Here is a 72,089-nt window from a genome sequence, read left to right on the forward strand (position 1 = left end):
TAAGATAAAATAATTTTTTTTAAATTACCTTCTGTTTTAGCTTCTTAATCAGAATATCCATTTTCAGTTGATCTGTTTTTAAGTCTCCATGGCAACCAAAGTCTTCATTTCCAAATACATTTCACTTATTTATTGTCATTTCCAGGAGGCGTTTATATCTGCAGAAATGTACAGAATTAGTAAGTCAAGTATTTTTAAGAGTAAATATTTAATAATTGTTTAAATATATGTTATGGCATATCAAGGAAACAAATCTATAAACTATGTTCCTTTCAGTTTCAACTGAACATAGTTTAAAAGCATTCTATATGAAATTATAATCTTAGATAAATAATATGAAGAACAATTTTATGTCATATATGGCAGGTAAAGTGATATTATAAACATACAGTGTTTTTGTTTTGTTTTTTTTGTTTTGGATGGAATTTCATTCTTGTTGCCCAGGCCAAAGTGCAATGCAGTGATCTCAGCTCGCTGCAACCTCTGCCTCCTGAATTCAAGTGATTCACCTGTCTCAGCCTCCCAAGTGGCTGGGATTACAGGTGTGTACCACTACGTCTGGCTCATTTTGTATTTTTAGTAGAGATGAGGTTTCACTGGTCAGACTGGTCTTGAACTCTTGACCTCAAATGATCCACCCACATTGCTCTCCCAAAGTGCTGGGATTACAGGTGTGAGCCACCACACCTGGCCTAACTGTACACTTTTTGTAAATAAACTACTCATATCCATGTTGGTATGCTAGGTAAAATAACCTATTACTAAATATAAGCCATAACCCAGAGATAAGTAACCAAGATAAAAAAGTAAAACACATACGTTTGAAAAAGACAAAAAATACATTTTGATATGCATTGATCACAGTCTATCAGAGAAAAAAAAGTACACACAAAAAGCATCAAGGAGATCTTTCAATGTAGAAAAAGAGAAGAAAACATCTTTAATATCTGAGTTGAAGAGAAAAAGGAAACAGGCAGTTTTAGAAAAAAGGAAAGGGGCGGAGAGATGTGTGACGATTTAAAGACTTTGAAGAAGAGATCTAGACATCTTTGCTGACATAATGTCAACAAAATTAAACAGACACAAAACCATGTAGAGAAAGGCAATGACAGAAAAATGTTGATTCGAATCAGAAAACCAAATTAAGTGCTCAGTAAATAAATAGAAAAGTAGCTGTGTTCAAGGCTTCAAAGACAGATTCCGTTGTTTTAAAAAAAATCTGTGATCAAAACATAAATGTTCATTTTACTTTTTCTTCAAGTTATACATATATTTATATATATGAAATTTATTTATGTAAAACAAGTTTAATAACATGTATACTTCATGTATACAACAGAGGTACTCATCTACAATGAGTAAATTTCCATGATATGTTTTATATCTAAAAGAAAAAGAAGCAGAAACAAAATATAAGCTACATATCAAGATAAATTTGATGTTAAAGAATGACACAAACAAGTCTTCTTTAAGGAATTTGAATGCAGCAGAGGGTACTACAAAAGGAAGAAAAAATGACCACAGACAGCAAAACATATCTTCAGAAATAAAAATTCAAACTAGATAATGAAGAGTGCACTGGACATTATATGTCCAAGGCTTGGTCATTGTTTTCAAAATCATGAAAGAATAAGTGGCCGGGCATGGTGGCTCACGTCACTTTGGGAGGCCGAGGCAGCAGATCACGAGGTCAGGAATTCAAGACCAGCCTGATCAACTTGGCAAAACCCCATCTCTACTAAAAATACAAAAATTAGCTGGGAGTGGTGGCACATGCCTGTAATGCCAGCTACTCAGGAGGCTGAGGCAGGAAAATTGCTTGGAGGCATAGGTTGCAGTGAGCCAAGACCGTGCCATTGCACTCCAGCCTGGGAAACAGAGCCAGACTCTTTCTCAAAAAGAAAAAAAAATATTTTGGCATTCAAAAAAAATTTCACCTTGCCCCAGCAGCTCAGCTGACTCCCGCCCCCATGACACACATATCTAAAAAGTTGTGCTGTGAGTTTCTGAAATACATTTTAAAATAGAATTCATTTAATTATGAAAATGCAAACTTAAAATGAATTTGTATCTAGGTTTTAGTCAAGTAAAATTAGAGTTAAATCAATTAATAAGTGGTTAACATGTTCTACAATATGAAAACCATCCATGCCCAGTTGCTTCTTCTTCTAAATCATGACTTTTCTTTCTTATTCGATCCACATTGTACTCCAGTGATGATATTAACTCAAAAAGTTTTCTTAATTCTTCATTTTTTTCTTCAGGCTTAAAAAAGTGTTTAAAATTATTTTTGTAAAATCTAGAGTCCCTCTTTTATCTCAAAAATATTATTTCTCATAAGTGGATGAGTAATATGTATTTAAGCAGGTGTATAAAGTGCATTTTGTAAACCTGATGCCAATAAGGGCAGATCTCAAAAATAGTCACTTTTCTTAAAACTGCTATAAGTGTTTCAAATTTTCATCGTTATCTTTTCTGAAATTTAAACTGCCAACAATGTTTGTTACAAATGAGGGTTTTTACACTCAAAATACTAAGGGTTAGTTAAAAAAAAAGAGCAGTTATATTTACATTTTAGTTTTTAAACATGCTCTAGAAATATTGTCTTTAATAGTTTAAGATATTCCAAGTTTTCTTAAATTACATCTTACTAAGACAATTTTTAAAAAACTCTTATCTAGTTCCCATTACATTTTTCATCCTCATCTGTCTTCAGGTTGAGCTAAATACTGTCATTCTAAGTATTCACCCATAGGTTTCAGTTTTTCCCTTTCTCTTAACCATTTCTCTTTAAATAAAGTATATTTTTCTATAATAAAAACAACTTTTGTCTACTTTTTGTGGCTTTTCTATTATCGTGTTTCTCCCCTTCCATTAGACTCTATGGCACATGGTCTCATTCAGAAATCTATTTTTCATCAATTATGGTGTTTTTTATACTGAAATCTGATTTTTAATAATCCCAATAAAAAAGTCCAAGGGTCATGAAGGACTTTATCCTGCTGTACTCAGCAGAGCAGTGACCAAATGCTCCCTCTGCTCCTCTGACCCCGCCTCCTTTCTCAATGCAGCGACCTCTGTTCTTCAGCCCTGTCCCTTTCTATTCCTCTGACCCCGCCTCCTTTCTAAATGCAGCGACCTGTGTTCTTCAGGTCTATCCCTTTCTATTCCTCTGACCCCGCCTCCTTTCTCAATGCAGCGACCTCTGTTCTTCAGCCCTGTCCCTTTCTATTCCTCTGCCCCGCCTCCTTTCTAAATGCAGCGACCTCTGTTCTTCAGCCCTATCCCTTTCTATTCCTCTGACCCCGCCTCCTTTCTAAATGCAGCGACCTGTGTTCTTCAGCCCTATCCCTTTCTATTCCTCTGACCCCGCCTCCTTTCTAAATACAGCGACCTGTGTTCTTCAGCCCTGTCCCTTTCTATTCCTCTGACCCCGCCTCCTTTCTAAATGCAGCGACCTGTGTTCTTCAGCCCTGTCCCTTTCTATTCCTCTGACCCCGCCTCCTTTCTAAATGCAGCGACCTGTGTCCTTCAGCCCTATCCCTTTCTATTCCTCTGACCCCGCCTCCTTTCTAAATGCAGCGACCTGTGTTCTTCAGCCCTGTCCCTTTCTATTCCTCTGACCCCGCCTCCTTTCTAAATGCAGCGACCTGTGTTCTTCAGGCCTATCCCTTTCTATTCCTCTGACCCCGCCTCCTTTCTCAATGCAGCGACCTCTGTTCTTCAGCACTATCCCTTTCTATTCCTCTGACCCCGCCTCCTTTCTAAATGCAGCGACCTGTGTTCTTCAGCCCTGTCCCTTTCTATTCCTCTGACCCCGCCTCCTTTCTAAATGCAGCGACCTCTGTTCTTCAGCCCTATCCGTTTCTATTCCTCTGACCCCGCCTCCTTTCTAAATGCAGCGACCTGTGTTCTTCAGCCCTGTCCCTTTCTATTCCTCTGACCCCGCCTCCTTTCTAAATACAGCGACCTCTGTTCTTCAGCCCTGTCCCTTTCTATTCCTCTGACCCCGCCTCCTTTCTAAATGCAGCGACCTCTGTTCTTCAGCCCTATCCCTTTCTATTCCTCTGACCCCGCCTCCTTTCTAAATGCAGCGACCTGTGTTCTTCAGCACTATCCCTTTCTATTCCTCTGACCCCGCCTCCTTTCTAAATGCAGCGACCTGTGTTCTTCAGCCCTGTCCCTTTCTATTCCTCTGACCCCGCCTCCTTTCTAAATGCAGCGACCTGTGTTCTTCAGGCCTATCCCTTTCTATTCCTCTGACCCCGCCTCCTTTCTCAATGCAGCGACCTCTGTTCCTCAGCACTATCCCTTTCTATTCCTCTGACCCCGCCTCCTTTCTCAATGCAGCGACCTCTGTTCTTCAGCACTATCCCTTTCTATTCCTCTGACCCCGCCTCCTTTCTCAATGCAGCGACCTCTGTTCTTCAGCCCTGTCCTTTTCTATTCCTCTGACCCCGCCTCCTTTCTAAATGCAGCGACCTGTGTTCTTCAGGCCTATCCCTTTCTATTCCTCTGACCCCGCCTCCTTTCTAAATGCAGCGACCTGTGTTCTTCAGGCCTATCCCTTTCTATTCCTCTGACCCCGCCTCCTTTCTAAATGCAGCGACCTGTGTTCTTCAGCCCTGTCCCTTTCTATTCCTCTGACCCCACTTCATTTCTAAATTTAGCAACCTCTATTCTTCAGCCCTGTCCTTTTCTGGTTTTTTGTTTTGTTTTTGTTTTTTGTTTTGAGATGGAGTCTCCCACTGTCACCCAGGTTGGAGTGCAGTGGCATGATCTTGGCTCACCGCAACCTCCACCTCCTGGGTTCAAGCGATTCTCCTGCCTCAGCCTCCCAAGTAGCTAGGATTACAGGCATGTGCTACCATGTCCAGCTAATTTTTTGTATTTTTAGTAGAGACAGGGTTTCACTATGCTGGTCAGACTGGTCTTGAACTCCTGACCTCATGATCTGCCTGCCTTGGCCTCCCAAAGTGCTGGGATTACAGGTGTGGCCCACCATGCCTGGTGGCTAATTCTCTTTTTAAATTCTCTCAGGACTCCTAAAATCTCAAAACTTTGACCTAGATTCCCAAATCTACATTTCCAGCTCTGACCATTTTCTTGAGGTCTCTTCCTTCTAGTACACATATTATAGACAATATTCTCAACCACATGCTCATACATTGCTAATTGGTGCAGATTACTTTTGTAGATAGTGAATCTTGTGTATTTTATGTTGGTTCTCATTAATGTTACTTTGAGTATACTGTTATTGTCTAATCTCAAAGGGGGACTATCTCACTGTTATGATACTAACCAGTATACTTTGTCCTTTTTTTCTTGCTTTCTTCTTTTTTGGACCAGTATACTTTGTCCCTTTTTTGTTTTTCTTTTTTTCTTTTTTTTTTTTTTTGAGATGGAGTCACACTGTGTCATCCAGGCTGGAGTGCAGTGGCACCATCTCGGCTTACTGCAACTTCCACCTCCTGGGTTCAAGTGATTCTCCTGCCTCGGCCTCCCAAGTAGCTGGGACTACAGGTGCACACCAACACACCTGGTTAATTTTTGTATTTTCAGTAGAGACAGGTTTTCACTATGTTGTCCAGGCTGTTTTTGAACCGCTGACCTCAGGTAATCCACCCACCTCAGCCTCCAAAAGTGTTGGGATTACAGACGTGAGCCACGGCACCCAGCACTCTTTTTCTTTTATAATGAAAACTTTCCCATGAGAATCAGATTATCAATTGTTTGCCTTTATTTTCTTTTAAAGAAATTCCTTTTCCATAGAGATGTGGCATGATGAAAGTCTTGTTCTATAGTTTCTTTTGGGGGACACTTAACTATGTCATTGGGAAGCTTCAGTAAGTAGAGATCTCCCTTCTTCTCACTCAAGATTCTTCATCTCAAAATGGTGTCCACCAAATGTCTTAATCCAGGTAGTCTCTTGTTTAGAAGTTCATGAAATAAGAACCTTCTCAAGAAGTTGGAGGCTATTGATTGAGATGGTTTAAAGCTGCCCCTTATTATATGTTTTACTCCCAAGGTAGACATCAAAGTGGCTAATAATTCTATGACTGATGTCTAACTCACTTCTATGGGAATCTATAGAAAATGTTTTATTTATGAGACAGAGTCTCCCTCTGTTACCCAGCCTGGAGTGCAGTGGCTTGATCACCGTTCACTACAGCCTCAATATTCCAAGCTCAAACGACCCTCCTACCACAGCCTCCCAATGTAGCTGGGACTATAGGCATGCATCACCATGCCTCAGCTAAGTGTTTAATTTTTTTTTTTTTTTTTTTTAGAGACTGGGTCTCACCATATTGCTCTGGCTGGTTTCAAACTCCTGGGCTCAAGCGATCCTCCTGCCTCAGCCTTCCAAAACCAGGTGTTTAACTTGGGACTAACATGAAGCACTTAGAAGACTACGTGGAACATAGTGAGCTACATAAAATATTTGCTATTAGCATAATAATTTTATTGCATATCTTAACAAAATTGTGTAAGTTAGGCAGGTGGCATGCCAATGGAAGTATTCTCCTATAGCTGCACTGAATCATTCTTACCACTGAGAGTTGCAGCAAATGGGGGACATAATTTATAACTTACTTTTCTTTCTGTATGACTCATTAGGCAATGACTATATATGTACTACAACGTAAACAGCACCTCCTGGATTGAATAGAACATAACTGACATGACCAGCAGAGACAGGCTAAAGACACTGAGCTGAAAACCCTGGACTCTATTGCTAAATTGAGGCTCCTGAATCCGTTCGCTCTGAGCAACTGTTGCTGTGGTGCTGCCTTCACAAGCACTCTGCTGAGCACTCAGATAGAGGGGCTGTGCTATCCGTCAACAGACAAGCTGCAGCCAGAACTGCTCAGCTGACAAACTGGTAGAGGTCCAGAAACACAGTTCTGCTGCATAGTGAAAAAAGGCCAATTTAGATTCTTTTTCATAGAGAGAAAAACATAAACATGTGATTGAACGAGTCTCCTGTATTAGACTAATTGGGTTGGCTTTGATATTTAATTGCTAAAAATACACTTAGAATATAAACCTTACTGTGTCAAGGTCTCAAAGAATAAATAATTGGTATGGTATAAAGAAGTATTGAATTCTATGCTACAAACTTCTAAGCTAAAATATTTTCAATGTATGCAAGGATAGGTGACATACATATTAGATACTATTCCCCCATTAAGCAAATTTATAATGAGAGAAAATTATCTTCCATAAAAAAATAAAAGCCATGTAAAATTAAGGACTAAGTTTTTCTGCACAGACTAGACAACGATTGCTAACACATAAGGTCAAAGAGAGAACAGTCAGAGAAAGCTTCATGAAAACAATAAATTGTCTGCCACGTCTGAGTGAATGAGGCTAGATGAACAGAAACTGAGAAGGCAGAAAGGATAGCATGAGCAAGACAAGTGCTGAAATCTGCCCAATTAACTCTGAGGATAAAGTCCAATGGCAGGGAAATAAAAACCCGTGTCCACATAATAACCTGTAAGTGAATGTTCGCAGCAGCATTGTTCATAATAGCTAAAAAGTGGAAACTAACTTAAAGGTCCATCAACTGATGAATGAATGGAAAACCAGTATAGCCATGGAATAGTACATCATTTAACTATAAGAAGAAATAAACTACTCATGTGTGCTAAAACATGCATGAATTCTGAAAGCATTATGCTAAGTGAAAAAGCCAGTCACAAAGGACTACATATTGTATAACGCTATGTATACGAAATATACAGAACAGGTAAATATATGGAGACAAAAGTAGATAGATGGTGGTTGCCTACAACAGAGGTAGGTGGAGGGACATGGAGGAAGGCTGCAGTCATGCCTAGGAGATGTGGGGTTGCTTTTCAGGGTGATGAAAATGCTGTGAATATACTAATAGATACTCAGTTGTACATTTTAAATGGTTGAACTCTCTCAAATGTGAATGATATCTCAGTGAAACTGTTTTTAAAATCCAAAGGCAGGATCAAGATAATTTTCTCAACTCTCAATTTTTGACTTACATGCTATATCAAATCTAAATATTTTTAGAGTTTTATAGTATATTTTAAATTAAAGATAAAGAAAATGCCTAAATTTTCAAATAGTTTGTAAATTAACCTAAAACATGCACATTTCAAAGAATAGTATAATGGCCTTTCTGTACAAGTTAACCTGCAATCTGTGAAATAAATAGACACAGATTCTGTGTCCATTCACGAAAGTGAAGAAATAAGACAACTTTCTGGAACTTTCCATGAAATATTCTCCTCTGATTTAATCTGGCCTGCCTCATCAGAACAATACAAAAATTACTTAAAAATACTGTTTTTACAGGAAAAAAGTAAGTTTTCTATGAGGAATGATATATAATTCTCCACTTTTCCAAGGGTACATATTGTAACAGAAAAGGTATGCAATGGTTTTTCAAAATGGTAGAATGAAAGTCACAATATAAAAAAATAAGTACATTATAAAGATAGTAAAATGGAAATAATTCATTGTAATGAAACTAAAAAATCAAGCTTCTGCCAAAATTAGTATCCTAAAACACGTTATATAAACTCAACTAGCTACAGAATAAGAGTTGACATGTTAAATTCCATACACACTTGACTTTTCACTTGAAATAATTTCTTCTTTGGGGCCTGTGTCTCATCCAAATTAATGTGATAATGTGACATACCTTCCAGTGGAGACTCTAACGTAGTTAATATTTTTAGGCTGTCAGCCGCTTCTTGTTGAAGTTGTCTCACAACCACCTGAGAAAATATTTTTGTTACTGATTTTATAAATTGCCTTATTATTAAATTATGTTAATAATATTTAACTCCCTGCCAAATTGGTATTCTCTTACTTACACAACAGGTTCATCCCACCATTCAATCATCTTAGAAGCTCAACTCAACCTCAAAGTTCCTAACATATTCAATCACCTTTTCAAATCCTTCCAACAGATTCCTATCTCAGGATAAAAGTGAAATTCCAATGGCCTTTGAGGCCCTAGGTAAACAGTCCTCTACCTCCCTCTCTGACTTCAAAGCTCCTACAACTCCTTCCTGTAATTACTCCATTCCCACTGTACATGAAGCCTGCCACCCCTCAGTCTGAAAATGGGGATCTAATGCCTTACTCATAAATCACAGGCAGCTACAAGTATCTTTGTACTGAACAAAATTATATTCCAATGATAGTCATTGAGCCTTGAAATAAAAATTATGAGCTAATTATTAATATAAATAGTCAAAGTAAACTATAAATACCAGTGGCAAAACTAAATCAAACATAGTTTTGCTAATTATTACATTCATTCTAAATTATGATTTTATGACATGTAGGTGCCTTTACAACATTACGTAGTCATAAAAATATGTAATTTGAAGTATTTTCAGATTTTTAAAATTAATATGAATAATAACAAAGATATACCAAAAAAAAAAAACACATAAAAAACTACTTAAAGCAAGGTATTACAAGACACAGCAATACACTTCAGTTCATCTGGGAAGTCTAGAATTAAGTGTCGAAGGAAATCACTTAATTAAATTTTAATTTGAAAATACTCATTTCAGGTGTAAACATTTCCATTTATACCTACATTATGGTCTTAACATGTGGCAACATAAAGTCATTAAAATTATTTCAGCAGTACAGAACTATCTATCTTAAAATATGACTCTGTGCCTAATAAAATTTCATAGGTGACACAATGTCTTTTCTCAAAGTAAATCATCTCTCATCTCTACCTTTTATTTCCTAGAAATGAGGCATGTTTCTAAGCTGATATAGTAAACACATTTTTCCTTTTTTTATTAAAACAGCTTTGTTGAAATATAATTTACATACTATAGAATGTATCTGTTTTAACTTAAAGTTAAAAGATTTTTAGTCCATTTACTGAGTTGTGCAGCCATCTCTACAATCCAACTTTACAGCATTTCCATCACTGCAAGATCCCTCATGCCCATTAGCAGTCACTACCAGCTTCTAGTCCCAGCCCTTTGCAAATATTAATCTACTTTTTGTCCCTATACGTTTATCTTTTCTGGATGCTTCACGTACATGGAATTATACAGTATGGTAAACACACTTTTTATCTATTGATTTTTATATTCAACTAAGTTCAACATGTATCCAGAACCAAATGTTTAAATTTTCTTTCTAGAAGTTTGAAAATATTTATCTTCCTTGATACTTACTACTCTTTCTGCTTTCTCTCTCTCATATTGAAAGAGACTTTCTTTTAAATGATCACATTCATTCATTACCTTCTTATTTTTCTCTTCTAGCATGAGGTCTTTCCACTCTCAATAAAGCTTCTTTGGATATTAGTTATTATCTCTTTATGATACTCTTTCTGATGAACATCATCTAGTTGCTGTTCAATGCACGGATTTTCATGTTGGAGTTGACATATTCTCTCTTCTACACAGCTCCACTTTCCAGTGGAATTATTCTCTTTAGCTTCTGCATTTTCATACATCTCTTTCATTTCCTTTATTTGCTGCTGTGTTTGGCTTAGGTTGTTATGTACAGTTTCTAAAGCCAATGACTTTTTTCTGAGAGTATCTCTTGTCTTAAGGAACTTATCTTTTAAGGTATTGAATTTAATTTGTGGTTTAGAAAGTTGTTCAGTAAGAAACTCATTCTTATCTTCTACTTCGGAAATATCAGAACTCATTTTTACTTGTACGGAAACATCTTGAGTTCTCTCTAAAGCAAGTTTTAGGTTTCTTTCTGTTTTCACACTTTCACTGTGTTTACTTATAGAAGCAGCCAGTCTAGACTGATAAGATTCAGTTTCAGCTTCCAGTCTTTTGTTGCTTTCTTCTTCCTTCAACAGTCCGGAACTGAGCCTTGTATTCTCAGCTTTGAGATCATTAAGCTCTTGTTGATACCGGAATGCTGTTATTGTTATCAATTCCTCATTGAGTTTTATATACTTTTCAAGGACAGCATTTGTTTCTTTAACAATTTTAACTTCCTTAAGTTATTTATTTTCTTTTTCCAGGTTGTCATTTTTCATTGTGCACATTTCCTGTCTGAATATAGCAATATCTGTATTCAAAATGCAATTTTAATCCATCAGATCTTTCATTTCTTCGTGATTATGAAAATCCTAAATAAAACTAAAGAAAGTTTTAGCTAGTACTCAATAAAATATCGTGATTACCTCTGAAGTTAAAGAATAACCTGCACATCCATACACTAAAAAGGTTACTGTAAGTGGATATCCAACTGGAGACAAAGTTGAAGCAACACTTTGAACCTTATAGAGCATAAATTCCAAAAAGTTCAGAAATTTATTTAAAGTCAATGAATTTATAAAAGTAAACACACACACACACACACACACACACACACACAAACCAGAGAATTTTTAAGAATTTCAGAATTGGAAAAGCCTTTCCTTGAATTACAACAAACTGAAAAGCATAAATTAAAGCATTAACAAATTTGACTAAATTAAAATATATCAAAAAATTGCATTTACACTTTGATATCTAACCCATACAACACCCTATAGTAAGAACCTTGGTTCACACGTATTTGGACAGATAAAATTTCCCAGAGTTATTACAGTTCTGTTTCGCTGATAACATTCTATTTCAATTTGACTCTTTTAACACTTTTATATTCAGTTGTAAGAATTACATTTACTAAATCATAAATCTAGACATTATACTAGTCACTCCTATATACATTCATTGATGAACTCATCTAGTTATCACAATTTTGAAAAAGAAATGTTAAAAATATAAGCAAGCTACAGGATTTTCCCCAGGACTTCTGACTCTACTTCTAGTTCTCTGACATATCACAGTTACTTCTGTGGTGTAAATATATCCATATGGAAGAAAACTTTTATTTCAAAACACCAATGGTAAATAAGATAAAATTTATAGAGCTCTTCTTAGAATATCATGAGATTATTTGTGATTGCAATAATTTGTTTCCTCTTTATAATATTAGGTACAGTAATCAATATGAAATAGGGGAAAGTACAAGGAACAATTTTACTGGGAACAGAATCTTTATCAATAGGTTATCACTAAGTATATACTATGGCATATTATTGTTTTCAAAAGCTCTTTGTTATAAAATAATATCTTATGTGGATGCCAAGATTTATAATAAATATTAATAATTGTACCTGTAAGTGGCATCATTCATTTTTTAAAAATGAGATAACATTTCTGGTTTGTTTTAGATCTAAATATTATATATTAAATCAAGAGAATATTAGAAGAAACTTTCATAAAATAGTTTAAAATATAGAATTTTTACCAAAGATTGATTTATCTGATTTGGAGTATTTCTTGCAGTCTTTGTTTTCATCTCTAGTGATTGAACAGTTGGTTCAAGTTGCTTTGCTTCAACTTCTTTCTTATGTTGTTTCTCTTTCCTTTCTAATTCTTCTCTATTTTTTTGTACAGCATATTAACATTTGTTTTTTCTTTATTTTCTTATCTTAAGATGCATCTGCAGATAAAGACATTTATCTTAAAACTCATTTTGTTAAAAAATAAAGAGTTCATCCTGTGATCTACCTCTGCAGATGCTCTTTATCATCCTAATAAAATTTCTGTGTTCTGAATTATTTTTCCTGTTTAGTTCTCAGATATTTAATCTCTCACTTCAACATCTTCAAAAGAATGCATATACTTGAAAAGTAGTAAGGAAAGAATATTCTGCTGAAGTTTTTGTTACTAGTCACTCTAGCATATATTATAAAAAAGGATACTGGAGATAATTCAGTATAGTTAGAATTTCAAAATTACCTTTTCAAATCACACAGTCATAATTACTCCCCGATTAGAAAAGGTCATTTACAATCAACTAAATTTTTAAAGTTACTATTTATTGACAAGCGTATAAGTTCACTAGAAATAAATTTTCATCTTTATGAAATATTGCAGGTGTCTCTCCAAATGATTTACAGAGTAAGATGTCTCTCACACAAACTATATCTGCAGATGATTGTCAACTAAAACTAGGCTAAAGGGTCTAACATCTGTTACCCCACACTTTTTATAATTCTTTCTTAATACTTCCAATTCACCTTCTTATTACATATATTTTATGTATTTATTAAGCTATTGTTCATTATGTGTAATATATAATTAATGCCCTTAATAAGTGTATGTTTACACAAGTTATGTTTTCCTGTGAAATCTAGTCCCAGAAGTGGAGTTGTTGAGTTAAAGAGATGTCAGGTTATTTGAAATTTTGATACACAGCACTAAGTTACCCTTCAGAAATAATTTACCAATTTCATATACCAACAGTGTATGAGAATGCCTTTTTCCTCACATTTGCCAATGGTAGTAATTACTTTTTCAATACCAGCATGACTTTACAAAATATATCTTATTTTATGTTAATTTGCACTTTTCTGATTACCAGGCAGGGCTAAATATCTCTGGTAAAAATATAAAACTTGTTAATCATAAGGAATATTAGTCCAATTTTGAATTAGTTTATAGCACAATGACAATTGTCTGCTGCGAAATACTGCTATAGGTGGCCAGGCACGGTGGCTCACTCCTGTAAACCCAGCACTTTGGGAGGCCGAGATGGGCAGAACGCCTGAGGTCAGGAGTTCGAGACCAGCCTGGATAACATGGTGAAACCTCATTTCTACTAAAAATACAAAAAATTAGCTGGGCATGGTGGTACACGCCTGTAATCTCAGCTGCTAGGGAGGCTGAGTCAGGAGAATCACTTGAATGCAGTAGGCATAGGTTGCAGTGAGGTGAGAACACACCATTGCACTCCAGCTTGGGCAAGAAGAGAGAAACTCCACCTCAAAAAATAAATAAATAAATAAATAAACACTGCTATAGGCTTACTTACCTATGATGCTCTTCCTTCAGCTTCTTGGTAAAAGGCTGAGGATAGGTTTTCCCAATATTTCTTTGTTGGGTTAATCTGTCAGCAGCAGCAGCAGATGTACTATGACATACATTTTCTGATAGTTGTATTTTTTCACTTTTGTTTGTATTATTTCCTTCTTTGACCTTTAACAAAAGTAATATGAATAATAATTATTATTTTATTCAATAAAAAGAAGTTTTTCCCTGATTTTTTCACTTGATTCAGGTTAACTATCACCGTTTTAATGATAAAAATATTTTGTGCTTACTTTAATTTTATCATTATACATAATTATTATAATTATAAGATACTCATCATTTTATCATTGAAATTTTTGTCAAGTCTGCTCATTTCTGTTTGAGTGAATAGAAGAATTTTCCAAAATTTCAAAAAGGACTCTTCTCCATTTTGTGCTTTTATTCCCATCCACTCTTTGCTATCTGATATAAATATTTATGTTATCTGACTGGCAGAAACAGAGAAATAAAAAGACACAGGCATAACATATATCTTCTGTCATTGCCACCTGGATTTTACATGAAATAGCCAGATTAAGAGGATGTGACCTTGTAGGGCTTCAGGAACAGTAAAGAAGTTTTCCCTTTTCTACACTGAGCTATTCTTTTCCCCATTGCCTTTTATCTCTTTTTTTTTTTAATTCTGGGATATCAAAAAAGTGAAAGTTCTCCCTGAACTATGGGAACCAAAGTTTGCCACAACACAAGAAGCAGAGTGAAACTGCTGAGTTTCCAGTGCAGAATTCTGGAAAACGACATGCTTCCCAGATTTCACATTCAATTATCAGAAAAGTTATAGGTGGAAAACATACGGTACAGTTATCTACTTTAGCCCCATTATCTACTGAAAATGGGAGTCAAACTAACAAAGACATATGAAATGTTTCATCGAGAGCTCTTGAGGTGGCATTCTCTAGCATTTCATGGCACCAAATAACATGATACAATTCCATATTGCTGAATTACATAAATTACCAAATAAATTTATCAAATTAGTCAGATATATTAAAAGTCTAAGTTGAGCAAAGCAATTTAACGCCTCAGAGGGTGGAAAAAGGCCTCATCTGCTTTTACTTTGAAGAAGAAAATCTCTAGATTTTGTCTATCTTTAGGACACAATGTACAGAACTCAACTTTCTACTAAAGAATCAAAGGATAAATTTTTATCTAAGAAATTATGCTTCTTACATGATAAAAATCACACATGCCAAAACTTATGATACTTTATTAAACAACATAATGTAAGGACTGATTCAACAGAAATATTGGAGTGGTGATTTTTTAAAATATGTGGAAGTATATATTTGTTTTCAAAATATTGGAAATAACCATGATGGAACTATAAGTTCAAACAGTTTGAGCTAAGCAGATGAACTTGCATGCATGAAAATACATTAAACAGACTCATTTGGCTGGGAATATTCATTGCAACTCTCAAGGCTAGACGTGTTTTTGTGGCTCGTCTCAGTCATTGCTTCCCTCCCATTGTATTCCCATTCTATCATTAAATAAATGTAATTCATCTCTAAATGAATACAGAAAAAAGAATCTAGAATCTAAAGCTTATTTCTTTAGCAATTTCTTTATGTTGATCTCATTCAGAAGGTCACGTGGTATATGGCTGAATTAGTTTCCCAGCTCATATGCCACTTGGAAGACTGAGAGTGAGACTTAGGTTGATTAATGAAGAAACATTATGAGAACATTCTCCAGAACCATTGTTTAGATAGCAGGACTAATCTACTTTGACACATAATTACACATTTAGAAAACCCCGCTGTAACTGTACACATGAGATTTTCTTGAATAGAAAATTTGACTAAATCAAATAATTGATAAAGAGAAAAAAGAAGCAGCAAGTGAACCTCTGTCTTTTTGAAGTTGGACTTTCTGTTTCTCCAAAGCCAGGAGCTCTACTTGTAACATGCCTACCTCATTCTTTTTACTATTATTATACTTTAAGTTCTGGTACATGTGCACAATGTGCAGGTTTGTTACATATGTATATATGTGATATCTTGGTGACCTTGAAATATCTTGCTGTAAGTCTTCTAGCTATATTTTTGATGTTCTCTCACTATGTGGCAAAGAATAACCCGCATTTTATAGTTCAAGATTCATGGTTTTGTAGTTATTAACACTGGGATTTTCATACAGCGGCTTCTGGAATAAGCACTGTGTTGGTTTTCTGTTTTTATAAGTATCTGTAGCAGCAGAAATACTGTGACTTTCTATCTGAATCATATGCTTCATTTCTTTGGGGTGGGTAAACCACAAATCAAAAAGGCTTTCTGGATCTCTAGACTGAGACCAATGCCTAATTTCCAATTAGTGGTATTTGGGTTTATATATTTTTCCATTTGCATGTCAAACTCTTAATCATCTTTCATTTCAATCATAATTACTGGGTTCCTTACTTTTTCAGTTTCTATATCATAACAAAAATTTCCATCATCTGTGTTAGAAACAAGCTGTGTGTCTGGTTTGTTATCATTTTTATAGTCTGATTTATTTTAAATTAAATGAAGCTTAGAAGATGACTGGTAAGTGTATTTCAGGGACCTGGAGTGTGAATGGAATAAAAAGACATTTGACATGGGCTTCCTCTGTTCAGGCGCTGCCTGGACTGCCACAGAGCTAGACCCTCCAGATACATTTTTCTCCTCACAATCAGGGACATGATTCATCAGACTAGAGGGCACTCCTTTTTTGTTCATCCCTCTTTAGAGTTACCATGTAGGAGCTCTTCCTCAGGGCAAGTAGTAATTTTGGAGTTTTCAGAACTTTTACCAATATTCAGCTTGAACTTGTTTGTAATGAATTTTAAAGAAAGTCATGAATATATAGATTGATTCCCTTTATCACTGTTCTTACCCAGTTCTGGTTCTTGAGACTTTTTTTGGTGGGGGGCAGGTGCAAAATGGAAAACAAATTTGCTTGTTTTGTTTCTCAGATGTCTTTTCTGTCAGAGTGCATGTTTTAAAATTAGCTTTAATCAAGTATAAACAAAGAAATATTAGAAAATAATTAAAATTTAACTGTGAAACTTAATCTATGTGTTGCTACTCTTAAATTATGGGATTGTAACTAAAAAGTGAAAAATAATTTGCTTTGGCTTAACATAGGACAGAAACATGAACCAGCAAGCTGAACTCTCACTGTCTGTTTGGACTAAACTTAATGCATTTGTGTAAAATCTACCAGAAATGAATTCAAAGATGATAGGTAGTATTATAAAAGCTTCCTCTCTTACAAAGACTTTACCTCAGCATACCAGAAAGAGTGAGCCCCTACAGTGCATGTTTATTTCTGAAGATTAACTAGAGCACTAGGCAAACACTAAATTATTAAGAGCTAAACTGAACACCAATAAGAAAGAGAAGTAAAATTTTAAATTCTAATTCAAATGATATACTATGATAGTGTTATGTATCTAGATAGAATTTCTGCTTATATCCACTTCTAATATATTTTAAGTTCCAGTAGTGATAGGGTTTGGATTTTTTAAATTTCAGTAATGTTTACTATGTATTTATGTTGAAATAAAGTTATTGTTCACACCCTGACACCAAAGGTCCCATTCTGCAAGGTAGGATTCTCTTAATAGGCAACTGCATTGACTTTTATGACCCCATTCACTCCCTGAACACAGACACAGAAGTCAACTGGTGACCACAAAACAGAATAAATCTTTAACCTCGGCACTGGTGACCAGCAATATAAAACTGCAACATTTGAAGCACTGGCAATGATGACTCCTTTAACACTAGTTTAACTCAGTGGCCATTGTTGTTAAACTGTTCATAATTTCTATTCCTCAGTAATATGACCCAATACTTCATGTTACCTTGTGTATTATGAGTAAGGTTATATAAATAAAACAGCAAGGTAATTCTGAAAATTTCTTGCCTCAATTCTAAGGGTAAATACAGCTATGAATTACTAGAGATACTAAGAATTACTAGAATAACTAATAGTTACTAGAGATAGTAAGAATATCTTAAGTTTCATAACTGGTTAAGATGTTTTAAAAATTAAATATAAAATTATGATCTATTGGATTCTAAAGGTATAGTCTGAAAGGTCATGTCATTTGGACTATGCTTTGTTAGTAAAGCAAAAAAAAACCCTAATATTAAACAAGAACTTAAATTTTCATATACCTGTGATTGCTTCTTTTCACTTCTTTCACACCTTTCTTGCTCTTCCTCTAAAGCCACTGGTAAGGTTTGTTCTGTTGACAAAGTCATTGATTTAGTTCAAATGAACTAAGAAGAGTTAGATAAGGACTATAATCTTTATAAAAATAAATAGAGAATAACATTTCTTTGTATTTTATATTTTGAGAGTTTGAATGAAACAATGTTTACTGAAATATTTACTTCTGTAAGAAATACTTCTAATTATCCAAAACTTCAACAAACCACTTGGGGAGACACCAGATATCACCAGATTCAAGCCATGTAAAATCTCAGGGTCACTCACAAATTGTTCCACCCAACATAAGTCAACAAAACTGTTGGAAACAAAACAGAAATTTGAAATACAGTCAAAATATACAACGTAATGCTTTATTATACTTCATAACAGTATCTTTTTAACAAGACACTAATTGAGTTGGCAGTTACTAATAATTTGCAAAATTATTGTTGTTTATACCTCAATTAGTGTGCACCCCATTTTTTACATCACAAATGTTTTCCCCTGCTATTCTGAAAAATTTATTTTCATCTTTTAAGACTCAGAAAGTAGGCTGGGCATAATAGCTCACATCTGTAATCCCAGCACTTTGGAAGGCCAAAATGGGAGAATCGCTCAAGGCGAAGAGTTTAAGACCAGCCTGGGAACCATAGGTAACCTTGACTCTACAAAAAATTAGACAGGTATGGTGATATGTTCCTGTTGTCCCCGCTACTCAAGAAGCTTAGATGAGAAGATCCCTCGAGCCCAGGAGTCTGAGGTTTCAGTGAGTCTCAATCATGCCATTGCACTCCAATCCTGGGTGATAGAGTAAGAACTTGTCTCCAAAAAGAGGAAAAAAAAAAGGCTCAGAATGCTATGTGAAATCTTCCTTGATTCTAGGTATCTTTCTCCACACACAGAGGTGTCTGCTTCGTTGGGGTCCCTTAGTACCTTGTCAATTTTTCTAGTGTCACTTTACCACCTGACCTGCACATCATGTCTTTACATGTTGACCCCTTTGCTGCTAGACTGTAGAGGATAATCTTTTGAATCATCTTTGTATAAGCAGTCTTAATTTTGCTAAATAATTACTTATTGAGTTCCTGCTAAGTGTTAGGCACTGGGGAATAAGGAAGGAAAATAGAAGCTGTCAGGGATGGCTTTCCTAAAGATCATCCATGAGCTGAGACTTAGAGAGTGAGGTTAGCCAGATTAAGCGAGGCAGAGGGCAGGAAAGGGTGAGCACATGCCAGGCAGCAACAAGAGAGGAAGAGAAGCCTCCAAGAGCGTATGTATTTCTCTGCAGAAGAGGAATGGTGAGGGGGCCATTACCAGCAACTCAGTAATTCCAGAGAAAAAGGCAGATGGGGAAAGGGATACAGATGGAGATTTGGGCAGAAATCAGTTTCCTTTTCTTTTCTTTTTTGGGACAAGGTTATACTCTGTCTCCCAGACTGGAGGGCAGTGGCATGATCTCAGCTCACTGCAACCCGGCCTCCCAGGTTCAAGTAATTCTCCTACCTCAGCCTCCTGAGTAGCTGAGATTACAGGCGCGTGCCACTACCACCTGCTAATTTTTGTATTTTATTAGAGATGGGGTTTCACCTTGTTGGCCAGGCTGGTCTTGAACTCCTGATCTCAAATGATCCACTTGCCTCAGCCTCCCAAAGTGCTGGGATCACAGACATGAGCCACCGTGCCCAACCCAGAAGTCAGTTTCTGAAATCCTTATATAAACCTTTAAGATGCTTAGACATTAGGTATTCAGGAGTGATTCACGGATCTATTTGCATTAGGGATAATTCACTCTAAATACTGTGAGGAGCATAAAATTCTGAGGCATATAAATCAATGAACAAAGATAAAATATAAGGCAATGTTGCAAAGATGATGCAGGCCTGAGGAGATGTTTTCAGAAATATTTAGGATATAGGTATCAGTGGCCATTATAAGAATGAATTTCTATTGAATAAATAAATGTATATATCTCGGTCCCTGGAGAAATACACTCTGCTCATTACTTTACAAATTTTATCAATCAAATGAGAAGTAAAGTAATATACATAAACTCTTTCAGTTACTTGTATTTACTTTACCCTTTTTCTGTTTCAGTTTTACTGTGCCAAGGAAATGCATTTGGGTTTTGTGGTGGTTGTTGTGGTTGTGGTTGTGGTTGTGGTTGTTTTTGTTTTTTGAGATGGAATTTCACTCTTCCTGCCCAGTCTGAAGTGCAGTGGTGTGACCTCAGCTCATGGCAACCTCTGCCTCCTGGGTTCAAGCGATTCTCCTGCCTCAGCCTCCCAAGTAGCTGGAATTACAGGCATGTGCCACCATGAACAGCTAATTTTGTGTTTTTAGTAGAGATGGGTTTCTCCATGTTGGTCAGGCTGGTCTCAAACTCCCAACCTCAAGTTATCTGTCCGCCTCAGCCTCCCAAAGTGCTGGGATTACAGGCACTAGCCACCGCACCCAGCAACATATGGGGATTTTGTTTTAAAAGTTCTGTTCCCTGGATCTACCAAGCTCATGAGAAAATAGAGCAAACAAGTCATTTGCATAGGTAAGAAACTTTGGATTTATAGCTTGTCCTCACTACTCTAGAAGATTATCATCATGTTTTGCAAAGCAAAATGTTAAACACAGACATAAGGGGAAAAAGAAATTAAAACTATAGGGGTGGGTGAAAAAATATTGCATAATTTATTACTGTTGACCTCATCATATGACTGATTAAGGGCACTGAATTTAACTTGGATGTGAAGTAGACCTCATATTAGCTGCAGTTAATCAGTAGACCAGGCGTCCTAGCAGAATTAAATTTGATGCTCCTGTGTTATCTTTAAATGACACAGCTTTTCTGAAAACCCTTACTCATAGTGCGTGATTATCCATTAAGAAAAGGTGATGGAATATGTGAATACAGCTGAGGAGACACCACAAGGCAAATGCTCAGTGGTTCCCATTAATATTGGGAAAATCAACACTATAAAACAAAAAGCCATAGACATTATTTAATATTTGGTTTTGGGAGGTATTTTTAGTGACACTGCATACAGTTGTACCTAATAATTGCTAAATTAGAGACGTAAAAGTAAAACAAAGGCACATTGTGTTTGAGTAGGAAATCTATAGACATCTAGCTGGTTTTCCCATCCAGCCACAAAATTCTAAATATAATCATGGTACCTGTACTCAAATTTATGTTAAATACCAACCTCAATGAAATCACTCTTTCTTCTCATTCCCTTTCTTATTTATATGTTGCTTTCCTTAAGGGAAGAATACAAATGCCTTGCTAAGAACCATTCTGTTTGGTTGTAGGCTGCATAAGGGGAGTGAACACAAAGTATATTTGACCACAAAATGACTCTTTAAAAGTCAGAACTATGGTAGCATGAAGCCAAACGAGGTAATCTAGAATAAAATTTTCTATGCTTCTTTCCCTTCTTTGCTCTCTTTCTACTCTAATAACTGCGATTCACACAGGTAATGAAGAGTGTAATTCCTTGATAGAAACACAGCTCCAAGATTAATCCTTTCTTTAACTATGAAGTTCGCATGTCCAAAATCTATGGTAGTTGCTGTCTGATTTTTGATCACTGATGGTGATACAGATATTTATCATCAACTCACAACTTCCCAAATCTTTGAAAAGTCTTACTATTGATGGTTCAACTAGTAGAAACATGATGTAAAATATCTGAAAATAAAGTTTTTATTTATTAGAATGTAAATAATAATACAAATTGTAATAAGGTGTAAAAGTTCTTTCTTCACTGAAGCAGTACCATGTTGTCCTCTACCCCACAAATGCACTACTCCCCCGTGGTCCAATGTATTTTAAAAGTCTTGTAATTGCTATTAACTCAGACAAGTTTACTTAACTTGTTCTAAGCTTCTGGTATTTACTACAGTTTACTTTCAATCACTCAACCATCTCTGTTATATATGTTGTTTTCCATGAGAAATTTGTTTATTAGTAATTAAGATTCTTCAGGGATAGGAAAATATTTGAATAACTAAGTTTGTGCATAAACACATTAAGGTCAAATACCCATGATACTATTGTGTGTTTCTGTGTACTAGAGAAAAAAACTTCAAAAAAAATTTTAATGAATATACTTTAAATTAAAAACTGCTTTCATTAAACTGAGATAATCTTCCCTCAATGCATGAATACCTCCAGAATTCACATAGACCAAAGAATTGTATAAAATATAATAGCCTTAAAAATCTTATTTGTAGTTGGCACAGTGGCTCCCACCTGTAATCCCAGCACATTGGCAAGCCGAGGTGGGCAGATCACCTGAGGTCAGGAGTTCAAGAGCAGCCTGGCCAACCTGGTGAAACCCCATCTCTACTAGAAATAGAAAAATTAGCAGGGTATGGTAGCACGTGCATGTAGTATCAGCTACTCGAGGGGCTGAGGCAGGAGAATTGCTTGAACCTGAGAGGCAGAGGTGGTAATGAGCCAAGACTGAGCCACTGCACTCCAGCCTTGGTGACAGAACAAGACTCTGTCTCAAAAACACAAACAAACAAACAAAAAACCTAATTGTTCCCATATAAGTCTATGTTCATACAAGATCTGAAGAGTACACAACACCGTGAGACAGGACAGACATATATTTTAAAAGTTATATTCCTGATTTCTGTAAAAATAAAATAGTTGAATTTAAGCTTTCAAGACAAGTCAACGAAAAGAGCAAAAAATGCAAAAGTGAAACTCGAAAGGTCATTTCCCCATCAAGGGCTCATGATCACTGGACATTCACAAACTATACTGTTCAAAACATTAGATCTGAATTTTGATCCGAGTATCCCTTTAGTAGCAGTTTCATTCAAGGATGTCCAAGAGGTAAAATAAGACAATATCATTTGCTATTTTCAGTTTTCTTTTCTGAGAACAGCCCAGCATTCTTCTTCAGAGAAATGAATTGTCCTAACTTCATAGGCTAAAGGCTCATGAGTCATAGTTCTAAGGGCATTAATAAAATATGGTGGTGCATGCTTGTATTCTGAACTTTTCAGGTTTAAACTCTCATATAGTAAATGCTAATAGATACAAACTGATTAAAGAAAAGCCCTCTTAAACTGACATTATTTTTCTTTTTATTTCTTCATTTATCAGCAACAGGAGAGTCTAACTAAATGTGGTAAAGTGGTATGAGGGAATACAATGAACAGTGTAAAATGAATTAAACCAGAGATAATCACACCAATGTGGGTACAAGTGGAAAATATAATACAAAACACACCAAAGAAAGTGGCAGAAAGGTATATAAAGTATATAACCACTCACATACTATTTTAGGACACAAAAAATTCTGCATATTATTTCTGGGCATCACAATGTAGTTAAAGATTTCAAAAGGGCATTGAAATGAAAAACAACCAACTTATGATGTTGGTAGCCTCTATGCAATCATGTTTTAAAAACTTTAACACTAAAAAGGCTCAAAATCACCATTTTAAAAGACTGTGTCTACCAGTCATAAATGAATCATTACTTTCGTCATTTGTAATAGTGAAAGATGCCACAAGCGCACGCATACACACATCTATATATACACCTACACACACAGTCTTGCTCATTAGAACATCTGATAAGCTTCAGATCATCAGTGTAATAACACTAGCAGCAAGCCTCTGAAGTTAAAACAGAAACTGACACTTTAATAGGTAAAGCTTTCCTCTAGGTAAAGATCAGAACTCCAACTAGCACTTAACTCACTGGAAATATCTTAAGAGTCTCAAAATTCACTGCTTTGAATCCCTGACAAGTATAAAAATTTTATACTGAAAACTTCATGCTATTCAAAACATTAAAACAGAAACATCTGACTTAAAGCTTACATTTTTAAAATCTTTTTTATGCTTCTAAATTTGTTTTTATTCAAATATGGATACCAACAATAACATTTATGTCAATGCCTTCTGTTCAATATTGAACAAATAGAATTAGGAATAAGAATAATATGAGTACATCCAATCATTGAATGTACTTTATTTCCAGTATTACATCAAATGTACCTGCTCTCAATGTCTGTACTTTCTTTCTTTGTACTGCTCCTTTCACAGCAGGATCTTCCACTTCAGTGCTAGGCTGAATGGGTTTTAAAAGAAAACGATTCATAAATCATATATATTTTATACAACATGGAGTTAGTGATTCAAAAATATACATAATTAATTATCTTCAAGGAAGGATGTTTTGCAGGAGGCCCTACAAAGCAAAGGGGATATGTCATCAATTATATGTAAGTATGACAGGACCAACCAAACATTCATGCAGTGTTACTGTCGAGCTGAATTCTCAGGCCTGGCTATAAAAATATTTACTTAAGGTTTTGAGGGTTCTTCTTGGCTTCGTCTTTTCATTGCCTAGGACAGCAACATGACAGAAACACAATGAGGAAAATAGGAATATAGGATTCCCAAAATGCACAGTTTACATTTCAGTAGTGAGATTATGTTTCAAATGCCTATACTTAAAATAGAAAAGCATTGATATAACCGTGAACACGTGGACTAATGAGGAGAAAAGGGACCATTAAACAGAGGGGCAAATCAAACCTGAGAGAATCAATGTCAAAGCTGATGGTGAATGTACAGAGTATTTTAACTCCACACACCAGAGGCATTGCTGCCAGCACAGCACAAATAAATTCCCCTTGTCTTGTCACTGAGGAAATACTCAGTTGGGATGACAGTTCAGGTGAATGTGGGATTCACCTCTCATCAAAGAAAGGGTTCTACATTGATCAGCTAGGATACACACTTATGAAATAACAGCTAATCAAAGTACTCATTTTTCCCATGATCACATGGGCTACTGCAGCACCTACATTTCTCCTATCCCCTCATTTGGCCTTGAATTAGAGCTCCTTGATCCACTCATGCAAGGTGGTCCATAAAACACATCAAATAAACCATGTCGAATAAGCTTCTGATATCAAAATATTTATCAAAAAAGAAAACATTGAATGACCACAGACTTGCTGGATATTAATACATATTTATATTTCAAAATCAGTGCAGTATTTATTAAAAATGATAATTTTGGTTTTCATGGAATGAATTTTATGATTACTTCTAAAATTAACTAAGTTTGGTATATTATCTTACACTGTAAAGGACTTTTATAAAACAGCTATCATATCAAAGAACTGGCTGTCTCAAAAAAATTTCGCCAAAGCATCTATATGCAACTTAATCATATCTTATTCACTCATGTCAGTGAAACTTCTCTCCCTGAGGCCTGACAGTTATCAAGTGAAATGAGCTGCTGTGGTTTACCCCAACTCTAGCACTCCCTCCTGTCTCCAGTACTCTCCACAGCAATAACCTCTTTTGTGAGACTGGGCATATGCTGAAGCAACTGGAAGTGAGTTGTCTCAAGTTTACTTGGCTTTAACTCCCAAGACCCCAGCAAATGTCTTTCTTTCCTCCTTTTGTGTCCATTCACCATCCCTCTTCCTTTGAAAAAATGATTATCAGAACTGTCATCCTGATGCTTCCCTTCCTAACTGCTTTATATGGATGATTGTGACCACTTTTTTCATCTGTATTCAGCAGTAGTATACACCTGTAATCTCTCTTTTTTCATCTCATTTTCCTTCCCTTGTGGCTAGAATCATGCTCAGAAATAAAAGGAAATTAAAGCTTTCCCTGGATTCTGTTATTTTTTAAATTGCTCTCCAGTGGTTCTTTTTCCAGATTTCTCTAAAGGAAGGCTATTCCCTTGCTATTCAGAGCTGTGTCCAAGGACCAGCACAAACATCACCTGAGTGCTCATGAGAAATGCAGACTCCAATACCTGCTGAGTCAGAATGTGCACTTTCCAGAAGCTCCTCAACGAATTCATGACAATTTGAATGCCCTGTTCTACACTGGTGTGCTTCCATATTGGTTTACCCTAATTGGCCTTTTTGGCCTAGCCTCAACTTCTTTCCTATTATGTCCCTGAATTTAATACTACGTTATAAGCCATAATGTTTCTAATGAACTTTTAATCAGGCAAAGCTTCTCTAATTAATTTCTTCCCAATAAATCACCCAACACTATTCTTTTCATTTTCTATAAAAACAAATTATAGCCATACATGGCTGACCATTTACGGTGATGTTCATCTATGGTAGATAAAACACAGGTCTGCATGGTAAAGTACCTCAATCCTTAATGCCTCCCCAGTAGCAAGAATGACAGCAAGAGAAGGAAAATGTTACTGTAATTATATGACACATTTTGGTACTGGAAGCTCACTTTATCTTCCTTCCTATTTCTAACACCCTGTTCTTCCTTCTTCTACAGATCAATTTGACTTTACTACCCTCCATTACATACATCCACTTTTTTTTATTTATTCCATGTACACTCTGCCCTCCTCATTCTTTCTTTCTCTTTTATTCATTTCTTCTTCCCTCTCTCCTGACTTGCCTCAGGTCTTAGAGTATGTTAAAATGGAACTCATAACTCAGCTCCTTTAGTGGTACTTCCAATAGAATCAACTGCTGACCCTTGGTTAGAGACACCACTTATCACCTTTTCATTTCTCTTTTACTTATGATACAGTTAATAGGACATTTTCTTTAGCTATTAAACTCTATTAGTGCTCATATTTTAAAAGAAACATTCCATCAATGACTTTTTTTTTTTTTGAGATGGAGTCTCACTCTGTCACCCAGGCTGGAGTGCAGTGGCACGATCTCCGCTCACTGCAAGCTCCACCTCCCAGGTTCACACCATCCTCCTGCCTCAGCCTCCCGAGTTGCTGGGACTACAGGCACCCGCCACCATGCCCGGCTATTTTTTTGTGTTTTTAGTAGAGATGGGGTTTCACTATGTTAGCCAGGATGGTCTTGATCTCCTGACCTCATTACCCGCCAACGTCCGGCTCCCAAAGTGCTGGAATTACAGGCGTGAGCCACCGCGTCTGGTCTCCATCAAATGACTTTTTAAATAAAATACGGTTCTCACCTTCTCCTTTTCCATTGACTATTCTGTTTCCGTTTTCATGAGAAGGTCCACGTAAAGGCTCTGACACTTTCTGGGGGACACACTGCTAAGGTAATATCAAGAATTAGTTTCCATTTAAAATTATAATGAGTTGCATCAAGAGTTTCTTATCAATCTCTTTTTATGAAACTGGGTCTCACTCTGTCAACCCAGGGCTAGAATGCAGGGGCCTGATTATGGCTCACTGTGGTCTCAAACTCCTGACCTCAAGCAATCTTCCCACCTCAACTTCCTGAATAGCTGGAACTACAGGTGCATACCATCATGTCATGCTAATGTTTTTATTGTTATCTTTGTAGAGACAAGGCCTCATTATACCTCCCAGGCTGGTCTCAAGCTCCTGGGCTCAAGCAAATCTTCCACTTCTGCTTCCCAAAATGTTGAGATAAGCATTGTGCACCACCACACCCAGCCCTAATCAATTTCTTTAAATCAATCTCAATGTTGCCCAGGCATGGTGGCTCACACCTGTAATCTCAGCCCTTTGCAAGGCCAAGGTGGGTGGATTGCTTGAGTTCAGGAGTTGGAGACCAGCCTGGGCAACATAATGAGGACACATCTCTACACAAAAAATACCAAAAGGAGTCAGGCATGATGGTGTGTGCCTGTAGTCCCAGCTGCTTGGGAAGCTGATGTGGGAGGATCACTTGAGCCTGAGAGGTGGATACAGCAGTGAGCCAAGATCATGCCACTACACTGCAGCATGGACAACAGAGCTAGACCCTGCCTCCCCAAAAATTTCAATTTAAAATGTGAGAACAAAGAGAGATACAAACAAAAAACAAGCCTAATTAGTCAATGAAATATGAGCTTAAGCCAAGAAAGAAAACGAAAAACATGAAGTACAATAAAGTACATGGGGAAATAGATCTATAACAGAGCCTTCGGTCTTTCATAACTCTGATAATACTAATTAGTATTTATGCTGCAATTAGTTTTTTGTAAGTACTTCTGTGATAGTGTTTCTTACTATAAGACATTCAATTAGCTAAATATGGTCATCTACCATTACCTGAAAGAACATTATTATAACAGAGAGAGAAAACTGGAACTTTCCATCAACTTTCCACCCAGAAAAAGAATTGGTCACCAGAATTCTAAAGAGTAATGTATGGCAGACACATGAAAAAATGCTCATCATCACTGGCCATCAGAGAAATGCAAATTGAAACCACTATGAGATATCATTTCACACCAGTTAGAATGGCAATCATTAAAAAGTCAGGAAACAACAGGTGCTGGAGAGGATGTGGAGAAATAGGAACACTTTTACACTGTTGGTGGGACTGTAAACTAGTTCAACCATTGTGGAAGACAGTGTGGAGATTCCTCAAGGATCAAGAATTAGAAATACCATTTGATCCAGCCATCCCATTACTGGATATATATGCAAAGGATTATAAATCATGCTGCTATAAAGACACATGCACATGTATGTTTATTGTGGCACTATTCACAATAGCAAAGACTTGGAACCAACCCATATGCCCATCAATGATAGACTGGATTAAGAAAATGTGGCACTTACACACCATGGAATACTATGCAGCATAAAAAATGATGAGTTCATGTCCTTTGTAGGGACATGGATGAAGCTGGAAACCATCATTCTGAGCAAACTGTTGCAAGGACAGAAAACCAAACACCACATGTTCTCACTCATAGGTGGGAACTGAACAATGAGAACACTTGGACACAGGATGGGGAACATCACACACCAGGGCCTGTCATGGGGTGGGGGGAGAGGGGAGGAATAGCATTAGGAGATATGCCTAATATAAATGACGAGTTAATGGGTGCAGCACACCAACATGGCACATGTATACATATTTAACAAACCTGCACGTTGTGCACATGTACCCTAGAACTTAAAGTATAATAATAATAATAAAGAGTAATGTATGGCTTGAAACGGTATATTTAATGGAACATGAGTTGGGTCTAATAAAAACCTTAAGAAATGTTAATCTAAAATCTCAATGTTAAGATTCCAGTTGAATGATACTAGAAAATATATTGTAACCCTCTTTGCTACCGATGACCTATTTCTCTTTTATTTCCTTTTTAATTATTGCATAATTTCTCAACATAACATGTCAAAACTTATACACCCTTAAATATTAAAAAATAATACAATGTAAGCAATGTTTTAAATACAATATTTAATGATTAGATACATTAGGTTTATTATATTACTTATAACATTCCATTATATAAAAATTCATTTGTTTATTTATTCAGATTAAACAACTATTAAGGCTGAATGTCTCATGTCTGTAACCCCAGCACTTTGAGAGGCTGAGGCGAGCAGAACACTTGAGCCCAACAGTTAAAGAAGAGCCTGGGTAACAAGGCAAAACCCTATCTCTACAAAACTCAGCCCAGCATGGTGACACAGGTCTATGGTGACATAGCTCTATTGTTTCAACTACTTGGATGGCTGAGGTGTGAGGATCACCTGAGCCTAGGAAATGGAGATTGGAGTGAGCCAAGATCTCACCAGTGCCCTCCAGCCTGGGTGACAGAGTGAAACCCCATCTCAAAAAACAACAAGTAAAATGCTTCTTACATGGAAGACTGTCTTCTAGGTACTCCAGGATACACACAAATATGTTTACTGACCTCTAGTAGCTTATGGTATGCAGGAGCTTCCAATGATGGGACAGTCCTATTTATTATCTCAGAAATATTCCTCTTTGCTGGATTCTTTTGAGCATTCTACCATTCTAGCCTAGCCCCTACTCCAGAATTAGGAGGGCATTGACCCCCAACAGGTATTTCTCCCCTTGACCCCCTGGAAGTACCTCTCCTGAATCCATCTGTATTACTTGCATCAGGAGTTTCAATTACTTGAGCCCATCACAGCCTAACAAAAAATAATCAAAAACATACAATCTAAGCACTACCTGTTACAATTATATTAGATATTTACTTCACCCTCCTACAAGTCTCAGAATACTTCAAAGCTCCCTTTGCTATTTCTGATGGTATTTATGGCTCAACATTTTTTATAGCTACAGGCTTTCACAGAATTCACGTCATTATTGGATCAACATTCCTCAGTCTGCCTTCTCCGCCAATTAAAATACCACTTTACATCTAGTCATCACTTTGCCTTTGAAGCCGCTGCCTGATATCGACACTTTGTAGATGTAGTATGACTATTCTTGTATGTTTCTACTTATTGATGAGGATCTTACTCTTTTAGTATAAATAGTACCATGATTTCCAAAGTTTTGATAGCATCCGAAAAACAGTAATTCACCTAACATTAACCCTAGTAATCAACACCCTATTAGCCCTGTTACTAATAATTATTACATTTTGGCTCCCACAACTTAATATATATATGTAGAGAGAGATAAAAATATATATATATGTATAAAATAAATATATATAGAAAAGTCTAGCCCTTATGAATGCAGATTTGACCCTCTATCCTCTGCCCACATTCCCTTCTCCATAAAATTCTTTCTAGTAGCCATCACATTTCCCCTATTTGAGTTAGAACTCGCCCTACTACTACCCTTACTGTGAGTCCTTCAAACAATCTGATACTAATAATCCCTGCGATATGTGTAGTGACTTCATACTTCACCCCCCCGGATATTACGGCCAATATCAGAGTGGAGTGTGCACCCCCTGCAATATGGGGAGTGATATCATCCTCTCCCCACTGGATGTTATGGACAAAATCGCAGGAGGTTTACTTTCTCTAGGTTATGGGGAAAAATATCCTCCTGTCCCCGCCTGGATGTTAGACATATTTAGAGGGGGTTGTCCACCCCCTGTGATATGGGGAGTAGTAATATCCTCTCCTGTCCTGGATGTTATGGACAATATATAGGGAGATGTACAATCCCTTCGATATGGGGAGTAATATCATCCTCTTCCCCCTAAACGTTACGAACAGTATCACAGGGGGGTGTACACCCCCTGCAATATCTGGAGTAGTATCATCCCCTTCTTCCCTAAATGTTACAGAGACTATCACAGGGGTGTGTACACCTTCTGAAACATGGGAATAATATTCTCTTCCTCTCTGGATGTTATTATGGACAACATTACAGCCGTGTGCACCCTCTATGATATGCAGAGTAATATCATCCTCTACCCCCCGGATGTAAGTGACAATACCACAAACGGGTTTACATCCCCCGTGATATGGGGAGTAATAACATCCTCTTCCCCACTGGATATTAACAATATCACTTGGGGATGTACAACCCCTGTGATATTCGGAATAATATCTTCTAATCCACTGAAAATTATAAACAATATCACCAGTGTACACTCCCTGTGATATTGGAAGTAATATCATCCTCTAATCCCCTAAAAATTATGAACAGTATCACAGGGTAGTGTATACTTCCTACTATATTGGGAGTAATATCATCCTGTCGTCTTCTAAATATTATGAACAATATTACAGGGGATGTAACACTCCCTGTGATATGTGGAGTAATATCATCCTCTCCTTCCCTAAATATTGTGAACAATATCACAGGACGTTGTACACAATCTGCGATATTGTTTGTAGTATCCAGTGGGAAAGAGGATGCTATTACTCCCCATATCACAGGGGGTGTACACCCCCACTGTGATATATTCAATAACATCCAGGAGTAATATTACTGACAAAATTGCAGGGGGTGTAAACCCCACCTGTGATACCATTCCTAATATCCCGGGGAAGACAGGATGATATTATTCCCAATATTGCAGGGGGTGTACACCCACCCTATGATATTGTTATTAATACCCAGGAGGGGAGACAATGGCATTACTCACAGTATCAAAGAGGTTGTACAGCCCCCCTGTGATAGTTTCTAATATCCAGGGGATGTATACCACCCTTGTGATATTGTTTCTAATATGTAGGGGGAAGGACAATGATATTACTGTCCGTATCACAGGGGGTGTACAACAAGCCCCCCGGGATATCATTCCTAATATCCATGGGAAGAAAGAATATTATAATATCACATAAGTTGTACATCCCCTCTGTGATATTGTTCCTAATATCAAAGACAGAAGGGTATGATGTTCTTCCCAAAATCACAGGAAGTGTATACACACCCTGTGCTATTTTTCCTAATATCGAGAGTGAGAGACAATGATACTTCCAATATCATAAGGAGTGTACACTCTCCCCGTGATACCAGGTGGGGAAATGTTGATATTACTCCAAATGTCACAGTGGGTGTACACACGTTTTGCGATATTGTTCCTAATATCAAGTGGGGAGGAGGATTGTATTACTCCCACCATATTACTCCCTACACCCCATTATACTGTTCTTAATATCCAGATTTGGAGAGGATGATATTACTCCCAAAATCTCAGGAGGTGTAGACCCCTTCTGTGATACTGTTTCTTATATCCAGGGGAAGAATAGATGATAGTACTCCCAACAGTGCAGGGTGTTACACGCCACCCCCCATGATATTGTCTCTAATATCAAGTTGGGGAGAGGGTGATATTGCTCCAAATAGTGTAAAGGGTGCACACCAGCACTGTGATATTATTCCTAGTATCCAGAGAAGGAGAGAATGGTATTATTTTTAATATCACAGAGGGTGGACACCCCCCTTGTGATACTGCTCCTAACATCCAAGGGGTAGAGGATGAAATTACTCCCAATATCACAGTGGGTATACACCCCTCCGTTGTATTGTTCCTAATATCCAGGGGGTATAGGATGATAGTACTATAAATATCACAAGGGGTGTACACCCCTTCTGATGTTGTTACTAATATCCGTGGGGGGAGTCGATGATATTACTTCCAATATCACAGGGCATGTACACCCCCCTTGTGATATTGTTCCTAATATCCTGGGAGGAGACTACAATATTACTGGCAATATCGCAGGGTGTGTGCATTCCCGTGATATTGTTCCTAATGTCCAGCAAGGGAGAAAATATTACTCCCAATATGGCGGGCGTGTACACTTCCCATGCGATATCGTTCCTAATATCCATGGGGGAAAAGGATGATATTACTCTAAATGGCGCAGGAAGTGTAAACCGCCCCTGTGATAATGTTCTCAATATCCATGGGGGGAGAGAATGATATTACTCCCAATATCACAGGTGGTGTACACCCCTCCTGTTATATTATTCCTAATATCCAAGTTGGATGAGAATAATATTACAGGTAAAATAGCAGGGGGTGTACACTCTGCCTGTGATATTGTTCCTAATATCCCAGGGAAGAGTGAACAATATTACTCTCAATATCACAGGATGTGTACACCCCCTTTGTGATATTGTTCCTAATATCCATAGGGGGAGGGGGTGATACCACTCCCAATAGTGCAGAAAAGGTACAGCCCCGCTGTGATATCATTCCTAATATCCAGAGGGGACAGGATGATATTACTCCCAATATCACAGAGGGCATACACCCCCTCCCCATGATATTGTTCATAATACCCAGGGGGTGGAGGATGATATTACTCCCAATATCGCAGTGGGTGTACACCCACCCTGTGATATTGTTCCTAATATCCATGTGGAAAGGGTATAAAGTTACTCCCAATATCACAGGGGTTGTACAACCCCCTTGTGATATTGTTCCTTATATTCGGGGGAGAGACAATGATATAGCTGTCCATATTGCAGGTGGTGTACCACCCCTGGGAATTTGTTCCTAATATTCAGTGGGGAAGATGATATTAATTAAAATGTCACGGGGGGTATAAAACCCCTTTGTGATATTATTCCTAATATCCAGGGATGAAAGAATATTATTCCCAATATCGCAGGGGATGTACACCCCTCTCTGATACTTTTTCTAATATCCCTTTGGGAAGTCTATAATATTACTGGCAATATCATAAGGAGTGTATACCCCCCGTTATATTTTTCCTTATGTCCAGCAAGGGAGAAAATATTAATCCCAATATGGAACAGGGTGTACACACCCATGAGGTATTGTTCCTAATATCCAGGGAGGGAAAGGATGATATTACTCCCAATGTTGCAGTGGTGTATAACCCCCCGTGATATTGTTCCTAATATCTAGGTGGGGAAAGTACAGTATTACTCCCAATATGGCAGGGGTTGTACACCACCTTTGTGATATTGTTCTACATATCCATGGGGAAAGAAAATGATAGTACTCCATAATATCACAGGTGGTGTACAACCCCTTGTGATACTGTTTCTAATATCCATGTTGGGGGAGGATATTACTCCCAATATTGCAGGTGTTGCACAGACCCCCTTTGATATTGCTTGTACTATGCAGGGTGTGGGGGGAGAGGATGATATTGGGAGTAATATCACCCTCTCTCCCCGGATATTAAAAGCAATATTCAGGGTGGTCGACACTTCCTGCAATATTGAGTATAATATCCTCTCCCAACCTGGATATTAGGAACAATATCACAGGGGCATGTACACTCCCTTCCTTTCACCATATAAAAAAATCAACTCAAGATGGATGAAGGACTTATGTAAGACCCAAAACTATATAAACCCTAGAAGAAAACTTAGGAAATATCATTCTGGACATAGACGCAGGCAAATATTTCATGATGAAGATTCCAAAAGCAATTGCAACAAGAAGAATTGATGAGTGGGACCTAATGAAACTAAAGAGCTTCAGCACAGCAAAAGAAACTATCAACAGAGAACACCCTACAGAACAGAAGAAAATATTTTCAAATTACATATCTGAAAAAGGTCTAATACTTAGCATGTATAAAGAATCAATAAGCAAAAAACAAACCCACTACAAATAGGCAAAGAACATGAGCCCCCACATTCACCATCCTCAAGTCCATGTGCAACTTCTTTCTGAATGCTGGACAAGGACTTGGATACCAAGAGGGCACTGAAAGGGTTAACACTTAAGCCGTCTGTGAATTCTTTTTTCAAAATACAACGTATGTATGGCAAACAACCGTATGAAAAAATACTCAACATCACTAATCATCAGAAAATCAGAACCATGAGATACCATATCACACCGGCCAGAATGGCTATTATTAAAAAATCAAAACATAACAGACGGTGCCGAGTTTGTGGAAAAAAGGGAATGCTTATACACTGCTGGTGGTGATATAGAAAGGAGACAGGGAAATACTGGGTAGAAGAGAGTGGTTCCCTGGCAAAGCCCTGCCCACAAGCCTGGAAACCCATGGCCCTAAATGGGAACAGGCATTCCTGCTTTTGCACCCAAAAGTTGTCTTTCAGCTCACCATGCACCCCCTGTCCTGTACCCATATATGCCCCAGACCCCAGGCTCCAGAAGCAGACAAGCAGATGAGGAGATGAACAGAAGAGCAGAATTGCAGAATGATGTGGCAGAAAGAAGAGAAGGAGCATCTGAATGCCAAGAGGAGTTTGGCTGGCAGTGGTTGTAGAGATCAGCCTCTGGATGGCAAGCAGATGAGGAGATGAACAGAAGAGCAGAATTGCAGAATGATGTGGCAGAAAGAAGAGAAGGAGCATCTGAATGCCTAGAGGAGTTTGGCTGGCAGTGGTTGGAGAGATCAGCCTCTGGATGGCAAAGCTCCGGGGGAAGATCATCTTCCCATTCCATCCCCTTTCCAGCTCCCCATCCATCCCATTGAGTGCCACCTCCACCACTCAATAAAACCCCCACATTCACCATCCTCAAGTCTGTGTGCAACTTAATTCTTTCTGGATGCTGGACAAGGAACTGGGTACCAAGAGGGCACTGAACAGGTTAACACTTAAGCCGTCTGTGGATGGCAAAGCTAAAAGAGTGCACTGTAACACATGCCCACTTGGGCTGTGGGAGTCGCAGGAACCCACCCCTAGACAGTACCATGGCCACTTGCCCTGCCTATTGCACCTGCCTGTCTGCATGCTCCCCTGCCCAGTAAGGGGTTTGACAGCACACACGGTGGCCAGACAAGCCACACCCCTGTTGCACATCCTGCCAAGGGGAGTCAGGGAAGTCTCCAGTTTCATCAGGAATGTAAATTTGTTCAGCCATTGTGGAAAGCAGTTTGGAGATTTCTGAAATAACTTAAAACAGAACTACCATTCAACCCAGCAATCCCATTATTGGGTATATACCCAAAGGAATATAAATCATTCTGTCATAGACATATGCACGCATATTTTCATTATAACACTATTCACAATAGCAAAGACACGGAATCAACTTAGATGCCTGTTAACAGAAGACTGGATTAAAAAAATGCAGCGTACATACACCATGGAATACTACACACCTATAAAATAGGATGAAATAATGTCTTTTGCAGCAACATGAATGGAGCTGGAGACCATTATTCTAAGTGAATTAATGAAGGAACAGAAAACCAAACAAACACTGCATGTTCTCACTTATAAGTGGGGGCTAAACATTGAGTCCACATGGACACAGAGAAGGGAACAATAGACACAAGGTCTACTGTGGGTGGAGGGTTGGTGGAGAGTGAGGATCAAAAAACTCCCTATTAGATATTACGTTCACTACCTGGATGACTACCTAATCTGTACACCAAATCCCATTGACACACATTTTACCCATATAATAAACCTGCACATGTACCCGCTGAACCTAAAATAAATGTTGGAAGGAAATAAAGTTACAACCAACTCTTGTACTATGAGGAAACAATCATATGTGTTGACAAAAAATCAGCTACTAATAGATTTATAATAGTATATATGTAGCAGAAAAATATCAGATATAACTTATATACCCAAAAGTATGACTTAAAAACAGCATGACAATCTTTATGATGGGATATTGTGAAACTACTAGAAGCACATTTTCAGAGATTATTTATTAACATATGATAATGACTACATTGAGTGGTTTTTAGAAGCATGAATTGAAACCATGTATAAGCATGACTTTATTGAACTTATATATAACATTACACACACATTTACATAATTATAAAATAAGTATGCTCATGTTCATAATATGTATTTATTTATATTCATATGTAAGGCCAATAGGAAGTAATCTCTGTATCTGAGTTATTATTTCATAAATAATTTATGCTTGTTCTGTGAAAATAAAAGCACTGCTATGGATCTTCCAAGTATCCTGAAAGGATACCGTTTATAATTAAACAATAACAATTTTAGAAATAATTATTTTAAATAAGGCTATGATAAATCTGGTTTCATTGCACACTTTAACTTTGGAACATTTCATGAAGCGTCCCTTGATCACGACTCTCATATTCCGGAGTTTTTTGAGATCAAAATGGGACAATCAGTATGAATCTATTTTTTAGACATGCAAATGGATAACTTTAAATAGCAGTAGCGATATAATCAGAGTGCACAGTTGCTCTGGGACAAAACTTGGAAATCAGCATATTTTTAGATTCTTAATGTTTTACACACTTTAGCATGCCACAGCACCATTACATACTCATTTTTCTACTAGAATACCTTGGTAAAAATTCACAGTAGAGATCAGGCTTGTCCTTCATACATTAACTAATCAAGCAGGAAAGTGCAAATGAGAACACAGTGCCAAATATAGGCACCACATGGAAACAAGCATGGAACTGCCAGGAAGCCATTTTTGTAGCTTTGTAGCCCAATTATATTTTTCCTAATGTATTGCACACAAAACTTGGGGGAAAAAAAAGAGGCAGAGAGAAAACAGGTTATATCAGCTCTATCTCACAATCCACAAGTTCATCCTATTAGAGGAGTAACTATGTAAAACAAATTTTATCTGTTGAATGTCCTATTTAGTTAATCGCAAAACTGTATGAGAACACACTTGTGACTTATTTAGCAGCTTGTTTGTTCGCTTTCCACTGGCTTCACAAATGTCCTTTGGAAATAGAATGTATATTTGGAACCCTGTACACCTTTTCTTTCTCCAGTAACCTGTTGTCACTTCCATCACTAAGGTGACAGAAGCAACTAGGGGCAATGCATTTGTAGCACACCTGGGTCAGAGGTATCCTCCAGGGGAAGGATCAGACCTGCTTGAAAGCATGTCGTTGGAATTGGGAGGCTTCTAGTAGCTATAACATAAGCACTGATGTTTACTGTTCCCTGCCCTCAACTTTGATCACTCTGGGAAAAGTTTTTTTTTTTTAAATCCATTGTATTGAAACATAATTTACATAAAATAAATACTATTTTAAAGTGCACAGTTTGCTGAGTTTTGCCAGATGTAACCATCCAGGTGAATAAAATTGATTAAACTGATCTTTCAAATAATAAATTAACTTTGCAATCTTGCTAGAAAATTAATTTGTTCACAGTTTATTATCCATTCTATGTACTGCTACATTCAATTGGTTATTATGTTTTAAGGACTTTTGAGTCTATGTTTATGAGGGATAAACATCAAAGTTGTATAATGCCTTTGTCTCGATTTGGAATCGGCAATACTGGGTTCATAAAATAAGATAGGAAATGTCCCTTTAAATTTTCTTTTTTTTTTTTTTTTTTTTTTGAGACGGAGATTCACTCTTGTTGCCCAGGCTGGAGTGCAATGGCACAATTTAGGCTCTCCACAATCTCTGCCTCCCAGATTCAAGCTATTCTCCTGCCTCTGTCTCCCAAGGAGCTGGGATTACAGGTAAGCGCCACCACACCCTGCTAATTATGTACTTTTAGTAGAGACGGGGGTTTCTCCTTGCTGGTCAGGTTGGTCTCAAACTCCTGACCCCAGGTGATCTGCCAGTCTTGGCCTCCCAAAGTGCTGGGATTACATGTGTGAGCCACTGTGCCTGGCCCTTAAATTCTATTTCTTAAAAAGAGTCCGTTCAAGATTGATATTATAGATATTCCTTAACTTACAATTGTCTTATGTCTTAATGAACTCATCCTAAATTGAAAATATTGTAAGTCTAAAACGCATTTAATATATTTAACCTACTGAATATCATGACTTAGCCTCGCCTACCTTAAACTTGCTCAGAACACTTACATTATCCTACAATTGGGCAAAATCATCTACCACAAGACCCATTTTAAAATATTCAGTATCTCATGAAATTTATTGAAAACTACACTGATAGTGAAAAACTGGTCATATTGATGCTCATCATTAATGTACACAGATGAAAGCACCATTATCAAGTCAGAAGAGCACAAGTCAAACCACTGTAAGTTGAGGACTCTCTGTACTTTCTTAAATGTTTGATAGAATTCACCTAAGAAAGCATGTAGCCTGTAAGTATAGAAATCTTTTTAAATTAAAAAAAATTCTTCAATACATAGAGAAGCTATTACTTTTTCTATTTCATTTTGCATCAGTTTTAAGAATTAGTTTTACAAATAATTTCCCATGTTATTTTAATTGTCAAATGTATTGGCCTAAAGTTTTCATAATTATATTGATGTCTGTAGGTTCTGTAGTTACATCTTCTATTTAATTCCCATTATCTACATTATGTAGCTTCTCTAAATTTTTTCGAGATAAATCTTGCTAGCCATTGTTTATTAAAAAAATTTTTTTCAAAGAACCAATTTGTGGGTATATTAATTAGCTCCACCTTTTGTTATTTGCTATGTTGTTGGTTTACATTTTTATCTTTATCATCTTCCTTCTTCTTAATTTGGATATACTTTGCTCATTTTTTAGCCTCTTAAAAAAGAACCTAAAGGTCATTGATTGAAGCCTTTTATTTTCAGTATATTACATCTATAAATGTACCTTTAAGAAAAGATTTATCTGCATCCCACATTTTATTAAGTTTTTAAAAAATTTTCTTTCAGTTTAAACTATTTTTTTTTTTGTGTGTGAAACTTTTCTTGGCCAATGGGTTTTTCTGAAGTATTTTGTTTAATGTTCAAATGTTGGGGTGTTATTGTACATATCCTACTGTTGTCCATCTCTGGTTCATGATACAATGCATGTTCTCCATTGCACTTAGATAACATGCCTCCATGTCTCTGGAGAATTCCTCAGTCTTTCTAAAATGCTTTTGATGAATACTGGCAGTTATTTTGTAGAATGTCCCTCCTCAATTTCAGTTAGTCTGATGTTTTCTCACGGTTAGGACTAAAGTTATACATTTTGTCTAAGAATACCATAGAATTGATGTTTTGTCCTACTCAGTGCATCATATAAGAAGTTACATGAAGTTCATTTATCTTATTATTAGTAACGTTAACTTTGATCACTTGGCTAAGTTGACATCTCCACTTTGAAGTTACTATTCTATAATTATGTTGTGGGAAGATACTTTCATATTATGCAAATATGTTCTTTCCCAACATATATTCACCACTAATCTTAGCATCCCTCCAAGGTTCTTTCTTGCAACAATTATTACTGTGATATTTGCAAAGTGATGATTCTTATATTTTATGTCTCCTACATTTAATGAAATTTTACTGTAATAAATACTACCCATTCTCAATCTTTGGTTTATTATTTATGTCAATATGGATTTTTTTTTAGTTGGAGTCTTGTTTTGTCATCCAGGCTGTTGTGCAATGGTGCGATTTCCGCTCACTGCACTTCCACCTTCCGGGATTCAAGCCATTCTCCTGCCTCAGCCTCCAGAGTAGCTGGGACTACAGGCATGGGCCACCATGCCCGGCTAATTTTTGTATTTTTAGTAGAGGCAGGGATTCACCACATTGGTCAGGCTGGTCTCGAACTCCTGACCTCAAGTGACCTGCCCGCCTCTGCCTTCCAAAGTTCTGGGAATACAGGCATCAGCAACCGCACCTGGCCTGGATTAATTGAAAATTTTCTTCTGTAGATTGTAATATATTACTATTGTTATCTATTTTATTGCCCCAATTTTCTCAAATTTGGCTATGGAAGTTTATTCAAAATGGATCTGTTTCCCTTTCACATTTTCCCCATTTTGTGAGCATTTCCTTACTTCCTAACATGACAAAATATTTCAAACTAATGTTGTATTTTCCCTGGCCAATCCTGATATCAAATATGTCCCCAAGGAGCCTTGGTTCCTTTAATTGGAGAATGGTGTTCTCATTGTTACTGGGATGATGTTGTTTCTAGGCCCTTTTGTTAGAGGAGCTAGAAAATATATGTATGTATACTCACACATTTATACACATCTGTACTTATTTATACAATTATCCATCTGTATGTATACTGCACAGCTCCTTGAATATTCTAAAAACCACTCAATTGTATACTTTCTTTTTTTCTTTAGTTATTTAAAGACAGGGTCTCCTTTTGTCACCCATGCTGTAGTGCAGTGGTGCCATCTGGTCTCACTGCAACCTATGGCTTCTGGGCTCAAGTGATCTTCCAGTCTCATGTCCCCAAGTAGTTGGGACTACAGGCATGAGCCACCACATCCAGCTAATTTTTGTATTTTTGCTAGAGATGCTGTTTTGCCATGTTGCCCAGGCTAGTCGCAAACTCCTGAACACAAGCGATCCACCTGCCTCAGCTGCCCAAAGTCTTAGCGTTATAGGAATTAGCCACTGCACCTGGCCTGAATTGCGTACTTTGATAAATGAATTGCATGATACGTTAACCATATTTCAATAACGTTATTATTTTAAAAATGGCTGGGCATGGCGTGGTGACTCACGCCTCTGATCTCAGCACACTGGGAGGCCAAGGTGGGTGGATTGCCTGATTTCAGGAGTTCGAGACCAGTCTGGCCAACATACTGAAACTCTGTCTCTACTAAAAATACAAAAATATTAGCTGAGAGTGGTGACATGGGCCTGTAATTCCAGCTAGTCTGGAGGCTGAGGCAGGGGAGTTGCTTGAACCAGGGAGGTGGAGGTTGCAGTCAGCTGAGATCACACCACTGCATTCCAGCCTGCATGACAGAGTAAGAGTCCGTCTCCAAAAGAAAGAAAGAAAAAGAAAATGGGCATTGAACACAGGTGGCTCCCACCTACATATAATCCAAGCACTTTGGGAAGCTGAGGCAGAATGATCACTTGAGGCCAGGAGTCTGACAACATCCTGAGATTTAGCCTTTAAAATGAACCAGTAAAAGAAAGTAAATTGGTGAGATGCAGTGGTTCATGCCCATAATCCCAGCATTTTGTGAAGTTGAGGTGGGAGGATCACGTGAGCCCAGAAATTTGAGACCAGCCTGGGCAACATAACAAGACCCCATCTCTACAAAAAGTAAAAGAACATAGCCAGATATGCTGGTACAGGCCTATAATCTCAGCTATTTGGGAGGCTGAGGTGGGAGGATCACTTGAGCCCAGGAGTCCCATGCTACAGTGAGCTTTGATCACACCACTGCATTCCAGCCTGGCAACAGACTGAGACCCTGTATCTCAGAAAAAAAAGAAAACAATCTGTTTTTCTGAGTTCTGCAAGCTGTCCGAGCAAATGATTCCACCCACCAATGAGGGTCATTAAACCTTGTTTTCTAACTGGTTGGTCAAAACTACATGTAACAACCCAAGACTTGCAATTGGCATGTGGAGTGAGAGTAGACTCCTGGGACTGAGCGCCCCTCCTGCGGGGTCTGCACTAACTCCAGGGAGTGTCAGGATAGAATTGTGGGATACCCAGTTGGGATCCAGATTGTCTGAAAATCAGTGTAGAAACTCCACATGCACATTTGGTCAGAGGTGTTTGACCGTAACTACTATTCACGAAAAAGGTCTTCTCATTAGAACTAAAAATCACAAAATTGTAAGTTCTACAAAAACAAATCAACCTTATCTACCGCCCAGTCCTACTGAAATACAGAATGTGAGAACAGAAGGTCTGACCATGGAGTCGAGAGCTGACAGGAATGTCACCACCATCCTGCTCTCCAAGGACTCCTCATCTTCAACAGACTCCTCATCTTCAATGGGCAGGGTGGAAACTGCAACTTGTGCCATGATCCTTGCACAAGAAAAGTAGTAAGAAAATGAGTGGTAGAAATCCAGTGTCCTAAACTCACATCCAGAGCTGTGAGAGTTTTTTACTGGCTGGATAATTCACAGTTTTCTTGAATCAGGGGAAAAATAAGACTCAGAAACTAGGAATTCATTTTGTCCAAAACTCTCATCAGATACAGAATCCATCCGCTAACTATCTAGTGTTATTTCCATAAGTTAGATCAATTATCACTCCCAAAACAAATGCACATGGCACCCAGAATCTGTGCATTTCTCCCAAGTAAAAGAGGAGGTGGACGGGCGCAGTGTCTCATGCCTTTAACCCCAGCACTTTGGGAGGCCAAGGTGGGTGGATCACCTGAAGTCAGGAGTTCAAGACAAGCCTGGACAACATGGTGATACCCTGTCTCTACTAAAAATAAAAAAAGTTAGCCAGGTGTGGTGGCATGTGCCTGTAGTCCCAGCTTCTTGGGAGGCTGAGGCAGGAGAATCACTTGAACCCAGGAGGCTGAGGTTGCAGTGAGCAGAGATCGCACCACTGCACCTCAGCCTGGACGACAGAGTGAGACTCTGTCTCAAAAAAAAGGAGGGGAGGAAAGGAGGCAAGGCACTTTACAACCCAGTGATGGGCTACCACAACTCAACACAGCAAAGAGTTGCCAAGCTCCCTTTCTCCCTTGCACAACACGACACAGAAGAGTTGGTGCAGTGGAATGAGGCTGGATGGAGAGAAGTTCCTCTTCTTTCTTTCCTTTTATTTTTTTGAGATGGACTCTCGCTCTGTCACACAGGCTGGGCTGCAGTGGTGCAATCTCGGTTACTGTAACCTCTGCCTTATGGGTTTAATCAATTCTCTTCCTCAGCCTTCCAAATACCTGGGGTTAGAGGCACCCCCCACCACACCCAGCTAATTTTTTTTTTTTTTTTTTAGTGGAGACTGGGTTTCACTATGTTGGCCAGGCTGGTCTTGAACTCCTGACCTTAGGTGAACTACCCACCTCGGCCTCCAAAAGTGCTAGGATTACAGGCATGAGCCGCTGTGCCCAGCCAAGAAGTTCCTCTTCTTACTTAGAAAACAGATCACAGGGCATCAAGTAACACGTAAAATCCTTTATAATAAGCAGTATTATTTTTGGAAAACCTTTCCTAATATTTTGGTATCAGCAAAAAGCCTCAGATTAATTTCATACACTATAAAAATACAATACATAAACAGAAAATATTAACTGTCAGCAATGCTATAGAGAAATTGGAAGCTGTATGCATTGCTTTTTGGAATGTAAAATGGTACAGCCCACTGTGGAAAATGGTTTAGCAGCTCCTTAAAAATATGAAAAATCAAAAATATGAATTATATGATCCATCAACACCCTTTAAGCGTATATACCCAAAAGAACTGAGAGCAGGGACTCAAACAGGTATTTGTACACCCGATTAACAGCAGCATTATTCACAGCGGCCAAAAGGTAGCCCAAACCTAATGCCCATCAGTAGGTGAATAGATAAAGAAAATGAAATATATACATACACAGAGTATTATTCAGCCATAAAAAGAAAAATATATGGCCAGATTCAGGGGCTTACCCCTGTAATCCCAGTATTTTGGGAGGCCAAGGTGGGCAGGTCTCTTGAGCCCCATATTTTGAGACCAGACTGGACAACATGGCACATTTGGTTAGAAGTGTTTGACCATAACTACTATTCCAGAAAAAGATCTACTCATTAGAACTACAAATCATAAAATTATAAGTTCTACAAAAACAAATCAACCTTATCTACCACCCAGTTCTACCCAATTATATCATGTTAGAACAGAAGGTCTCACCGTGGACTCGAGAGCTGATATGAGAAATGTCACCACCATCCTGCTCTCCACGGAATAATCTTCAACAGACTCCTCATCTTCCATGGACTCCTCATCTTCCATGGGCAGGGTGGAAACTGCAACTTGTGCCATGATCCCTGTGCAAAAAAGTAGTAAGAAATTGAAAGGTAGAAATGCAGGGTCCTAAACTCACATCCAGAGCTGTGAGAGTTTCTCACCGGCTGCCAAATTGTTTTTTGGGTCAGAGAAAAAAATAAAACTTGGTAACCTGGTACTCGACTTGCCCCAAACTCTCATCAGATAGAGAATCTATCCACTAACTTTCTATCTAGTATTATTTCCATGAAGTTACATCAATATCACTCCCAAAATAAATCCAGGTGGAAGACTAAATCCAAAGCTAGCAGAAGGAAAGAAATAATAAAGAGCATAATTAGAGCATAAATCAATAAAATAGAAGGTTGGAGAGCAGTAGAATGAAAAAATGTAGATTCTTTGAAAGATCAAGCCTTTCACTATATTGAATGAGCAAAAGATGGAAGACTAATTATTAAAATAATAAATGAAAGCAGAGCCATTACTACCAACTTTACAGAAATACAAAAGGATTATAGGAGTATACTGTGAACAACTGTCTAGCAACAAATTAGGTGCCCTGGATGAAATGGATGAATCGCTAGAAAGACACAAACTACCAAAGTGGCTCAAGAAGAAAGAGAAAATCTGAATAGACCTATAACCTAGGAGATTGAATTAGTAATCGAAAGCGATTAACAAAGAAACATTTATGACCAAATAGCTGCATTAACTGGTGAGTCAACCTAACATTTAAAGAAGAATTAATATCATTTCTTCTCAAACTCTTCTGACAAAATATATGAAGAAGGAATACTTGCTAATTCATTTTTTGATAACAGCATTATCCTTATACCAAAGACAAAGGGAGCACAAAAGAGAGAAATACAGCACTATATCCCTTATGAATATATAAGCAAAAATCTCAGCAAAATACTAGCAATACTAGCAAAATACTAGCAGCAATTCTGTATAATCAAAGGATTGTAAACTATCACCCTTTGAGATTTATCCACAAAATGCAAGGGTGGTTCAACATATAAAAAATCAATCAGTGTAATATGCTGTAACAGTAAAATGAATAAGCACGTGACTATTTCAATTGATGCAGAGAAAACATTGATGAAATACAACACCCTTCTATAATAAAAATACTCAATAAACTAGGCATAGAAGGGATCTTCTGCAACATGACAATGGGATGTACAAAAACCCAACAGTTAATATCATGATCAATGATGAAACACTGAAAGCTGTTTTCCTAACATCTAGAAGAAAAGGATGGTGCATTTGCCACTTGTATTCAACGTAGCACTGGCAGTTCTAGCCAGAGCAATTAGGTAAGACAAAGAAATAAAAGGCATCTAAATTAGAAATAAAGAATAGGTGTAAAATTATATCTACACATGATCTTATGGTTATAAAGCTCCAAACAAAACACAAAACCGATTATAACTAATAAAAGAGGCAGGATGCAAACAAACATAGGCAAATGAGCTATATTTCTATATAGTTGTAAAGAACTATGAAAACATTTTAAAAATTCCATTTATAATGACACCAAAGAATACGTTATTGAGGCATAAATCTAACCATGGTGGTATACACAAAACATTGCTGCAAAAAACTAAAGAGAGTGGAAATAAGTGGAAAGACATTCTGTGTTCACGGGTTGTAAGACAATATTGTTAAGATGACAATACCATCTAAAGTAATCTACAGATTCAATGCAATACCATCAAAATCCCAAAGGCATTTTTGCAGAAACAAAGAAACTCATTCTAAAATCATACAAAAATTCAAAGGATCTGACAGACAAAACAGTCTTGAAAAAGAACATTGGAAAACTCACATTTTTCAGTTTCACAGCCTACTACAAATCTACAGTAATCAAGAGAGTGTGGTACTGGAATAAGACCAATAGACTTTCAGACCAATACAACAGAACAGATTTGAGATCCTACAAGTTAGTCCTCACATATATGGTCAATGACTGTTCAACAAGGTGGCCAAGTCTAGTCAAGGGAGGAAAGAACAGTTTCTTCAACAGCTGGATATCAGTGCACAAGAGAGAAGTTAGACCCCTACATTGCAGTATATACAAAAATTAATTCTAAATTAATAAAAGACTTAAATGTAAGGACTAAAAATATGTAACTCTTAGAAGAAAACACACGGTAAACCTTTATGACCTTTGAGTTTTAAGTGTATTTTGAAATATGACAGAAAAGCACAGATAACAAAAGAAAATACACGAAAATTAGATTTAATCAAAATAAAAAACCCTTTATGCATCAAAGGATACTATCAAGGGAGTGAAAAGACAACCCATAATATGTGAGAAAATATGTATCTGATAAAATCAAAATGTGTATCTGATAAAAGCTTAATATCCCACAACTCAACAACAGAATTTCTAAGATCCCAATTAAAAAATAGGCAAAGGACTTGAACAGACGTTTCTCCAAAGAAGATACACAAATGTCTAAGAAGGAAAAGAAAAGATGCTAAACACCATTATTCATTAATAAAATGCAAGGCAAAACCCAAATGAGATGCCACTTTGCATCCACTAGTAAGGCTTTCATAACAACGACACAGAAAATCAATGTTGCTAAGGAGGTGGAGAAACTGGAGCCCTCATGAACTGGCTGCTAGGAATAGAAAATGATGCACTTGCTGTGGAAAACAGTTTGGTGGTTCCTCAAAGAATCACACAGAGAAACAGGCGTCGCTGGCTTGCGGGTTTTCCTGGGCTGGCGCGGGACGTCCCGGAATCGCAGGCGCGCATTCCTTCCCGCCTGAGGGCCCGCCTGGCCGTGACTCCCGCCCCTCTCCTCCTCCGAAGAGAGATCGGGGCCGCCCCAGGGTCCGTCTGCAGCCACCGGGGATGGGGCTGAGGGTCGGTTCCTGCCCCGGTGCAGCCACCCCTGGGAAGACCGCCTGGCTTGGTCGCAGCCACGGCGACATCTAGCCTCGGTTCTGCGAGGCTGGGCGTGGCAGCCAGCTTGGGAGTCGTCCGGCGCCTGTAGCTGGGTGCACAGGTGGTGGAGCATGCCCTGGGCCGCCTCTGGATCACAGGTGCCCCTGGCCTGAGAGCCTGCCAGACCCTGCCCCGGCCCGGCTCCTCCTCTGTCAGAGCTCCAGATCTCTATCCAGGGGCCCTCTACAGCCACCGGGAATGGGGCTGAGGGCCGGTTCCCGCCCCTGTGCAGCTGCTGCAGGAGAGACCGCCTGGCTTGGCCACAGCCACAGGGACATTTGGCCCTGCTTCCGAGATGTGGGGAGTGTGGGCGGGCTCGGGAGTTGCCTGGAGGCTGCTGCCTGCACGCAGAAGGCGGCTGCAGCTCGGGTGCCCAGGCGGGCTGGAGGTGCATGGCCTGGTCGGCCTTGGGATCGCCAGCGCGCCCAGCCTGAGGGCCCCCAGGCCGTGCCTCCCGCCCACTCCTCCACCTGAGGGAGATCGGAGCCGTTTGTATGGGCACTCGGCAGTCACCTCGTGTGGGGTTGAGCGGTGGGTTCTCAGTTCTCGCTCCTGTGCAGCTGCTGTCGCAGGGCAGAATGCCTGGCTTGGCTGCAGCCACTGGGACACGTGGCCCTGCTTCTGTGATGCTAGGAGCGCGAGCGGGCTCAGGGGTTGCCAGGCAGCTGCTGCCTGCACACAGAGGGCGACGGCAGCTTGGGCGCCCAGATGGCGGAGCATGGTTTGGGTGGCCTCTGGAATGCGTGCGCGCCAGGCCTGAGGGTCACCCTGGTGGGGCCACATACCCCGGTCTTCCTCTGCTGGAGCCTGGAGCAGCTGGAATGGCCACTATTCCGTCACAGGGGATAGAGTTAAGTTTTCTTATCCCACCCATGCACACAAAAAGGTGACTATTCTGTGAGGTAATAAACGTGTTAATTGACTTCATTCATGCCACTCTGCATCCACAAGTAAGGCTTTCATAACAATGACACAGAAAATAAATGTTGCTAAGGAGGTGGAGAAGTTGGAGTCCTCATGATCTGGCTGCTAGGAATAGAAAATGATGCCCTTGCTGCGGAAAACAATTTGGTTGTTCCTCACAGAATGAGCATTGGGTGAAAAATGAAATCAAGATGGAAATGTAAAAAATTTCTTCGAACTGGATGACACAACCTATCAAGACCTCTGGGATACAGCAAAGGCACTGCTAAGAGCAAAGTTTGTAGTCCTAAAAACCTACATCAAAAAGTCTGAAAGAGCACAAACAGACAATCTAAGTTCACATCTCAGGGAACTAGAGAAGCAGGAACAAGCCAAACCCAATCCCAGCAAACACAGGAAATAACAAAGATCAGAGCAGAACTAAATGAAATTGACACAACGACAACAACAACAACAACAAATACAAAACATAAATAAAACAAAAAGTTGCTTATTTGAAAAGATAAGTAAAATTGATAGATCATTAGCAAGATTAACCAAGAAAAGAAGAGAGAAAATCCAAATAACCTCACTAAGAAATGAAACGGGATATTACAACTAACACCACTGAAATATTAAAGATTATTCAAGGGTACTATGAACACCTTTTGGCACATAAACTACAAAACCTAGAAGAGTTGGATAAATTCCTGGAAAAATACAACTCTCCTAGCTTAAATCAGGAAGAATTAGATACCCCAAGCAGACCAATAAAGCAAGCAGCAAGATTGAAATGGTAATTTTAAAATTACCAGCAAAAAAAGCTGAGGGCCAGACAGATTCACAGCAGAATTCTACCAGACATTCAAAGAATGTCTTCTTTCATTCAAGGAAGAAATGATACCAATTTTTTCATACTATTCCACAAAACAGAGAAAGAAGAAACCCTCCCTTATTCATTCTATGAAGCCAGCATCACTCTAATACCAAAACCATGGAAGGACATAACCAAAAAAGAAAACTACAGACCAATATCCTTGATGAATGCAGATGCCAAAATCCTTAACAAAATACTATCTAACTGAATCCGACAACATATCAAAAAATAATCCAGCATGATCAAGTGGGTTTTATACCAATGATATAGGAGTGGTTTCACATATGCAAGTCAATAAGTGTGATACACCAAATAAACAGAATTAAAAAAATCTAATATAATTATATCAACAGGCGCAGAAAAAAACATTTGACAAAATCTAGCATTGCTTTATGATTAAAGCTCTCAGCAAAATAGGCATACAAGCGACATACCTTAATGTAATAAAAGCCATCTATGACAAACCCACAGCCAACATAATACTGAATGGGGAAACGGTGAAAGCATTCCCTTTGAGAACTGGAACAAGATGAGGAGCCTACTCTCACCACTCCTCTTCAACATAGTACTGGAAGTCCTAGCCAGAGCAATCAGACAAAAGAAGGAAATAGAGGAAATCCAAATCTGTAAAGAGGAAGTCAAACTGTCACTTGTTGCTGATGATATAATCTTTTGCCTAGAAAACCCTACGGACTCCTCTAGAAACCTCCTAGAACTGATAAAACAATTCAGCAAAGTTTCCAGATACAAGATTAATGGACACAAATCAGTAGCTCTTCCATACATCAACAGCTACCAAGCAGAGAATCACATCAAGAACTCAACCCCTTTTACAATAGCTGCGACAAACAACAACAACAAAAAAAACAAAACTTAGGAATATACCTAGCAAAGAAATCAAAGGACAGCTACAATGAAAATTACAAAACACTACTGAAAGAAATCATAGATGGAGCCAAGCACGGTGGCACATGCCTATAATCCGAGCTACTCGGGAAGCTGAGGCAGGAGAATCGCTTCAACCCGGGAGGCAGAAGTTGTAGTGAGCCGAGATCACACCATTGCACTCCCACCTCAGCGACAAGAGCGAAACTCCCTCTGGAAAAAAAAAAAAAAAAAAACGAAAGAAAAGAAATCATAGATGACACACACAAATGGAAACGCATCCCCATGCTCATGGATGGGTAGAACCAATATTGTGAAAATTACCATTCTGTTAAAGGCAATCTACAAATTCAATGCAATCCCCATCTGAATGCCACCATCATTCTTCACAGAATTACAAAAACAATTCTAAAATTAATATGGAACCAAAAAAGAGCCATGTAACCAAACCAAGCCTAAGCAAAAAGAACCTGGAGGTATCACACTACTTGATTTCAAACTGTACAATAAGGCCATAGTTACCAAAACACCAACGTACTGGTTTAAAAATAGGAACATAGACCAATGGAACAGAAGAGAGAACCCAGAAATTAACCCAAATACTTACAGCCAACTGATCTTCGACAAAGCAAACAAAAACATAAAGTGGGGAAAGGACCCCCTTTTCAACACATGCTGTTGGGATAATTGGCGAGCCACATGTAGGGGAATAAAAATGGATTCTCATCTCTCATCTTATACAAAAATCTACTCAAGATGGATTAAGAACTTAAATCTAATTCCTGAACTATAAAAATTCTAGAAGAGAACACTGGATAAACCCTTCTAGACATTGACATACGCAAGGATTTCATGACCAAGAACCCAAATGCAAATGCAATAAAAACAAAGATAAATAGCTGGGACTTAATTAAACTAAACAGCTTTTTCATGGCAAAGGGAACTGTCAGCAGAGTAAATGGACAACTCAAAGAGTGGGACCCCTGAAACTGACCCTGACCCCTGTCCCTGATCCTTAACCCCTGACCCTGACCCCTAACCCCTGACCCTAACCCTAACCCTTAACCGTAAACCCTAAGCCTAACCCCTAACCCCAACCCTCACCCTCACACTAATCCAACCCTAACCCCTTATCCCTAACCCCTAACCTCTCCTAACCTCTAACTCTAAACGTTGACTCTTAACTCTTAACTCTGACCCCAACCCCTATCTCCAACCCCTAACCCTAAACTTAACCCCTAACCCCTAACCCTAACACCAACCTTAACCCTAGGTTCGTTACTACGTTTGTACTATGTCAATGTTGATTATTATGATCTCTGTCTTAGGACTGCATGGCAGCAAGGGGATTGCGGATCTTATATTAATATTTTTGTATTGAGGCAGTGCATTAGCATTACAGGTGCTTGTTACATGAGCAATGGGGGTGTCATATTTTGGGTGTCATGTCTGCATTAGGAATGCTGCATTTGTCTTCCGAGGCTGCGGTGTGGATCTCGCACTGCGGCCGCCTCGGCTTGGCTGGGGAGAACCTCGGTGGGTAGGATTCAGAGGGGCTTTTGGCTTCCCTTTTCCACACTGAGCCCTTCTAACTGGTCTCTGACCCTGATTATTCAGGGCTGCAAAAGGGAAGGATTTTATTCACCGTCTATGCGGTCCCGAGTTGTCCCAAAGCGAGGCAGTGCCCCAAAGGTCTGTGCTGAGAACGCTGCTCTGCCTTAGCGGTGTCCCCCGGGTCTGTGCTGAGCTGAACGCAGCTCCGCCCTCGCAGTGCCCCCGGCCCGCCTGGGTCTGTGCTGAGGAGAACACTGCTCCGCCTTCGCTGTATCTCTGAAGTCTGTGCAGAGGAGAACTCAGCTCCGCCCTGGCGATGCTCTCCTTGTCTGTGCTGGGAAGAACGCAGCTCCGCCCTCGCAAAGGCGCACAGCGCCGGCGCAGGTGCAGAGAGGCCCACAGCGCTGGCGAAAGGCGCAGAGAGGCAGAAGGCCCATGAGGGGAAGGTGAGACACCTGGGGCAAAGAAGAAAAAAAAATGCGCCGCGAAGCGGTGTCTGGGTCATCCAGGGATGAAAGTTTTTTCCCATCAGCCCTTGCGCTGGGCCCCAGGGACCCTGGCATCCCTGGTTCACGCCCAGTGTGTGCCTCAGGCGACTAGGGGTACCCCAACTTGGACAGAAGGCCCATGAGTGGAAGTTGAAGTTTGTGGGAGGAGAGGTGAGGCACCAGGGGCAGAAAAAAAAAAAAGAGGACCGCGTCTCAGAGAAGCGGGACCTGGGTCCCCCACGGATGAAAGTGCCTTCCCATCAGGCCCTATGCTGGGCCTGGTGGACCCTGACGACCCTGGTTTGAGCCCAGGGTGTGCCTCGGGTCAGCTTGGGGTACCACAAAGCGAACAAAAGGTCCATGAGGGGAAGGTGAGGCACCTGAGGCAGAGAAAAAAAAACGCTCAGCCGAGAAGCAGTGCCTGGGCCCCCCACGGATGAAAGTGCCATCCCATCAGCCCCTTTGCTGGGCCCTGGGGACCCTGGCATCCCTGGTTTGACCATGGGGTATGCCTCAGGACAGTAGGGGTACCCCAAGGTGGGCAGAAAGCCCCTAAGGAGAAGGTGAGGCACCTGGGGCAGAGAAAAAAAGAAAAACTTCGCTGCGGAGAAGCACGGCCTGGGTGCCCCACAGACGAAAGTGTCTTCCCATCAGTCCCTGCACTGGGACCCAGGGACCCTGGTGTCCCTCGTTCGAGCTCAGGGTGTGCCTCGGCCGCCAAGTGCACCCCAAGGGGGGCTTTGGGGACACAAAGCCCGTGAGGGGAAGGTGAGTTTTGAGGGAGGAGAGGTGAGGCACCTGTCACAGAAAAAGTAAAAAAAGAAACCCGCGCCACGGAGAGGTGGGGTCTGGGTACCCCACGGATGAAAGTGTCTTCCCATCAGCCCCTGCACTGGGCCCCAGGGAACCTAGAGTCCCTGGTTCGAGCTCAGGGAGAGCCTCGGGCCACTAGGGGTACCCCAACGCGGTGGAAAGCCCATGAGAGGAAGGTGAGCTGTGAGGGTGGAGAGGTGAGGCACTTGTGGCAGAAAAGAAAAAGAAACCGCGCCACAGAGAAGTGGGGCCTGGGTCTCCCATGGAAAGAAAGTGGTTCCCATCAGTCCCTGAGCTGGGCCCTGTGGACCCAGGCGACCCTGGTTCTAGGCCTGGGTGCACCTCGGGCCAGCTAGGTGTACCCCAAAGAGGGCAGAAGTCCCTTGAGGGGAAGGTGAAGTTTGAGGGAAGAGAGGTGAGGCACCTGCGGCAGAAAAAAAAAAAAAAAAACGTGTGGAAGAGAAGCGGGGCCTGGGTCTCCCACGGACGAAAGTGCCTTCTCATCAGCCCCTGCACTGGGCCCCCTGGACTCTGGCGACCCTAGTTCAAGGACCAGAAGAGACTCTGGCATGCTAGGGTACCCTAAGGAAGCCAGAAAGCCCATGAGGGGAAGGAGAGATTTAAGGGAGGAGAGGTGAGTCACCTGTGGCAGAAAAAAATACATATATATATATATCAGCACCTCGGAGAAGCCGGGCCTGGGTCCCCACTGATGAAAGTGCCTTCCCATCAGCCCCTGCGCTAGCGCCGAGAACCTGGCGAACCTGATTGGAGACCCGGGAGCGCCTCGGGCCTGCTCATGGTACCCCAAAGCAGGCAGAAGGCCAGTGAGGGGAAGGTGAGGCACCCGGGGTGGAGAAAAAAAAACGCAGCTTTGAGAAGCGGGGCCTGGGTACCCACGGATGAAGGTACCTTCCCATCAGCCCCTGCGCTAGGCCCCGGCGACCCTGGCATCCATGGTTCGAGTCCAGGGAGCGCCTTGGGCCGCTAGGGGTATCCCAAGTCGAGCAGAAAGCCCATGATCGGAAGTTGACGTTTGAGGGAGGAGAGGTGAGGAACCTGTGGCAGAAAAAAAAAAAGAAAACAAGCCGCGCCTAGGAGAAGCTGGGCCTGGGTACCCCAAGGATGAAAATGCCTTCCCATCAGTCACTGCGCTGGGCCTTGTGGACGCTGGAGAACCGGTTCAGGCCCCGGGTGTGCCTCGGGCCCGCTAGGGGTACCACAAGGCGGGCAGAAATCCCATGAGGGGCAGTTGAGGTTTGAGGAAGGAGAGGTGAGGCACCTGTGGCAGAAAAAAAAAAACTGCACCACGGAGAAGCGGAGCCTGGGTCCCCAACGGACGAAAGTGTCTTCCCATCAGCCCTTGCGCTGGGCCCAGGGGACCCTGGCATTACTGGTTCGAGACCAGGGTGCGCTTCAGGCCGCTAGGGGTACCCAAAAGCGGGCAGAAGGCCCATGAGGGGAAGGTGACGCACATGGGGCAGAGAAAAAAAAAAACAACAACCGTGCCGCGGATAAGCGGGGCTTGGGTCCCCCACAGAAGAAACTGTCTTCCCATCAGCGCTTGCACTGCGCCCCGGGGAGCCTGGAATCCCTGGCTCGAGCCCAGCGTGCGCCTCGGCCTGCTAGGGGTACCCCAAGACAGACAGAAGGCCCATGAGGGAAAGGTGAGACACCTGCGGAAGAGAAGAAAATAAGAAACTGCGCCGCCCAGAAGTGGGGCCTCCGTCCCCCATGGATGAACGTCCCTACCCATAAGCCCTGCAGTGGGCCCCGGAGACCCTAGCATACCTGGCTCAAAACAAGGCTGCGCCTCAGGCCGGCTAGGGGTACCTCAAGGCGGGCAGAAAGCCAATGACGGGAAAGTGAGGCACCTGGGGAAAAGAAAAAAAAAAAAACGCCACAGAGAAGCAGAGCCTGGGTCCCCAAGGAAGACAGTATCTTCCCATCAGCCACTGCGCTTGGCCCTTTGGAACCTGGATTCCATGGTTCGAGCCCAGGGTGTGCCTCGGGCCGCTAGGGGTACCCCAAACCGTGCAGAAGGCACAAGAGAGGAAGGTGAGGCACCTGGCGCAGAGAAAAAAAAAACCCAGCTGCGGAGAAGCGGGGACTGGAACCTCCAAACGGACGAAAGTGTCTTCCCATCAGGACTTGCGCTAGGCCTCAGGGATCCTGGAGTCCCTGGTTCGAGGCCACAGTGCACCTCGGGCGGCTAGGTGTACCCCAAAAAAGACAGAAGGCCAATGAGGGGAAGGTGAGATTTGAGGAAGGAGAGGTGAGGCATCTATGGCAGGAAAAAAAGAAAAACTGCGCCACGGAGAAGCACGGCATGGGACCCTACAGACGAAGTGCCTTCCCATCAGGCCCTGAGGGTTTGAGACAGAATGAGGAGTGACAAATATCTACAGGGTTTTTCTCTGGCCGGGAGTGATAAGACGTTCTACAATGAATTGCGAATTAAATTTGAATGTGCACAACCACAGGTATACTAAAAGCCACTCAATTCATGACTTTTAATGGGGGAATCTTATGTGGCGCACTCTCATGGAGACCACGGCAGACATAGTGAGAGAGAAAAAGGTGAGTAAATATCTGAAACGGAGGCAGTAACAGAGAGAATGAAAAGCCCTGTGAATGGAAGGGAGAGCGAAAAGGGAAAATGGTCCTATTTATAAATGACAGATGTGAAATTGGGGTTCACATCAACAGTGTCACTGCCAGGAAGGAGGGTCACGCTAGACATGTCACCGGTAGTTTGGCCCGCAGGGACGCCGACCTGCTGGAGCGTCGTGCCAGCATGGGCTGTGGCAGCCACGTGGGCCAGCAGGGGCTTCCCGCTGCACAGCTGTGGGGTGAGGATAGACTGGGTGGTGATATCGGCCATTACAGGGGCCTCTTCTGCTGGCAAGAGTGTGACAGTAGCAAGTAGATGGACAGGCCTGCGTGTGAGGACGGAATGCAGGAGGGGCTCTTGTGCGGCTGGGTGTGGGGCCCTCCCAGGAACCGTGGAGAGATGGCCACGTAACTGCATCATGTGGGCTAGTAGATTGGCCAGGGCTTCGAACTGAAGGACAATAACGGGGAGTAACTGTCAGGCCCTGGGAGTGCCTGAGTGTAAGTGGAGATGGGTTTGGGGTCACTGAGGGATGCGTGGGAGCCATCCCTGTATAGGTACAGGTCATAGGGAGATAGTCTGGTGAGGCCTGTGAGTGTCTAGGGTTGTCCTGGGTGCCTGGGGCTGACTGTGGCAGAAATCTGGGGAAGGCTGGAGAGAAGCTGGGAGACCCAGGAGAGTCCCTGAAGGCAGGGGGTGAAGAGGTGAAAGAAATGGGGGATGGTTGCAGTAAGGTCCGTGAGTTTGCAGGTGATTCCAGGGTGTGGGAAGCTGACTCCAGGTGAAATCTGGAGATGGATGGAGAGTAGCTGAGAGAGACAAAAGAGCCCCTGAGGGCTGGGGGTGAGAACATGAGGGAGACAGGGGAGTAAGTCAGTGAAATTCGTGAGTTCTGTGGTGTATCGTGGGTGCCTGGAACTGACTCCAGCTGGAATCTAGAGAAGTTTTGAGAGTAGCTGAAAGAGACACAAGAGTCCCTGTGGGATGAGGGCAAAGACATGAGAGAGAACAGGGAGGAGCTCAGTGAAGTCTGTGAGTCTGTATCTGATTCCGGAGTGTGGGAGGCTGACTCCCGCTGAAATCTGGGCGTGGTGGGAGAGTAGCTGGGACAGACAGGAGAGTCCCAGGGGTCTGGGGGTGAAGACATGAGAGAGACTGGGGAGTAACTCAGTGAAACTGCTGAGTTTGGTGGTGATACATGGGTGCCTGGAACTGACTCCCGCTGAAATGTGGGCGTGGTTGGAGAGTAGCTGGAACAGACAGGAGAGTCCCTGAGGGCTGGTGAAGACACGAGAGAGACTGGAGAGTAATTGAGTGAAATTGGTGAGTTTGGTGGTGATTCCTGGGTGCCTGGAACTGACGCCCGCTGAAGTGGGGGTGTGATTGGAGAGTAGCTGGGACACACAGGAGAGTCCCTGAGGGTTGGAGATAAAGACGTGCTAGAGACTGAGGAGTAACTGAGTGAAATTGGTGAGTTTGGTGGTGATTCCGGGGTGCCTGGAACTGACTCCAGCTGAAATGTGGGCGTGGTTGGAGAGTAGCTGGGACAGACGGGAGAGTCCCTGAGGGATGGTGAAGACATGAGAGAGACTGGGGAGTAACGCAGTGAAATTGGTGAGTTTGGTGGTGACTTCTGGGTGCCTGCAACGGACTCCCGCTGAAGTGTGGGCGTGTTTGGAGAGTAGCTGGGACAGACAGGCGAGTCCCTGAGGGTTGGAGATAAAGACGTGCTAGAGACTGGGGAGTAACTCAGTGAAAGCGGTGGGCTTGGTGGTGATCCCTGGGTTCCTGGAACTGACCCGCGCTGAAATGTGGGCGTGGTTGGAGAGTAGCTGGGACAGACTGGAGGGTCCGTAAGGGCTGGGAATGAAGACGTGAGAGAGACTGGCGAGGATCTCACTGAGGTCTGTGAGTTTGTAGGTGTTTCTGGGGTGTGGGGTACAGACTCCCGCTGAAATCTGGGCGTAGTTGGAGAGTAGCTGGGACAGACAGGAGAGTCATGGGTGGCTGGGGGTGAGCTGCTGGATGATGGCAGTAAGAACATATGGTATATTATTGATGAATGAGGTGACTGTGAAGAATCTCCAGAGGAGGTCACGGGAGAACACAATGACATGAGTGACTGTCCTGCTTGGTTAGGAAAGGGAAACGTAAAGTTGTGGAATTCTGTTGATGACGGATGTGAGAGTGGTGAAGCCCTGCGAGATGATGTAGAGGACTTCCACATCTCTGGTGAGGAGCTGCCCCTTGGGTCTGAGTTTCTGGGAGGGGAGAGGGAGAAGCTGGGTGAGGCAGGCATGAATCTTGAGGAGTCAGTGCTGGGGGACCGCTCATATTCTCCCGAGACCTGTGAGTCTCTGGGGGACTCCTGGTTGCATGGGGCTGACTCCCGCAGGAACCTGGGGATGGCTGGAGAGTAACTGGGAGCGACAGGAGAGTCCCTGAGGCCTGGGGGTGAAGAGATGAAAGACACGGGGGTGGAGCACCGTGAGGCTCGTGAGTTTGTAGGTGATTCCTGGGTGTGGGGGGCTGACTCCAGCTGAAATCTGGGGTTGTTTGGAGAGTAGCTGGGAGACACAGGAGACCCCCCGAGAGCTGGGGGTGAGCTGCTGGGTGATGGCAGTAAGAACATGTGGTATATTATTGATGAACGTGGGGACTCTGAGGAATCCTCAGAGGAGGACACGGGAAAGCCCAATGGCTTCATTGATTGCCCATCACGGTGAGGACAGGGAAATGGGAGCTTGTGGGATTCTGATGATGACAGAGGTGAGTGTGGTGAAGCCCTAGGGGATGGTGAATGGTAGCTCCGGATCCCTGGTGAGGAGCTTCCCCTTAAGCCTGAGTTTCTGAGAGGGGAGAGGGAGAAGCTGGGTGAGGCTCGCTTGGACCTTGGGGAGTCCGGGCTGGGGGACCGTTCATAAGAAGAGCCAGACAAGACCCTACTGTTCTTAGGTGCAGACATGATTAGGAAACCTGCAGCTCCCAGGGGCCCCTACTAATGTTCTAACTCGCAGAAGGAAGGAGTGTGTGTGCGTGTGTGTGCGTGTGCGTGTGCGTGTGTGTGTGCGTGTGTGTGTTTGTGTGTGTGCGTTGTGAGGTATGTGCCCCTTAAGAAAATGGAAATCAACCAACCAATGAGACAGACAGACAGACAGACAGACAGACAGAGATTCACTTGCCCAAGTGTTCTGTCCTGTCCTCTGAATCTGCTTCCAAGTCGCAAGACGCTGTGAGCTCCAAGTCCACGCAGAGTCCGCCAAAAGCTCCGGCCGCTGATCCGCTCCGCGAAGATCTGAGTACAGGCCAGCCAGGGTGGGTTTAAATAGCCTCGGGCGCAGCCTAGCAGCGGAAAGGGCGGAGCTTCACTCCTCCTTTCCATCAGTCACTCCCAACTTTCCCAGGCTACACCTCGTAGGAAACTGTTCTCCTGCTTTGATTTCATGCGCCACCTTTGGGACAATCTAAGAACTTACAAGTTTTCTTGGCCAGATATATTAGGAATTGTATGCACTGAAACACTGAAAACCCACTAGTGGTTCTGTGGTTCCCACGTTGTGGTTTTGACACCAGCAGCATCCTTGCCACAGTCAAACGCCGGAGATCCGCAGATCTGTGCTGTAACAAGACCTCCCCCTGACCCTGATGCATGGCAGTTGAAGAAGTCTTTCCGTGTAAGCGAAAAGACTTTGAAGAAAAGGTGGAGATATGCGTTGTATCAACATCCTTTTGCTCTGGAACCACGTAGAGACTTGGGAGCCAGTTGGGTGGAGCATTCGTTGGATGAGGGTGCTCCGGTTAGGAATATCAAGGTGTGGCTCCAGATAATCCAATCATCTAATTAAGATTCCAGTTATGCTCATCTGTTTTAAAATTCCGTTTGGGTAAATTCTTTTAGTCAGACTGAGGATGGCAAAGCCTCAACCCCAATTTCCAGGGAGGGTGGAGAGCCCCAGGTGGAGTTGATCACCAATAGCCTATGGTTTAACCCATCATGCCTATAGAATGAGGTCTCCATCAAAACCCAAAAGGACTGGGTTCAGAGAGCTTCTGGATAGCACTTCCTGGAAGGTAGTGCGCCCCTCCCCACATGCCGGGCCCCACATTTATTTCTGAACTTTGTGCAATGTCCGCTAAAATACAACCGCAAATGTAAGTGTTTCCCTGCGTGCTGTGAGCTCTTCCAGCAAATGAATGCAACTAAATCTGGGAGTGGTGGCAACCTGATTTATAGCCAGTGGCTGAGAAGCACAGGTAAAGCAACGTAGGGCTTCCCATTGTTATTAGTGTGGGAGGCCTGTCTGGCGGGACCGGGCCCTTTGGAATCTAATGCTATGTCCCGGTAGATAGCGTCACCATTGAATTAGAAGACACACATATGTTGAGAATAATCATTCTGGTCATTTGCTGCATGTCTTATTGACAATATGTAATCACATCCTTTATCCTGACCTTATGGCACCTGGGTTAAGAACCATGATTTGAACCAGACGTTGGTCTGTCACTTTCTCAGTTTGAAACTTTATTTTGCCTTTAGCGTTTTGCTGTTGCTTTTTCGTTGTCTTTTGTTTCGTTTCGTTCCTAAGTTCTGGGGTATATGTGCAGGATGTGCAGATTTGTTACTAAGGTTAACGTGTGCCATGGTGGTTTGCTGCACCTCTCAACCCATCACCTAGGTATTAGGCCCAGCATGCAGTAGGCGTTTTTCTTAACGCTCTGTCTCCCGGAAGGCCCCAGTGTGTGTTGTTCCCCTTCCTGTGTCCATGGGATCTCATTTTTCAGCTCCCATTATAAGTGAGTTGTGGCGTTTGGTTTTCTTTTCCCTGGATAAGTTTGCTGAGGGTAATGACCACACATCACCACTATTTTTGTTTTTTAGTATAAAGAGTAGTATTTTATTGAATAAGATTTGCTCACAGAAAAATAAGCTTACATCTACAATGAATGCCAGACCCTACAGCAGAAAGCCATTTTCTCACTTTTCCACACACAATGGTTCCTACTAAGTGAAAAAAAAGCCATAAAATTTCATTCACAAATGTACTACTCTGTCTCAAAACATCGCACATAATCATGCACTGTACTAAAGCCATTAGATCAGTTCCTCAGTCAGGTTAAAGAAGTATCACTCTAATAACTGACTTTTATAATGCTATCAATATCCACTCCCAATCAGTCTGCCATTGTTAATGGTGTACAGCAATACTGAATACAATGGAATTGATGACGCCCATATCCACGGACAAACCGTGACTTATGATGGTTTGATTTATGATTTTTCAACGTTATGATGGGTTTACTGGAATATTAGATGCGTTTCTGAGTTACACTGGGTTTATGAGTATGCGACCCTATACTCCAGAAACAGCTGTATAAGGAAAAACAGGTTTACCTAATGAAAATATGCTTAGTGACTTGGGATAAACCAATAGATGTTCACAACTGATGGAGAGCCGTGTAAGAGAGATAACGTTAAATATTTACAATAACACAATTTTCCTGCACCTGTCGAGGATTTCCCCAAAAAAACGCAGGATGTGGGATGCACCTAAGGCATAGGAAAGAGAGAGGGCAGAAGGAGTAAGAGAGAAATAGGAGGAAGGAGGGAAGGAAAGAAGGAAGTCAGGAAGGAAGGAAGGAAGGAAGGAAGGAAGGAAGGAAGGAAAGAAGGACGTAAGGAAGGAGAAAACAGCGGTGTTACTAAAAGCCCCCAAAAAAATGGTTTCCCCCTGTGGGTAAGCCTACAATGTGGACGATTCTTGAAAATATTGTGCTACGTGTTATGTCAGTCATAACAGCTCACCTATTGTGCAATTCCGCTTATAGGAAATGTCCACAATATGGTAATCTATGCATATGGGATTGATCGCACTAGGTAGTTGCTACCTAGGGCTGAGGGCCAGGGAGAGGGTTTGAGACAGAAAGAGGAGTGACTAATGTCTACAGGGTTTTTCTCCGGCCGGGAGTGATAAGACGTTCTACAATGAATTGCGAATTAAATTTGAATGTGCACAACCACAGGTATAGTAAAAGCCACTCAATTCATGACTTTTAATGGGGGAATCTTATGTGGCGCACTCTCATGGAGACCACGGCAGACATAGTGAGAGAGAAAAAGGTGAGTAAATATCTGAAACGGAGGCAGTAACAGAGAGAATGAAAAGCCCTGTGAATGGAAGGGAGAGCGAAAAGGAAAATGGTCCTATTTACAAATGACAGATGTGAAATTGGGGTTCACATCAACAGTGTCACTGCCAGGAAGGAGGGTCACGCTAGACATGTCACCGGTAGTTTGGCCCGCAGGGACGCCGACCTGCTGGAGCGTCATGCCAGCATGGGCTGTGGCAGCCACGTGGGCCAGCAGGGGGTTCCCGCTGCACAGCTGTGGGGTGAGGATAGACTGGGTGGTGATATCGGCCATTACAGGGGCCTCTTCTGCTGGCAAGAGTGTGACAGTAGCAAGTAGATGGACAGGCCTGTGTGTGAGGACGGAATGCAGGAGGGGCTCTTGTGCGGCTGGGTGTGGGGCCCTCCCGGGAACCGTGGAGAAATGGCCAGGTAACTGCGTCATGTGGGCTAGTAGATTGGCCAGGGCTTCGAACTGAAGGACAATAACGGGGAGTAGCTGTCAGGCCCTGGGAGTGCCTGAGTGTAAGTGGAGATGGGTTTGGGGTCACTGAGGGATGCGTGGGAGCCATCACTGTATAGGTACAGGTCATAGGGAGATAGTCCGGTGAGGCCTGTGAGTGTCTAGGGTTGTCCTGGGTGCCTGGGGCTGACTGTGGCAGAAATCTGGGGAAGGCTGGAGAGAAGCTGGGAGACCCAGGAGAGTCCCTGAAGGCAGGGGGTGAAGAGGTGAAAGAAATGGGGGATGGTTGCAGTAAGGTCCGTGAGTTTGCAGGTGATTCCAGGGTGTGGGAAGCTGACTCCAGGTGAAATCTGGAGATGGTTGGAGAGTAGCTGAGAGAGACAGAAGAGTCCCTGAGGGCTGGGGGTGAGAACATGAGGGAGACAGGGGAGTAAGTCAGTGAAATTCGTGAGTTCGGTGGTGTATCGTGGGTGCCTGGAACTGACTCCAGCTGGAATCTAGAGAAGTTTTGAGAGTAGCTGAAAGAGACACAAGAGTCCCTGTGGGATGAGGGCAAAGACCTGAGAGAGACCAGGGAGGAGCTCAGTGAAGTCTGTGAGTCTGTATCTGATTCCGGAGTGTGGAAGGCTGACTCCTGCTGAAATCTGGGCGTGGTGGGAGAGTAGCTGGGACAGACAGGAGAGTCCCAGGGGTCTGGGGGTGAAGACCTGAGAGAGACTGGGGAGTAACTCAGTGAAACTGCTGAGTTTGGTGGTGATACATGGGTGCCTGGAACTGACTCCCGCTGAAATCTGGGCATGGTTGGAGAGTAGCTGGGACGCACAGGAGAGTCCCCGAGGGCTGGGGGTGAAGACATGAGAGAGACCGGGGAGTAACTGAGTGAAACTGGTGAGTTTGGTGGTGACTCCGGGGTGCCTGGAACTGACTCCAGCTGAAATGTGGGCGTGGTTGGAGAGTAGCTGGGACAGACAGGAGAGTCCCTGAGGGCTGGTGAAGACACGAGAGAGACTGGAGAGTAATTGAGTGAAATTGGTGAGTTTGGTGGTGATATCTGGGTGCCTGGAACTGACGCCCGCTGAAGTGTGGGCGTGGTTGGAGAGTAGCTGGGAAAGACAGGAGAGTCCCTGAGGGTTGGAGATAAAGACGTGCTAGAGACTGAGGAGTAACTGAGTGAAATTGGTGAGTTTGGTGGTGATTCCGGGGTGCCTGGAACTGACTCCAGCTGAAATGTGGGCGTGGTTGGAGAGTTGCTGGGACAGACGGGAGAGTCCCTGAGGGATGGTGGAGACATGAGAGAGACTGGGGAGTAACGCAGTGAAATTGGTGAGTTTGGTGGTGACTTCTGGGTGCCTGCAACGGACTCCCGCTGAAGTGTGGGCGTGTTTGGAGAGTAGCTGGGACAGACAGGCGAGTCCCTGAGGGTTGGAGATAAAGACGTGCTAGAGACTGGGGAGTAACTCAGTGAAAGCGGTGGGCTTGGTGGTGATCCCTGGGTTCCTGGAACTGACCCGCGCTGAAATGTGGGCGTGGTTGGAGAGTAGCTGGGACAGACTGGAGGGTCCGTAAGGGCTGGGGGTGAAGACGTGAGAGAGACTGGCGAGGATCTCACTGAGGTCTGTGAGTTTGTAGGTGTTTCTGGGGTGTGGGGTACAGACTCCCACTGAAATCTGGGCGTAGTTGGAGAGTATCTGGGACAGACAGGAGAGTCATGGGTGGCTGGGGGTGAGCTGCTGGATGATGGCAGTAAGAACATATGGTATATTATTGATGAATGAGGTGACTGTGAAGAATCTCCAGAGGAGGTCACGGGAGAACACAATGACATGAGTGACTGTCCTGCTTGGTTAGGAATGGGAAACGTAAAGTTGTGGAATTCTGTTGATGACGGATGTGAGAGTGGTGAAGCCCTGCGGGATGATGTAGAGGACTTCCACATCCCTGGTGAGGAGCTGCCCCTTGGGTCTGAGTTTCTGGGAGGGGAGAGGGAGAAGCTGGGTGAGGCAGGCATGAATATTGAGGAGTCAGGGCTGGGGGACCGCTCATAATCTCCCGAGACCTGTGAGTCTCTGGGGGACTCCTGGTTGCATGGGGCTGACTCCCGCAGGAACCTGGGGATGGCTGGAGAGTAACTGGGAGCCACAGGAGAGTCCCTGAGGCCTGGGGGTGAAGAGATGAAAGACGCAGGGGTGGAGCAAAGTGAGGCTCGTGAGACTGTAGGTGATTCCTGGGTGTGGGGGGCTGACTCCAGCTGAAATCTGGGGTTGTTTGGAGAGTAGCTGGGAGACACAGGAGACCCCCCGAGAGCTGGGGGTGAGCTGCTGGGTGATGGCAGTAAGAACATGTGGTATATTATTGATGAACGTGGGGACTCTGAGGAATCCTCAGAGGAGGACACGGGAGAGCCCAATGGCTTCATTGATTGCCCATCACGGTGAGGACAGGGAAATGGGAGCTTGTGGGATTCTGGTGATGACAGAGGTGAGTGTGGTGAAGCCCTAGGGGATGGTGAATGGTAGCTCCGGATCCCTGGTGAGGAGCTTCCCCTTAAGCCTGAGTTTCTGAGAGGGGAGAGGGAGAAGCTGGGTGAGGCTCGCATGGACCTTGGGGTGTCCGTGCTGGGGGACCGTTCATAAGAAGAGCCAGACAAGACCCTACTGTTCTTAGGTGCAGACATGATTAGGAAACCTGCAGCTCCCAGGGGCCCCTACTAATGTTCTAACTCGCAGAAGGAAGGAGTGTGTGTGCGTGTGTGTGCGTGTGCGTGTGCGTGTGTGTGTGCGTGTGTGTGTTTGTGTGTGTGCGGTGTGAGGTATGTGCCCCTTAAGAAAATGGAAATCAACCAACCAATGAGACAGACAGACAGACAGACAGACAGACAGACAGACAGACAGAGATTCACTTGCCCAAGTGTTCTGTCCTGTCCTCTGAACCCGCTTCCAAGTCGCAAGACGCTGTGAGCTCCAAATCCACGCAGAGTCCGCCAAACGCTCCGGCCGCTGATCCGCTCCGCGAAGATCTGAGTACAGGCCAGCCAGGGTGGGTTTAAATAGCCTCGGGCGCAGCCTAGCAGCGGAAAGGGTGGATCTTCACTCCTCCTTTCCATCAGTCACCCCCAACTTTCCCAGGCTACACCTCGTAGGAAACTGTTCTCCTGCTTTGATTTCATGCGCCACCTTTGAGACAATCTAAGAACTTACAAGTTTTCTTAGCCAGATATATTAGGAATTGTATGCACTGAAACACTGAAAACCCACTAGTGGTTCTGTGGTTCCCACGTTGTGGTTTTGACACCAGCAGCATCCTTGCCACAGTCAAACGACGGAGATCTGCAGATCTGTGTTGTAACAAGACCTCCCCCTGACCCTGATGCATGACAGTTGAAGAAGTCTTACCGTGTAAGCGAAAAGACTTTGAAGAAAAGGTGGAGATATGCGTTGTATCAACATCCTTTTGCTCTGGAACCACGTAGAGACTTGGGAGCCAGTTGGGTGGAGCATTCGTTGGATGAGGGTGCTCGGGTTAGGAATATCAAGGTGTGGCTCCAGATAATCCAATCATCTAATTAAGATTCCAGTTATGCTCATCTGTTTTAAAATTCCGTTTGGGTAAATTCTTTTAGTCAGACTGAGAATGGCAAAGCCTCAACCCCAATTTCCAGGGAGGGTGGAGAGCCCCAGGTGGAGTTGATCACCAATAGCCTATGGTTTAACCCATCATGCCTATAGAATGAGGTCTCCATCAAAACCCAAAAGGACTGGGTTCAGAGAGCTTCTGGATAGCACTTCCTGGAAGGTAGTGCGCCCCTCCCCACGTGCCGGGGCCCACATTTATTTCTGAACTTTGTGCAATGTCCGCTAAAATACAACCGCAAATGTAAGTGTTTCCCTGCGTGCTGTGAGCTCTTCCAGCAAATGAATGCAACTAAATCTGGGAGTGGTGGCAACCTGATTTATAGCCAGTGGCTGAGAAGCACAGGTAAAGCAACGTAGGGCTTCCCATTGTTATTAGTGTGGGAGGCCTGTCTGGCGGGACTCGGCCCTTTGGAATCTAATGCTATGTCCCGGTAGATAGCGTCACCATTGAATTAGAAGACACACATATGTTGAGAATAATCATTCTGGTCATTTGCTGCATGTCTTATTGACAATATGTAATCACATCCTTTATCCTGACCTTATGGCTCCTGGGTTGAGAACAATGATTTGAACCAGACGTTGGTCTGTCACTTTCTCAGTTTGAAACTTTATTTTGCCTTTAGCGTTTTGCTGTTGCTTTTTCGTTGTCTTTTGTTTCGTTTCGTTCCTAAGTTCTGGGGTATATGTGCAGGATGTGCAGATTTGTTACTAAGGTAAACGTGTGCCATGGTGGTTTGCTGCACCTGTCAACCCATCACCTAGGTATTAGGCCCAGCATGCAGTAGCTGTTTTTCTTAACGCTCTGTCTCCCGGAAGGCCCCAGTGTGTGTTGTTCCCCTTCCTGTGTCCATGGGATCTCATTTTTCAGCTCCCATTATAAGTGAGTTGTGGCGTTTGGTTTTCTTTTCCCTGGATAAGTTTGCTGAGGGTAATGACCACACATCACCACTGTTTTTGTTTTTTAGTATAAAGAGTAGTATTTTATTGAATAAGATTTGCTCACAGAAAAATAAGCTTACATCTACAATGAATACCAGACCCTACAGCAGAAAGCCATTTTCTCACTTTTCCACACACAATGGTTCCTACTAAGTGAAAAAAAAGCCATAAAATTTCATTCACAAATGTACTACTCTGTCTCAAAACATCGCACATGATCATGCACTGTACTAAAGCCATTAGATCAGTTCTTCAGTCAGGTTAAAGAAGTATCCCTCTAATAACTGACATTTATAATGCTATCAATATCCACTCCCAATCAGTCTGCCATTGTTAATGGTGTACAGCATTACTGAATACAATGGAATTGATGACGCCCATATCCACGGACAAACCGTGACTTATGATGGTTTGATTTATGATTTTTCAACGTTATGATGGGTTTACTGGAATATTAGATGCGTTTCTGAGTTACACTGGGTTTATGAGTATGCGACCCTATACTCCAGAAACAGCTGTATAAGGAAAAACAGGTTTACCTAATGAAAATATGCTTAGTGACTTGGGATAAACCAATAGATGTTCACAACTGATGGAGAGCCGTGAAAGAGAGATAACGGTAAATAGTTACAATAACACAATTTTCCTGCACCTGTCGAGGATTTCCTCAAAAAAACGCAGAATGTGGGATGCACCTAAGGCATAGGAAAGAGAGAGGGCAGAAGGAGTAAGAGAGAAATAGGAGGAAGGAGGGAAGGAAAGAAGGAAGTCAGGAAGGAAGGAAAGAAGGACGTAAGGAAGGAGAAAACACCGGTGTTACTAAAAGCCCCCAAAAAAATGGTTTCCCCCTGTGGGTAAGCCTACAATGTGGACGAATCTTGAAAATATTGTGCTACGTGTTATGTCAGTCATAACAGCTCCCCTATTGTGCAATTCCGCTTATAGGAAATGTCCACAATATGGTAATCTATGCATATGGGATTGATCGCACTAGGTAGTTGCTACCTAGGGCTGAGGGTCAGGGAGAGGGTTTGAGACAGAATGAGGAGTGACTAATGTCTACAGGGTTTTTCTCTGGCCGGGAGTGATAAGACGTTCTACAATGAATTGCGAATTAAATTTGAATGTGCACAACCACAGGTATACTAAAAGCCACTCAATTCATGACTTTTAATGGGGGAATCTTATGTGGCGCACTCTCATGGAGACCACGGCAGACATAGTGAGAGAGAAAAAGGTGAGTAAATATCTGAAACGGAGGCAGTAACAGAGAGAATGAAAAGCCCTGTGAATGGAAGGGAGAGCGAAAAGGGAAAATGGTCCTATTTACAAATGACAGATGTGAAATTGGGGTTCACATCAACAGTGTCACTGCCAGGAAGGAGGGTCACGCTAGACATGTCACCGGTAGTTTGGCCCGCAGGGACGCCGACCTGCTGGAGCGTCGTGCCAGCATGGGCTGTGGCAGCCACGTGGGCCAGCAGGGGGTTCCCGCTGCACAGCTGTGGGGTGAGGATAGACTGGGTGGTGATATCGGCCATTACAGGGGCCTCTTCTGCTGGCAAGAGTGTGACAGTAGCAAGTAGATGGACAGGCCTGCGTGTGAGGACGGAATGCAGGAGGGGCTCTTGTGCGGCTGGGTGTGGGGCCCTCCCGGGAACCGTGGAGAAATGGCCAGGTAACTGCGTCATGTGGGCTAGTAGATTGGCCAGGGCTTCGAAGTGAAGGACAATAACGGGGAGTAGCTGTCAGGCCCTGGGAGTGCCTGAGTGTAAGTGGAGATGGGTTTGGGGTCACTGAGGGATGCGTGGGAGCCATCCCTGTATAGGTACAGGTCATAGGGAGATAGTCCGGTGAGGCCTGTGAGTGTCTAGGGTTGTCCTGGGTGCCTGGGGCTGACTGTGGCAGAAATCTGGGGAAGGCTGGAGAGAAGCTGGGAGACCCAGGAGAGTCCCTGAAGGCAGGGGGTGAAGAGGTGAAAGAAATGGGGGATGGTTGCAGTAAGGTCCGTGAGTTTGCAGGTGATTCCAGGGTGTGGGAAGCTGACTCCAGGTGAAATCTGGAGATGGTTGGAGAGTAGCTGAGAGAGACAGAAGAGTCCCTGAGGGCTGGGGGTGAGAACATGAGGGAGACAGGGGAGTAAGTCAGTGAAATTCGTGAGTTCGGTGGTGTATCGTGGGTGCCTGGAACTGACTCCAGCTGGAATCTAGAGAAGTTTTGAGAGTAGCTGAAAGAGACACAAGAGTCCCTGTGGGATGAGGGCAAAGACCTGAGAGAGACCAGGGAGGAGCTCAGTGAAGTCTGTGAGTCTGTATCTGATTCCGGAGTGTGGGAGGCTGACTCCCGCTGAAATCTGGGCGTGGTGGGAGAGTAGCTGGGACAGACAGGAGAGTCCCAGGGGTCTGGGGGTGAAGACCTGAGAGAGACTGGGGAGTAACTCAGTGAAACTGCTGAGTTTGGTGGTGATACATGGGTGCCTGGAACTGACTCCCGCTGAAATCTGGGCATGGTTGGATAGTAGCTGGGACGCACAGGAGAGTCCCCGAGGGCTGTGGGTGAAGACATGAGAGAGACCGGGGAGTAACTGAGTGAAACTGGTGAGTTTGGTGGTGACTCCGGGGTGCCTGGAACTGACTCCAGCTGAAATGTGGGCGTGGTTGGAGAGTAGCTGGGACAGACAGGAGAGTCCCTGAGGGCTGGTGAAGACACGAGAGAGACTGGGGAGTAATTCAGTGAAATTTGTGAGTTTGGTGGTGATTCCTGGGTGCCTGCAATGGACTCCCGCTGAAGTGTGGGCGTGTTTGGAGAGTAGCTGGGACAGACAGGCGAGTCCCTGAGGGTTGGAGATAAAGACGTGCTAGAGACTGGGGAGTAACTCAGTGAAAGCGGTGGGCTTGGTGGTGATCCCTGGGTTCCTGGAACTGACCCGCGCTGAAATGTGGGCGTGGTTGGAGAGTAGCTGGGACAGACTGGAGGGTCCGTAAGGGCTGGGGGTGAAGACGTGAGAGAGACTGGCGAGGATCTCACTGAGGTCTGTGAGTTTGTAGGTGTTTCTGGGGTGTGGGGTACAGACTCCCGCTGAAATCTGGGCGTAGTTGGAGAGTAGCTGGGACAGACAGGAGAGTCATGGGTGGCTGGGGGTGAGCTGCTGGATGATGGCAGTAAGAACATATGGTATATTATTGATGAATGAGGTGACTGTGAAGAATCTCCAGAGGAGGTCACGGGAGAACACAATGACATGAGTGACTGTCCTGCTTGGTTAGGAAAGGGAAACGTAAAGTTGTGGAATTCTGTTGATGACGGATGTGAGAGTGGTGAAGCCCTGCGGGATGATGTAGAGGACTTCCACATCCCTGGTGAGGAGCTGCCCCTTGGGTCTGAGTTTCTGGGAGGGGAGAGGGAGAAGCTGGGTGAGGCAGACATGAATCTTGAGGAGTCAGGGCTGGGGGACCGCTCATAATCTCCCGAGACCTGTGAGTCTCTGGGGGACCCCTGGGCGCATGGGGCTGACTCCCGCAGGAACCTGGGGATGGCTGGAGAGTAACTGGGAGCCACAGGAGAGTCCCTGAGGCCTGGGGGTGAAGAGATGAAAGACACGGGGGTGGAGCAAAGTGAGGCTCGTGAGTTTGTAGGTGATTCCTGGGTGTGGGGGGCTGACCGCAGCTGAAATCTGGGGTTGTTTGGAGAGTAGCTGGGAGACACAGGAGACCCCCCGAGAGCTGGGGGTGAGCTGCTGGGTGATGGCAGTAAGAACATGTGGTATATTATTGATGAACGTGGGGACTCTGAGGAATCCTCAGAAGAGGACACGGGAGAGCCCAATGGCTTCATTGATTGCCCATCACGGTGAGGACAGGGAAATGGGAGCTTGTGGGATTCTGGTGATGACAGAGGTGAGTGTGGTGAAGCCCTAGGGGATGGTGAATGGTAGCTCCGGATCCCTGGTGAGGAGCTTCCCCTTAAGCCTGAGTTTCTGAGAGGGGAGAGGGAGAAGCTGGGTGAGGCTCGCATGGACCTTGGGGAGTCCGGGCTGGGGAACCGTTCATAAGAAGAGCCAGACAAGACCCTACTGTTCTTAGGTGCAGACATGATTAGGAAACCTGCAGCGCCCAGGGGCCCCTACTAATGTTCTAACTCGCAGAAGGAAGGAGTGTGTGTGCGTGTGTGTGCGTGTGCGTGTGCGTGTGTGTGTGCGTGTGTGTGTTTGTGTGTGTGCGGTGTGAGGTATGTGCCCCTTAAGAAAATGGAAATCAACCAACCAATGAGACAGACAGACAGACAGACAGACAGACAGACAGAGATTCACTTGCCCAAGTGTTCTGTCCTGTCCTCTGAACCCGCTTCCAAGTCGCAAGACGCTGTGAGCTCCAAATCCACGCAGAGTCCGCCAAACGCTCCGGCCGCTGATCCGCTCCGCGAAGATCTGAGTACAGGCCAGCCAGGGTGGGTTTAAATAGCCTCGGGCGCAGCCTAGCAGCGGAAAGGGCGGAGCTTCACTCCTCCTTTCCATCAGTCACCCCCAACTTTCCCAGGCTACACCTCGTAGGAAACTGTTCTCCTGCTTTGATTTCATGCGCCACCTTTGGGACAATCTAAGAACTTACAAGTTTTCTTGGCCAGAAATATTAGGAATTGTATGCACTGAAACACTGAAAACCCACTAGTGGTTCTGTGGTTCCCACGTTGTGGTTTTGACACCAGCAGCATCCTTGCCACAGTCAAACGCCGGAGATCCGCAGATCTGGGTTGTAACAAGACCTCCCCCTGACCCTGATGCATGGCAGTTGAAGAAGTCTTTCCGTGTAAGCGAAAAGACTTTGAAGAAAAGGTGGAGATATGCGTTGTATCAACATCCTTTTGCTCTGGAACCACGTAGAGACTTGGGAGCCAGTTGGGTGGAGCATTCGTTGGATGAGGGTGCTCGGGTTAGGAATATCAAGGTGTGGCTCCAGATAATCCAATCATCTAATTAAGATTCCAGTTATGCTCATCTGTTTTAAAATTCCGTTTGGGTAAATTCTTTTAGTCAGACTGAGGATGGCAAAGC

General features: G+C 42.2%; 1 protein-coding gene and 2 pseudogenes across 1 annotated transcript; all 3 read right to left on the minus strand.

The window, feature by feature from the left end:
• Positions 1 to 10,040: 10,040 nt before the first annotated feature.
• Positions 10,041 to 12,336, minus strand: LOC100289026 (putative ankyrin repeat domain-containing protein 20A4; annotated as a pseudogene).
• Positions 12,337 to 12,441: 105 nt separating this feature from the next.
• Positions 12,442 to 52,134, minus strand: LOC105379417 (putative ankyrin repeat domain-containing protein 20A2). Its single transcript, XM_017030104.2, has 8 exons — positions 52,053 to 52,134; positions 44,685 to 44,821; positions 27,054 to 27,138; positions 24,272 to 24,300; positions 24,108 to 24,180; positions 18,056 to 18,126; positions 13,855 to 14,018; positions 12,442 to 12,480 (listed from the first exon to the last, which is right to left on the minus strand). Exons 2-8 carry the CDS (start codon positions 44,814 to 44,816, stop codon positions 12,465 to 12,467), a joined length of 570 nt encoding a protein of 189 aa, XP_016885593.1. The 5' UTR covers positions 44,817 to 44,821; positions 52,053 to 52,134; the 3' UTR covers positions 12,442 to 12,464.
• Positions 47,234 to 49,008, minus strand: LOC107987360 (translation initiation factor IF-2-like; annotated as a pseudogene).
• Positions 52,135 to 72,089: the final 19,955 nt, after the last annotated feature.

Source organism: Homo sapiens, unplaced genomic scaffold (assembly GCF_000001405.40).
Source record: "Homo sapiens unplaced genomic scaffold, GRCh38.p14 Primary Assembly HSCHRUN_RANDOM_CTG4".
In the NCBI taxonomy this organism is placed as follows: domain Eukaryota; kingdom Metazoa; phylum Chordata; class Mammalia; order Primates; family Hominidae; genus Homo; species Homo sapiens.

What these genes read in the sequence shown, in the direction of transcription:
- LOC105379417 (XM_017030104.2), bottom strand. Translation starts at nt 44,816, where the DNA reads ATGGCACAAGTTGCAGTTTCCACCCTGCCCATGGAAGATGAGGAGTCC. An exon ending in TATCAGCTCTCGAGTCCACG is followed by an intron (nt 27,139 to 44,684) that starts GTGAGACCTTCT and finishes ATATTACCTTAG; the next exon opens with CAGTGTGTCCCCCAGAAAGT. An exon ending in CAAAACATCCTTCCTTGAAG is followed by an intron (nt 24,181 to 24,271) that starts ATAATTAATTAT and finishes AAACCCATTCAG; the next exon opens with CCTAGCACTGAAGTGGAAGA.